Source organism: Herpailurus yagouaroundi, unplaced genomic scaffold (assembly GCF_014898765.1).
Source record: "Herpailurus yagouaroundi ecotype Mexico unplaced genomic scaffold, PumYag 196, whole genome shotgun sequence".
NCBI classification, from domain to species: Eukaryota; Metazoa; Chordata; class Mammalia; order Carnivora; family Felidae; genus Herpailurus; species Herpailurus yagouaroundi.
In genome coordinates this window covers 14,887,882-14,959,062 of record NW_024412427.1, presented here as the reverse complement: position 1 = coordinate 14,959,062, position 71,181 = coordinate 14,887,882, and the positions used below count along the sequence as shown (strand labels likewise).

General features: G+C 43.7%; 3 protein-coding genes and 2 long non-coding RNA genes across 9 annotated transcripts in view; 1 reads left to right on the top strand and 4 right to left on the bottom strand.

Annotated features, from left to right (window-relative positions):
- SNPH (syntaphilin) overlaps window positions 1-7,873 on the bottom strand; it is a 35,809-nt gene extending 27,936 nt beyond the window's left edge. For 4 of the 5 annotated variants that reach the window (XM_040447462.1, XM_040447464.1, XM_040447463.1 and 1 more), the window contains exons 1-2: window positions 7,746-7,873; window positions 7,393-7,500 (exon numbers count right to left, since the gene is read on the bottom strand). The gene's annotated coding sequence lies outside the window, so the exon portion shown is untranslated. Of the gene's footprint in view, window positions 1-6,831; window positions 7,200-7,392; window positions 7,501-7,745 lie in introns of those variants that run through there. The other variant, XM_040447467.1, reaches the window with a different exon arrangement.
- Window positions 7,874-16,755: 8,882 nt separating this feature from the next.
- On the bottom strand, window positions 16,756-42,310 carry RAD21L1 (RAD21 cohesin complex component like 1). The gene is made up of 13 exons (XM_040446776.1): window positions 42,047-42,310; window positions 40,307-40,436; window positions 38,504-38,597; window positions 36,175-36,281; window positions 32,337-32,507; window positions 30,807-30,902; window positions 29,525-29,635; window positions 27,737-27,963; window positions 27,399-27,498; window positions 26,427-26,551; window positions 23,936-24,031; window positions 21,553-21,630; window positions 16,756-17,826 (listed from the first exon to the last, which is right to left on the bottom strand). The coding sequence occupies exons 1-13, from the start codon at window positions 42,188-42,190 to the stop codon at window positions 17,638-17,640; spliced, it is 1,668 nt and encodes a 555-aa protein (XP_040302710.1). The 5' UTR covers window positions 42,191-42,310; the 3' UTR covers window positions 16,756-17,637.
- On the top strand, window positions 23,329-24,228 carry LOC121011998 (uncharacterized). Its single transcript, XR_005781901.1, has 3 exons — window positions 23,329-23,412; window positions 23,973-24,055; window positions 24,188-24,228. It is a non-coding gene; the product is annotated as an uncharacterized LOC121011998 (long non-coding RNA).
- A 12,570-nt stretch (window positions 42,311-54,880) lies between the features above and the next one.
- CUNH20orf202 (chromosome unknown C20orf202 homolog) lies at window positions 54,881-60,764 on the bottom strand. The gene is made up of 3 exons (XM_040446808.1): window positions 60,736-60,764; window positions 60,186-60,348; window positions 54,881-56,536 (listed from the first exon to the last, which is right to left on the bottom strand). The coding sequence occupies exons 1-3, from the start codon at window positions 60,762-60,764 to the stop codon at window positions 56,303-56,305; spliced, it is 426 nt and encodes a 141-aa protein (XP_040302742.1). The 3' UTR covers window positions 54,881-56,302.
- Window positions 60,765-69,490: 8,726 nt separating this feature from the next.
- Window positions 69,491-71,181, bottom strand: part of LOC121012372 (uncharacterized) — a 10,804-nt gene continuing 9,113 nt past the window's right edge. Inside the window, exons 6-7 of the long non-coding RNA XR_005782072.1 lie at window positions 70,194-70,405; window positions 69,491-69,686 (exon numbers count right to left, since the gene is read on the bottom strand). This is a non-coding gene — a long non-coding RNA (uncharacterized LOC121012372). The remainder of the gene's footprint in view (window positions 69,687-70,193; window positions 70,406-71,181) is intronic.

The following is a 71,181-nucleotide window of genomic DNA, read 5'->3' as shown; positions in this document are numbered from 1 at the left end:
AGAATGTGGAACTGGAACTTTCATACACTGATGGTGGGATTGTAAACCCAGAGTGGGGGTATAACCACTCTGGAAACACTTGGGAAGTTTCTTAAAGAGTTAAATATATATTTGCCAAACGATCCAGCCATTCTACTTCACTCCTAGGCATTATCCATACAAAGACTTACATGCAAATGTTCACAGCAGCTTTGTTTGTAATAGCAAAAAACTGGGGAAAAAAAACCCAAACAATTGTCCATCAGCAGATGAAGGGATAAACTAATCGTGTTTTTTCCTTTATCCATATACTTGAATACTACTCAGCAATAAAAAGGAATATATTGATATGCAAAACATCATGAATCCTAAAATTATGCTGAGTGAAGAAGTCAGACCCCTCCCCCCCAAATCACATACTGTATGATCCCATTTATATAAAATTCTAGAAAATGCAAAGTCATCTATAGTGATAGAAAGCATATCAGGGGTTGTTGGGGGATGGGGGAGGTATGAGAGGGAGGAATATTACAAAGGGGCAGGAGGAACCTTTTCAGGATGATGGGTTTATTCATTATGTTAATTGCGATGATGATTTTAGGGGTTACACGATGTCAAAACCTACCAAATTGTAGACTTTAAATACATGCAGTTTGGGGCTCTGTGCTGACAGCTCAGAGCCTGGAGCCTCCTTCAGATTCTGTGTCTCCCCCTCTCTCTGCCCCTCCCCTGCTCATGCTCTGTCTCTCAATAATAAATAAACGTTAAAAAAAATTTTTTTTTAAATATGTGCAGTTCGTTGCATGCTGCCTTCAATAAAGTTGGAAGAAGGAGAGAGGGGAAGGGGCCGGGGAAAGAGGAGGAGCACACGGGAGTCTTTCTTAGGATGCCAGGCACACGCACGGACACACACACGCAGACACTGAGTATGAAACTGCTGCTTGGCCTCTAAGAGTCTCTCAACCCAGGATTCCATCTAAAAGCTACTTATCATTTGCTCAATGTTTTTCCAGAGTCCTCCCCGTGTGCCTGGCTTGAGCTGGGCACCGGGGGTTCAGAGATGAAGCAAATCCAGTACTTGCTCTAGGAAGTTCATTCTTTGCTCGAGGAAGTCCATTCTGGAGCAGATTTCCCAGAATTCAACCCACACACTTAGCCACACGCCTCAAGCACACCAGCCGGGTTCCCTTCACACCTCCCCTGAGGTCTTTCTCTGCTCTAGACTTCCTCCACAAGCAGAGGCCAGCTTTTCCTCTGTGCTGGCCAGGCGGCAGGGCTGTCTGTAGAGACACCGCTCGATGTCTAGACCTCAGCACAGCCCAAGCAGAAAGCGGCGGACCTAGGCTGCAGGGCTGGCGTGACTTCCGCAGAACGGTACCTGCCCCTCCCTCTGAGGGGCTGCCAGAAGCCTCTCCTGACGCCTGTCTCTCTAGGGTGGCTTCTGTGCCAGGCCTCACAGGCCGTCAGCCAAGTCCCCTCCTTCTGAGGCTGCACACCAAGCTTCCAGAGACCCTGTGGCTGGGAGGCCCGGCCAGCGCCAGCTTCAAGGGGGCAGTCTGGAGGCCTCAGGCCCTAGAGACGCGATCCTGACAGAGCTGCTGAAAGGGACACAGTTATGGCCTTTGAAGCTGTGGGCCCAGAAGCAGATCACAAACTGCCAAAGTTAAGGACGCCATATGCCCTGACCCAGGCCTGCTGTTCCAGCCTTGTTTCCCTTCTTTGCCCTCACTCTGGAACTTTACATGAGAGGCGCAGAGGGACAGCCTGCTGCAGACACATTTCAATATGCGCACTTAAAAATGTTGCCTGGTTGGCCACATTTTAAAAACAAGGGAGATCACAAACATCCCATTTCCAGCTTATAAATCAGAAGGCCTGCAAACACCAGACCCACTCTCTTGCCTGGGAAGGGTGGCAGGAGCAGGCCAGCAGCCACCCTCTTCCAAACGAGCACTCTCCAGTTTGCTACAGTCCCTGAATAGCCCAACGGACCTGTTTTGCCTCTGTCGATAACTGCCTTCGAGGCCCCTTGCCTCACACATTTGATTCTGGCATACAGACCTCCTAATGACCTTATGAGGTAGACGGCATCATGTCCCCATTTTACAGAATAGGAAACAGAGCAGCGTGGCTCCAAAGCCAAACACAAGAACACTGGTCGGTGACTAAATGAGTGAACCATGGACCGTACTCTTTTTAACAAAGCAAAATGTATTTACTTTGAAGGCATACCTTTTTTCCCCCCTGATATTATATAGTCTCCTTACTCTGGGGACAGAGGTGTTAAAATGCTCCTTCTTTCACTCTACGGCAGCGATAGTAAACAGAAATCTCTTTAAGTGTCACTTGAACGGCCCTGATCTTTGAAATCTAAGTGTGAGAAGCACTGCTCTGCTATATAGCCTGCTTCTGCCATTTCTCCTGGTTCAAAAAAAAAAAAAAAAAAAAGAAGAAGAAGAAGAAAGAAAAAGCAAAAAACCCACCTCTATCGGCATCTCATCCTATCTTTGAAGAGTTGGCTTTTGAACTGAGCATTCCCCAAACCTTCTCTGTCCAGCAAACCCACAGAGCATTTGTTCATGCCTCTTGTTATATTTATCTCATTCTTCCTCAAGTTACGGTTATCTATATCCTACCCACTCTTGCACCCCCTAAAGCAGTGACAGAACAGAAGAAACTGCTGAATTGTTGGCCAGTCAGCGCTTCAAGAGAACCCCACCTCTGCCTGGCATTTTGTAGGTGGGGAAGAGCAAAGGGCCTGGCCTCAGGCCACCCAGGCAGTTGACAGCAGAGCCGAGGTGAGGACGGGAGTCTCCCGATGCCTCGGTGCTGGCTTTCATTCCACTTCTTTCCACTTCACCAGGCTGCTTCCCAGAAATTCCCTTCTGCTTGGCTCAGCACCTCAATTCAGAGGACAGTGCTGAGCATGTGACAAACACTTCACGAATCTCTGTCCATTAGGAGGTGCAAAGCAGCCAGGAGAACACAGGCCTCCTCCTCTCCAAGGGCTCTCAGCTCTAGCTTCATATATCACCTGCATCAAGCCTTCACTCAGCGTGAGCTGCCCATCAAATGAAGAAATGGCCCTCCGGCCCCTGGTGACCTGGATGTAGAAAGACCCCATATGGCTCAGGAATACAGTCCCAATTAGGCCAGAGTTATGATCCCAGCCCTGCTGAGTAACCTTGGGGAAATGCCTTCACCTCTCCAGGTGTCAGGTGCTCCAGACAGGTGGAAGGCTGAGAATAGATATGAAGAATTCCCCAAGACTACTGGCTTGGTTATTCAGCACTAGACAGGCTTTCCAAGGGGAATTTCAGAGTCCTTTCTCTAGAGTGTCTTAAGGACAGGAAAGGTTCTCGTCCACCTGGGACAAATGGATTATTCCATTAGAGCTGTGCCAGAGTGAGCTTGAATGCCTCCCCCCTGCCCCCAGACTCTGTGGCCACTTTTTGTGTTGCTGGGGTCAAGAGCCAACATATCTTTTTCTTTTTTTATGTTTTATTTATTTTTGAGAGCAAGAGAGACAGAGCATGAGCAGGGAGGGGCAGAGAGAGAGAGAGAGAGAGAGAGAGAGACAGAATCCCAAGCAGGCTCCAGGCTCCGAGCTGTCAGCACAGAGCCTGATGAGGGGCTCGAACTCACAGACTGCGAGATCATGGCCCGAGCTGCAGTCGGATGCTTAACTGACTGAGTCACCCAGGCGCCCCAAAAGCCAACATATCTTTAAAACAGTTTGGAACTGCCCTAAAGCTGGATGGATGAGGATGATGCGGATTCACAAACTCAATTCAGAAAACAAGGACACGACGACAGCATCATCTCTATAAAGCCTTCCTGATCCACTGAACAGGAAAGATCATCTCCCCTCTCCGACACCCCTCTATATACCATTATCAGTCCACAACCCAGCTCCTAGACGGTTTATCACACCTACATGTTTAGATGTTTGTCTCCTACTTAGACATCGGTTTCTTGAAATGAGGGATCACCTCTTCGTCTTTCCTGTACCCCAAGCACTTAGCCCAGGGCCTGGCTAAGAAACCATAAACGAACGCTGAGCCATGTTTAGCTAGACGAGGAAGCCCTCCCACCTCTATTCTGGGACAAGGTGGCATTTAGTTCTTTTAGAGCCTACAGATGCATCCAGTCCATCTGCAGGATGGGAACGCCAATTTTCAGAGGGACACTGGCTTACCCAAAGTTATTCAGTTAACGAGAGGGCTCAGACTCGAAGCAACCCTGTTGACTCTCAGTACGGTGCGCTTCCAGCTCTTTCTCAGCCTCTCCAACACATTAGCTGTGTAACTCTGGGCAAGGCTCTTTGTCTCTCTGCCCTGGCTTTCTCTTTGTGAAATGGGTAAAAACCATAATGGGATTGTCTCAGGGATAAAAACAGAGCACAGCACACAGGGAGCACTCAAAAAGCGTGTCTGTTGTGACTGTCATTCATGACCAGCCCTTCTCCTCATGGAAAGGGCACCCACCACCCATCAGCAGAGCAGAGCTCAAGGTGAAGGGAAGTCTTCCCAGCCCCGACCTATACACAAGTTCAAGCAGCAAGTTCCCTGCAGTCATCAGTTTGGGGAAGGGCCTGATCTCCGCCCAAGAGCACACACAACTCACAGGGATGGCGGCAAGGTATGTATGTGGAGGCAGCGAAACCTTTGGAAGAGTATGCTCTTCCGGGTCAGACAGACCTGGTGTCAGGTAACAGGCTGCCCTTCCTGGCTGTGCCATCTTGGCAGTCACTCTCTCTAAGCCTTGGGCTCCTCGTCCTTCAAATAGGTATAATTTGTTATGAGGATCACCTGAGGTAGGTAATGGCCTGGTACTCCATAGATGATACTAAGAGTAATAATACTTGTCCCATTTTTATTTAACCAAATGCACGCGATAAAATGTCCAAACCAGAAAGGGCCTTAAGGATCCAGGAGCCCAGTCCTGTCATGTTATAGCCGGGGACCCAGAGGTCCTGGTTGGCCAAGGTCACACAATGGGGCGGTGGTGGAGTGAGAGCCAGGGCTGGGGTCTCCGGATTTTCTACCGCATGTCCATTTTGGCCCACTCGATTCTCCTCATCTGTTCCTCCCATCCCTCCCCGCCCCCCACCCCCCAGCAGAGCGAGGGAAGAGTCACGTTCTTTCCAACCCTCTTCCTTTCACACTCATCTGAAACCAGCCAGCGCTATCTGTTTGCCAACGTCACAGTTCTCCCAGGCACACGGGGCCCCTTCCAGCCTTGAGGAGAAGGTAAAACAATTGCTGGCTACTGGCAATAGCAATAATAACAGTATTAGTAATTAACTGTGATAATAACGGCAACCAACAACCTGCACAGTGCCCTGTGCTTAACAGTGTTTTTCCTACAAACGTCAGCACATTCCAGTTTCTCCCTAACCTCGTTGGCTGAGGGGCATAACTGCCTCAAACTTATTCAACACTTCCTGAGCACCTACTTTGTACCTAGCCACAGGCTAGAGGTTAGAGACGGAGAGGACAAAGATGAGGCCTCTGTTGGGAGGAGTTCACGATCTAACGGGGATTTAGGGCAGGTGGGGACATAACTTCACTTGGCCCAAATGATGCAGCCACCAAATGCCCTGCCCCAGCCTATGGGGAGCCTTCTTTATCACGCTGCCAAGGGGCACAGTGTATCTGTGGAATAAATGGGAGCAAGAAAGGGTGAGGCCTAGGCTGAAAAGGACAGCAGGAGGAAAAACAAAGAATAGAAAGTCCAGACACCAAACACTCCACTGCCTGTCTCAGAGAGGTTCTCGTGGGAGACTCCAGGGAGGGCAAGGGAGCAGCAACAGCACCCGTATGGAATCAGGAGGCCTCGGCCCCTGACCCCTACCAGCACACAAGATTCTGATGCTTCTTGTCCCTTAGGGACTTTGCCCTCAGCTGCCAAGATTTTCCAAACCCAGTGCTGGGGTATATATGCCTCCTTGGGACCATCATTCGCTAGAATGATGTCACAGCCCTTGCAGTGGAAATGTTTGTACCTCCTGGTTGCTTCCTAGGCCCTCAGCCCAACACACTCCAGCATTCATTATCCCCTGGCAGGGACGCCATCCGCAGGGATGTGGAAGAGATTGGCAGGGTGGGGGAGGGGGAGAGAAGAGGCTAAAAGCAGCCACCCCTCCCCTCTTCCTCCAGTCTCTCTCTCAAGTCCTGAGTCCCTGAAAACCTACTATGTGCCAGGCACAGGCACTATTTTAGGTGCTTTCATATACATCTCATTTCATCATCCCATCGACCTACTCAGGCATGTATGCCTCTTCCCAGATGTGCAGATGAGGAAACTGAAGCTTGGGGGTGGGAAGTAACTCGAGGAAGGTCACCCCAGTGACAGCGTAGGGATATCAATATAGGACTGTCTGATGCCTCCGGTTCTAGGAGGCTCACAAGGTCATGTTTCACTGGAGAAGTCCACAGTTGAAAGAGACCAATTGAGGAAACCCCAATTATTTCATAAGCCCAAGTTTAAATTCTGGGTTGCTCTGGTAGAGAGATCCCTGACATGTCAGAGCTACCTGAGTGGCACGTGACAACCACACAGACCATCTAATCCAACTCCTGCATTTAACAGATGAACAGACAGACACCCACGCCTAAAGAATTTTAAGATGGCTACTGGTGGCCTACTAGCAAGCTAAGGGACTACAACCCGAATCTCTGGCACTTTCCCTACACCACCCTGCCTGCAGAGATCACCTTTTCCTGATAAGCTCCTGCAGCCCATCCCACACGGCCAGATGGGCAGAGAAGGCAGAGGAAACAGGCAGCTGTGTGACCAGGCCTCTCCTCAGTCTGTCTGCAGGGTTGAGGAAGAGAATCTGGGGCTTACCAGGCTAGTAGGTGTTCTGCTGAGCGGAAGGAGAGAGCATCCTACCCCAAGGAGGGTCCAGAGAGACAGACTCAGATCTCCTGCTTCAGGGGTCATGGGCATGTTTTCCAGACCTACTGCAGGGCCCTGACGCTTCTCAGGGGGGAATGTGGTAAAGAAGCAGTCGTTGGCACTTGACCTTGGGTTGGGTGTGGGGTTCCAGCCGTCTCCCACCCCTAGGTACCCTTGCTCCTCCTCAAAAAAGGAAAGGGGCTTAAATATTTGCCAAATGCTGAAAGAGGAAGACATTTAGGAACGGGGCGGTCCCTAGACGTCTCCTAATCGCCCACCTTGGGCATCTTCCCCGCTGCAACCAGCATCCTGTAATTAGTGATTTTCACGGGTTTGGGGCGGGGTGGTGGTGGGGGGGAATGAAGGGAGGGTAAGAATGAGTCACAGTTAACCCCTCCTCGGCCGATGCCCTCTGAGGGATTCTACCGCAGCGGGCGGTCGCCAGCGGCCCCCGCCCGCCCGCCGGGTGCAGCGAAGGGCCCCCTCCGGGCTCGGCCGCGGCCTCCTCACCTGAGTCCGCTGGCGCTCCGCAGCCCCCGCCGGCTCGCACCGCTCCGGCCCCGCTTGGCGCAGCGCCTCTGCAGTCGCGGCTGCAGCTGTCTGGCCCGGATCAGCAACCTGCGGCGGAGGGGGGAAAACGCACAGACAGGGGCGGGTGAACGCGGGCGGGGACACCCGAGCCCCCCGCAGCTGACAGCTGGGCCGCCGCAGCCAGAAAGCCTGGAGGGCAGGCTGCCTGCCGGGCGCTCGGTCCTGTCTGCTCCCCGGCGCGGCCCGCGCCTCCCCTCCCCCCACCCGCACTCGGCACTCGGTGGGAGCAGCTGGGCGGTGGGCCCCGAGGTCCCCGGGGTCGCTGTCATCACCTGCCGAGGCTTCCATGGCTTCGGCTGCCCTGCCCAGGCCGCCGACCTGCTCTCCGGAGCCCCTGCTGGAGGCGGCTCGCCAGGGCTGGGGCTGCCGGGAGGGAGGAAAGGGGAGGGTGAGGTGGATGGAAGGGACCAGCCAGTGGGCGGCTCGCTGGCAGCTGCGTAAGCGGCCCGTCTTCACTTTCCTTCTTAAAGAGATAGTTTGCATCTTGCCTCAGAGGGTGCGGGAGTGGGGGCGCGAGCACGCACGGGGTGGGGTCCTGTCCCACCTACTGTGTACAGCCAGCCTGTGTTCAGAGTTGGGCATTGCGGCCGAGAGGAAAGCACATTGTCTGTCCGCTGACAGGCTGTGTGATCCTGGGCAAGTCCCTGCACGTCCCTGGTCCTCAGTTTCCTCACCTGCAACATGGATTGATGATACCCATCTCACTTCCAGGCACGCTGCCGGCTTATGCTAAATAGTAATGGCATCTGGATTCCATTCGGAACATTTTTCACTCCCTCATTTTTCACATCTGAGTACCAGGCTGCTTATTTGATGCGAACAGCATTTGGGCTATGAAGAAAAATGATGGCAAGAATCTTAAATATCTGAAAGGTCACGTTTGTCTTTGAAGTATTAAGATGGTGAATCTTTGAAAACATGGAAAGATAATCACAACCTAAACTAAACGTTCATTATACACCTTGTCCCTCTGTGTTCCATCTGCTATTGTAAGGGAGACAAGGGGACCACAGGAGACAAAGGGACCTTGAGCACCCTACATGACATAGTGATTTCCTCCTCTCCTACTCCCTTTGCCCTAGTTTTGCTGTATTTCCAGCTAACATATTGTATACATACCATTTGTCATTGTCACCCCCACTAGAACATACGTGCCATGATGGAAGGAACCCTGCTATATTCCCAGTGCCTAACACATAATCACGTGCTCAGTAAATATGGACTAAATGAGAGAGAGAGCAAGCATACATGGTGCCAGGGCCCCGTCTTCCCTAAGAACACTAGGCCTGATGCCATCCTGGTCTCCTAAAACTCTTATATCCTTAAATCTCTGTCTACTCTTGGTGAGGCTGAACTTGGTACCCTCTACCTAAGCCGATGGAGAAGCATTTGTATAGTGATTTTACCAATTTTATATCATGACTCTGCAGGACTGGCCTGGTGAGAAATAGTTAATATTTATAATGTACATGAAAAAAACAGTTGCTTTAAATTTAGTGTTACTTTTCAAAGTTAAACCTTTTTCTGGAGCTCAAATTTGGGGTAAATCCACCACTCTATAACAATGCCTATAATTTTGAAACATATGCCTATAAATTTTTTTGGCTCTATTTCCCCCTCTATTCCATTAAATTGAATTTTCCTATCAGATGGCCACCATTATATCATGCTTTGTGGAAAAATATGGCAGAGCAATTGTAGCAGGAATAGGAAATTGTAGTTGAAAAAGCCATGTGAAATAAGGTCTGCTGTCTAAACAAAACAAAAACAAAAACAAAAAACAAAAAACTAATGCTGTATTAGCAAGTTAATGCATAAGTTTTATCTGCCCTAAGGCCCACTTAAATTATGTAAGTGACTTCTTTACATTTAAAGCAAAACCAAAGAAAGCCATGCAATTAGTTTGCTTGTCAAGAGATAATTTCTAAGATCCTTATTAAAAAATTATTGTCTGTCCCCATGTTTTTTGTTTGTTTTGTGTGGGGTTTTTGGTGGGGGGAGGTGGTGGCTTGGTACTTAGAAGACTACATTTCCCAGAAACCTCCACAAGGAACTTCCCCAATCAAGAAAGCACCTCCACCCACATTACTTCCACGTGGGATGGTGTTATCTAGTGAAGAATTCTCTCCTTAGCATGTGATGGAGAAGAGAGCCAGTAGTTAGTCATAATGTAAATTACAACAAATGAGGGTTTCAAGCACAAACAAATTATTCTAAAGAAATTAGTAGTTTTGTTTGCTACTATTTGGGAAATATTTAAATTTGCCGTTTCAAAAGCAATTTTGGTTCCAGTTCTGGGTAAACACACTGCTCCTACGGAATGCAGTGATAGAACCTGAATGAGTAGCAGCTACTTGTGGATTCTGACGAGAAGACACTACCAGGCAAATTGGGGAAGAAGGCCAGAATTTTCTGTACCAGTGAACTAGTAAATTTATCATTTTTGTTTCCTCTGGTATCCCCTGGCCTAATCTCGAGACAGCCCAAATCTGGAATTGGGAAATCAACACAGAGAGAGCTCCCAAAGAATCTCTCTAGTCCTGACCTGAGGATCAGGAGAGGAGACCCCTTAAGCTCAACGTGAGTGATGGAAAACAAGTTTTCTTTTGTTTTTTAATCTTTTCTCCATTGTCTCATGATCCATCTCCCAGGCAATCTTGCAGTGGGGACTGGGCCAACAGGGACCCATATGCCTCAAATTCTGAGGGAGGAGACTTCTCCAATCAGAGTAACTATGGTCTTGAGAGAGGGTGAGGCAAGATGTTTCTTGCCTCCTTCAGTCGTCCCATCATTCGGCTCCAGTTGTGGGAGGTGCAATTGTGGGAGGAAGCCAAAAAAACAGAGAAGAGTCCATAAAACTCCAGCTTTCCAGTGAAACCCAAAGAGGAGAAACCAAGGGGCACCTGGGCGTCTCAGTCGGTTAAGCGTCCGGCTTCGGCTCAGGTCATGATCTCGCGGTTTGTGAGTTTGAGCCCCGCGTCAGGCTCTGTGCTGACAGCTCAGAGCCTGGCGCCTGCTTCTGATTCTGTGTCTCCCTCTCTCTCTGCCCCTCCCCTGCTCACTCTCTGTCTCTCAATAACAAATAAACATTAAAAAAATTTCTGCAAAGAGGAGAAACCAAATAATAACAACAATAATAATAATAAAATAATAATTTTCAGTTACTATTGAAAACTTAAGGAAAAAATCTTGAAAGCAATCAGAGAAAAATGATGTATTAATTATACAGAAAGAATGATTTAAATAACTGGATTTTTCAACCAAAACCATAGATGGCAAGAAAAAAAAAATGGAACAAAATGGTTAAATTGTGGAAAGAAAAGATCAGTCAACCAGGATTCTATATCCAGCAAAAGTATCCTTCAGGAATAAAGGTGATATAGATATTCTCAGATAAAGGAAAACTAAAAGAATTCATTGTCAGCAGACCTGCTCTGAAGGAACTGCTGAAGAAAATTCTTCAGACAGAAGGGAAATGATATTAGAAGGAAGTGTGGACTATAAGGAAGGAAAGGACAATAAAAATGGTAAAGATCTGGGTAAATTTAGTAGACTATTTTTCCCTTCTTGAATTATTTGAAATAAGTTTGACAGTTGAAAAAAAATTGTAACATAGTCTGATGGGGGCTTCAATATATGTAGACAAGATAATTACAATATAAAGGAGGGAGTGGAAGGGAACTTCTATGATGGTAAAATACGAATTCTAAGTAGAATGTGGAAAGTTAAGTATATATTTCATAATCCTTGAGATCCTTAAAAATACCTATAACAAAAGATACAGTAAAAAAACAGATAAAATGGAATTCTAAAAATATGTTCAAATATTCCAAAATAAAACAAGAAGGGGGGGGGACAGAGAAATGAAAAATAGGGGGAATAAATAGTAAACAAATAATAAAATGGTAGATCTGTGTCCAAACATATCAATCTTTACATTAAAAATAAATGTTTTAGGGGCACCTCGGTTTCTCAGGTGGTTAAGCAGCTCACTCTTGATCTCAACTCAGATCTTGATCTCAGGGTTGTGAGTTTAAGCCCCGTGTTGGGGTCTGTGCTAGGTGTGAAGCTTACTTAAAAAAAAAAAAAAAAAGAAAGAAAAAAATGGTTTAGGTACATCAATTAAAAGAGATAATCAGAATGGATAAAAAAATGACTTAAATAGATGCTGTCTATAAAAAACTCACTTTAAATATAATGATATAGGTGCGGTGCCTGGGTGGCTCAGTTAGTTAAGCGTCCGACTTCGGCTCAGGTCATGATCTCACAGTCCGTGAGTTTGAGCCCCACGTCGGGCTCTGTGCTGACAGCTCAGAGCCTGGAGCCTGTTTCAGATTCTGTGTCTTCCTCTCTCTCTGACCCTCCCCCGTTTATGCTCTCTCTCTGTCTCAAAAATAAATAAACGTTAAAAAAAATTTAAATAGAATGATATAGGTAGATTAAAAGTAAAAGACAGAAAAATATATACCATGCAATCACTAATCAAGAGAAAGCTGGAATGAATGATTTAAGATGAGAAAAAGTAGAGTTAAGATAAGCAAAGAAAATTACCATAGATAAAGAGAATCATTATACAAAAATAAAAGGGTCACTTACCAGGAAGATATAATAATTGTAAATGTGTATGCACCTAATAAAAGAGCTTTAAAATACATGAAACAAAAACTGTCAGAACTGAAAGGAGAAAAATACAGATTCACAATTACAGCTGCAGAGTTGAATACTCTTTTCTCAGTAATCAGTAGAACGAGTAGGCAGAAAATAAGCAAGGCTAAGGAGAAGTAAACAGCACTATTAATCAATTAGGCCCAATCAACATTTATAGAACACTTCATCTAACAACTGCAGAATATATTCTTTTCAAGTGCCACGGAACATTGACCAAGACAGACCCTATGCTGGGTCATACAACAAACTTTAACAAATTTAAAAGACTCAAATTCATTTAAAGTACGTTCTCTGACCAAAATGATGCATACTAGGAATGAATTACAGAAAGATAACAGGAAAATCTCCCTTGGAAATTAAACAATATCCTTTTAAATAATCTACAAGGTCAAAGAGGAAGTCTCAAAAGAAATTAAAAAATATATCAAAATTTGTGCAATGCAGCTAAAGCAGTACTTGGAGGGAAATACATAGCATTAAGGTTTAAATTAGAAAAGGAAAGACCATTTGCAACTATGTAGATGGAACTAGAGGGTATTATGCTAAGTGAAATTAGTCAGAGAAAGACAAGTATCATACGACTTCACTCATATGAAGACTTTAAGACACAGAACAGATGAACACAAGGGAAGGGCAGCAAAAATAATATAAAAACAAGGAAGGGGACAGAACATAAGAGACTCTTAAACATGGAGAACAAACAGAGGGTTACTGGAAGAGTTGTGGGAGGGGGGATGGGCTAAATGAGTAAAAGGCATTAAGGAATCCATTCCTGAAATCATTGTTGCACTATATGCTAGCTAACTTGGATGTAAATTAAAAAATTAAATTAAATTAAAAAGAAAAAAAAAAAAAAAAGAGGGGCGCCTGGATGACTCAGTCGCTTAAGCATCTGACTTCAGCTCAGGTCATGATCTCACGATTCATGAGTTTGAGCCCTGCATCAGGCTCTGTGCTGACAGCTCAGAGCCTGGAGCCTGCTTTGGATTCTGTGTCTCCCTCTCACTCTGCCCCTCTCCCACTCATGCTCTGTCTCTCTCTGTCTCTCAAAAATAAATAAATGTTAAAAAGACAAAAAAAGAAAAGAAGAAAAGTCTCAAATCGATTAAGCTTCCACCTTAGCAAAATAAACTCAAAGCAAGCCAAAGGAAGGAAATAATAAATATCAGAGCAGAAATTAATGAAATTGAAAAAATAAAAACAAAGGAGAAAATCAATGAAACCAAAAGCTGGTTCTTTGAAAAGACCAATAAAATTAATAAGTCTCTAGTATGACTGAAAAGAAAAAAGAGAAAAGACACAAATTACAGTATCTGGAACAAAAGAGGTGTTATTACCATGGACCCTGCAGACATTAACAGGATAATAAGGGAATACTCCAAACAACTCTCTCTATATAATCACCAATTTAGATGAAATGGAACAAATTCCTTGAAAACTGGAAACTAACAAAAGTCACCCAAAATGAAACAGATAATACCTCACAACTATTTTTAAAATTGAATTCATAAACATTCCTAAATATAAATCTTCAGATCCGTATCACAATTCATTTGGTGAATTCTACTAAACTTTTAAAAAAGAAATAACACTAATTCTACATATTCTTTTCCAGAAAAATAGAAAAGAGGAGGAAACACTTTCCAAGTGATTTTATAAAGCCAGTATTACCCTGATACCCAAACGAGAAAAAGACAGTTTAAAACAATTTTTTGAACATTTATTTATTATTGAGAGACAGAGCATGAACAGGGGAGGGGCAGAGAGAGAGGGAGACAGAATCTGAAGCAGGTTCCAGGCTCCGAGCTGTAAGCACAGAGCCCGACGCGTGGCTCAAACTCACAAACCACAAGATCATGACCTGAGCCGAAGTCGGACGCTCAACCGACTGAGCCACCCAGGTGCCCTGAGAAAAAGACAGTTTAAGAAAAAACAAGTACCCTCATGAACACAAATGCAAAAATCTTAAATAAAACACTAGCAAATCCATATGAAAGCATGCTCAACATCATTAGTTATTAGAGAAATGCAAATAAAAACCATAAGATATCATTTCACATTCACTAAGATAGCTGTAATTAAAACAAAAAAGATAATAACAAGCAAGAACGAGGATTTAAAGAAATTGGAGCTCTCACACATTGCTGATAGAAATGTAAAATGGTGCAACTACTTTGGAAGACAGCTTGACGGTTCCTCAAAAAGTTAAACATAGAGTTATCATATGACCCAGCAATTCCACTCTTAGGTATACATCCAAGAAAGATGAAAACACAGATACACAAAAAACTTATATGCTAATGTTCACAGCAGCACTATTCATAATAGTCAAAAAGTGGGAACCACATATCTACCAACTAATGAATGGATAAACAAAATGTATATCCATATAATGGATTTGGCCATTAAACAGAATTAGGTACAGATACATCCTACAATGTGGATAAACCTTGAAAACTTTATGCTAAATGAACAAAGCCAGATGCAAAAGACCATACACTGTCTGAGAGTTAAAAAGTGCATTAGTGGTTTCCAGGAGTTGTGGGGAAAGAAAGAATGGGGAGTGACTGTAATAAGTATGGGGTTTCTTTTTGAGTTTTGAAAATGTTCTAAAATTAGATAATGGTAATAGCTGCATTCTTGAATATACTAAAAATCATGAAATGAACACCTTAAGAGGGATGAATTCTATGGTATGTAAATTATGTCTCAATAAAGCTGTTAAAATAAATTAGCAAATTGAATCCAGAGATATATCATAGCTAAGGAGAGTTAACCTGGAAATGCAAAACTGTTTAAAAATTCAAAAATCAGTTGGTGTAATTCACCATATTAACGGTCTAAAGAAAAACCTCATCAACCAATCAATCAATTCAGAAAAAGCGTTTAACAAAATTCAGCATCAATTCATACATGCGCGCACACACACACACACACACACACACACACACAAACCCAACTCTCAGCAAACTAAGAATAGAAAAAATAGAAAGAATAGAAAGGAATATCCTCAACCCGATAAAAATTATTCGTCTCTCCCAAAACCAGTTATAGCTAACATCATACAGAATGGTGAAAGTGAATGCCTTCTTCCTCACACTGGAAACAGACTGACAAGGAAGAAATGAAACTGTCCTTATTTGTATACAGCATGATTGTCCATGTAGAAAATCCCAAGGAATCTATAAAAGACCAACTCCTAAAACTAATTTTTTAAGTTTAGCAAAGTCACACGAGTGACAAATTTATGGAGATAGAGAACAGATTAGTAGTTGTCAGAAATGAGGGTGGAAGGTAGGGAAGCAGGTGGCTGTGGCTTCAAAAGGGTACCAACAAGTGATCCTTGTGATGGAATTATTGTTTCTTGACTGTGGTGGTGGTCACATGAAGCTACATATGTATTAAAGTACATAGAACTAGGGGCGCCTGGGTGGCTCAGTCGGTTAGGCGTCCAACTTCAGCTCAGGTCACGATCTCACGGTCCATGAGTTCGAGCCCCGCGTCGGGCTCTGGGCTGATGGCTCAGAGCCTGGAGCCTGCTTCCGATTCTGTGTCTCCCTCTCTCTCTGCCCCTCCCCCGTTCATGCTCTGTCTCTCTCTGTCTCAAAAATAAATAAAACGTTAAAAAAAATAAAAAAAAATAAAAAAGTACATAGAACTAAATACACACAAATAGTGCATGTAAAACTGGTGAAGTATGAATAAGATGAATGGACTGTATCAGTGTCAGTTTCCTATGATAGTGTACTAAAATTATGCAAAAATTGGGGGAACTGGGCAAAGGTTATACAAGTCTTTCTGTATTATTTTTTACAACCACAATTATGTCAAAATAAAAGGTAGCAAAGGGTCAATTGTAAATCTCATACTGCTAGTGTGAGTCCAAAAAGGTACATCCACTCTGGAAAACAACTTGATAATTTCTTATCAAGTTAAACATGCGCTTACCATATGACCCAGCAATCTCACTGCTAGATATTTATCCAGAGAAATACACTTATGTTCACACAAAAACTGTACAAGAGTATATTAAGCAGCTCCATTCATAATTGCCAAAAACTGAAAACAACTTCAATGTCTTCCAGGGGGTAAATGGATAAATAAACTGCTATATCCAGACACCAGAATACTACCCAGCAACAAACAGTACCAAACCACTGATACATGCAACCGCTTGGAGAACTCTCAAAGGCATTATATTGAACGAAAGTTTCAAAAAGGTTACATATTGTAGGATTCCATTTATATAACATTAAAAAAACCCCAAAACTATAGTCATGTAAACGAGTGGTTGCAGGAGTTAGGATGCGGGAAGGCAGTGATTACAAAGGGATAACACAAGGGAATTTTTTGGGTGATGTTACTGTTGGTATCCTGATTGTAGTGGTGGTTACAGGAATCTGGACATGTGTTAAAATTCACAGAACTATGTGCCAAAATGAAAAAGTCAGTTTTTCTATATGTTAATTTAAAAAATAAAAGACTTTTTTTTTTTTTGGATTTTAAATCATGTATCTTTAGAAGAATAAAAGACATTTTTTAAATATTTTAAATTTTTAAAGGTTTAAATTTTGACATTTCAATATTATAATTAATACATTCAAAGAGGCCATTTAGGATTTCATTTGCAGGAAGATAACTCTAGATACAAGGAGATTTAAGAGAGTACTATCAGCTTCACTTCATAGAACACTATGGAGCTCACAGAGCGTTATATGAAAATTCCCTAACTCAAACTTGAACTAAGAAAAAAGAAAAACAATGGTTTTAATGTAAAAAATGCTCAGTAAACACCAAGTAAAAGAACATTTATTTTAACGACCTTTACTTGAATTGTAGCTGCAGACAACGTGCTGAATAAGTGTCTGCTAATTTTTTCAACGTAAGAAGAGATTTAGTTTTGCTGACACACGAATGGTAGTTATAATAATCATTAAATAGTAAATAAAATGTTAAATAACCCATAAATAGACTAAAAGTCATTCAGATAATTTAAGACAAAGATGAATTTTAGAACTTTTAAATTAAGATATTAGATTAAAAAATATGGCATTAGGTCAAATCAAGGGTGATTTGCATTAGAATCAAATAAATTACCGCCTGTGGGGAAACAAAATATTAATTACTCCCATAAAACTTAAGTAAATAATCCAATATAAAATAGCTTTAAAAATATCCTTAAATATTTCTTGAAGGCACATAGTATTTTAAAAATATATTCTAAATGCAATATTCAAGTCAGGGAAATGGTAAATACTATACATTCAAGTTAGCTAAGTTAAAAATGTTACTTAGCTACAATTCAGTATTTCTGTGAGCAAACAGGTCTCCAATTCTGGCTATGGTTATTCTGACTTTACAAACATAAAATAGGCAGTTGGCTAATATATGAAATGGATCAGACCTTCAGCTGCTTCCAGACAGCTTCTGCATTAAAGTGAACCATCTACACAGAAATTCCAAATATGACATAAATCTGCATGTTCTGGATTTCCTTCACATTTTATGGAACATTGGTCCCACTGTAGCTATGATATCTGCATAGGGAGCACTCTGGCTCAGCTCAATAGCCCGCTGTTTTTTTAGGACAAGAAAGCTATAAAATTTGGCAGCAGCTTGTTTTCGGTCACTGTGTCTGCAGAGCTTCATCAGACTAAAGTACTGCATTCCCATCTTGTTGGATTCCTGGAAAAATAATTAGAAAAGGAGAAAGGAAAGAGAAACAACATCATTAAAAGTCCAGCAGGCTGTGGATGCATGATGAATAAAATATTGATATTTTTGATAAGGGAGTGTGAAATCCTTAAATGCAAATGACTCATTAGTAAACTTAAAAAAAATCATAGGTCACTGAATACAAGCTTGGCTCATTGAGAAAATGCATGCAAAAGAACTTTTAAAGTGTTATGCAAATTTCTAACGTGTTATACAAATGTTAGGTCTTTTAAAATTTTGATGTTAACGTAAATAAAGGGCCCTCATGGAAGGTGCAATTAGTTTAGACTTGTAGGCAGAAAACAACCCACAGGACTTTGGGAGGCTTCAAATACAATGAAAATTATCAGCCTCATCAGGCTTCTTTTCCTTAAAGGTACTGGGGGGTGGGGGTGACTATAAACAACTATAGTGATAAATGTAAAATTATATTTATATATCTTAGTGGCAGAGGAATATGGCTTTATAAACACCTCCCAGTTTCTTGACACAGATCAAAAAGATATCAGAGTCACCATAGGGCACCTATGAACCTACCAGAAAAAGTTGAGCTACAATAAAGCATTTAATTATGGATGAAGATAACGCCTTTTAGGAAGACTAGTACTTGGAATCAGATTTCTAGAACAGAAGTACAGATGAGGATGATTATTGAAAAAAAACCCACATTAGTGGGTTGCTTGGAGGTGTGGGAGGAGGACCAGTGGGAGAGATGGGACAAAGAATTATCAAGAGGCACAAGGAAACTTTTTGGGGTTATGGATACATACGTTCACTATCTTGATTGTGGTGATGGTTTCACAGGTATATACATATGTCAAAATTGTTCTACTGTATTTTAAATAGGTATGATTTATTGTATGTTAATAATACCTCAATAAAGCTGTTTAAAAAAGTAAATAAATAAATGAAATATAAGGATGCTACAAAACAAACGATAATTAATAACTAAGAAAAATTCCTGGAAAACAAAAAACGTGAAAGCAGAAATAAAATTCAATAAAGACTAGAAGATAAAGTTGAAGAAATTTTCTAGAGGATAGGAAAAAAAGCAAAACAAAGGGAATTGATATAAGGGATAAAAGATTCTTTAAAATTTAAAGGTGCAATTCAGGGGATCAAACATCTGATCCACAGGCAATTCAGAAAGATAGAACAGATTAACAAGGAGGCAATTCAAGAAATACAATAAAATTTCCTAGAATTCAAGGACATGAACTTTCAGAATAAAGAAACCACTACATGGTCAGCACAATAAATGAAAAAAGACCCATATCAAAACACATCATCCTGAAATTTCAGACCACTAGGAGTAAAGAAAAGATCTCAAAGTTTCCAGAGAGAAAATAAAGGATTGCCAACCAAGCAGCATCTAGCTTTTCAGTAACAGCACAAGAAGCCTACACATGTTACAAAGCCTTCAACATCTGAAAGATACTATTTTCAAACTAGGTTCAGAGACATACAATCAAGTTAAAGGTAAAATAAAGAAATTTTCAGACTTGTATATAGGGTGTATATCTCCTATGCACTCTTTCTCTCAGAAATTATGAGAGGATGTTAACCACCAAAAAGTTCAAAGTAAAGGAAGACCAAAGCATCGAGAACTAGAGAAACTAATATAGGAAAGAGACAAAGGAATTCCCATGTTATGATAAAGGAATGTCCCAAGACAAAAACTATAGAAAAGACCTAGAGAGCAGCTAGTCCAATTAGAATAAAAGGATGATGAGCTCTGGAAAGAGTATCTTCAAGAAAAAAAAAATGGAACTGATGGATCAATGGATACATTTGCCCATACTAAACGGGGTTTCATTATATGTCAGAGAATTTTTAAAAAGAATTAAGGATGAGTATATAGACACTAAGCAAATGGGGGAAATGAGGCAATGATTAACTAAAAAAAAGCACTATAAAATTGACAAGAAAAGAAATGCAATGACAATAATTTTTACATAGTCTTTGGGGTTTTTTTATTAAAAATTTTTTTAACATTTATTCATTTTTGAGAAACAGAGAGAGACACAACGTGAGTGGAGGAGAGGCAGAGAGAGAGGGAGACACAGAACCTGGAGTAGGCTCCAGGCTCTGAGCTGTCAGCACAGAGCCTGACACGGGGCTTGAACCCATAAACCACGAGATCATGACCTGAGCAGAAGTTGGACGCTTAACTGACTGAGCCACTCAGGTGCCCCTCCATAGTAACAGTAACTGCTGATTGTCTCTTACTATCCATTCCTGTCTTCCATAGGAATAGAATTACTAGCTGAGCCCAAAGCTACCAGACAAAGGACTACATTTCCCAGCTAGATGTGGCAAGGTGACTAAGTCCTAGGCAATGAAATGTGGGAAGTGATACACACAATCTCTGTTGTATACTTAAAGAAATTTTTGCTGCTGAACAGAATGTAGACATGATGGGTACTTAGCCATTTTTGATCCTGGGAATAAAGGAAATGAGATAAAGGTAACCTAGGTCTCTGATATTTTGTGAGCAGAGCAGCCATACCAGGTTATACTTTATCTTTTTAAACCACTGGTATTTTGGCTCTTAGTCAAAATCAAATCTGCATCATAACTGTTACAATTATTGTAAACACTGAATATTGTGCTAAAAACAGACTGGGGTTAGGGGAGATATAACTCAGCGAAATATTCCTTTTATGTTGAAAGAAGTTAACAGGTAAAATTTAAAGCTGAAATATCAAGAAAGAACAGTAAGAACATATGATTAGAAATATAGATATAAATGCTAAAAGAAACAGCTGAACATAGTTGCCTCTGGTGAGCAGGACTTAGAGATAAGGAGGAGTAGACAAAAATCTTCTGTGTTTCCTTTTCATTCTTATAGCATAGAACTATGTAACTTTTAAAATTATATACATGTATTATTTTGATAAAAATATAAGTTAAATTTAAAATTATCTGTTTTACTCTTATACCATTTTTTTTTAAGAGAGAGAGAGAACGCACCCTAGTGGGGAAGAGGAGCAGAGGGGGGCAGAGAGAGAGAATCTTAAGCAGGCTCCATGCTCCTCATGGAGACTGACACAGGGCTCGATTCCATGACTGTGGGATCACAACCCTGGGATTATGAGCAAAGCCGAAATCAAGAGTCAGACACTCAATCTACTGACTTATCCAGGTGCCCCACACTTATGTTATTATAAACTTAGTTCCATATAGAGAATTGGTTGATAGCCTCCTAAACCCAAGAACGGGAAATGCACTAGATGTCTAGAGGTCTGAGTATAGGTAAGAAGTTGCTTAGAATATGCAGGCACCAAAAGCAAACTCTCATAGTTAGCCCTGGGTATACTGCTCAAAATCATTTCATTCTAGTGGAATTTGGTCTCAACAAAAAAATAATGAAAATGATTTTTTTTTTAAGTTTATTTATTGAGAGAGAGACAGAGATAGCACATGCAATTCAGGGAGGGGCAGAGAGTGAGAGGTAGAGAAAGAATCCCAAGCAGGCTCCACACTGGCAGCATGCCTGCATGCCCGACGGAGGGGCTTGAATTCACGAACTGTGAGATCATGACTTGAGCCAAAACCCAGAGTCGGACACTTAACTGACTGAGCCACCCAGGCACTTCAAAAATGATTTCATTTTTATTAATGTCTAGAAGATTGAAGTCAACATTTTATTTATTTTGAAAAAAAAAATAGGATTGACAAACCCTATCATCTTACCTGCAAGCTATTTAACATCTTAAGAATTCTTCCATTCCACCTCTCTGCCTCAAAATTTTGTTGATTCCCCAATGACTCCTGTTTGAATGAATAATAAAATACCTCAATGAAACAAATTTTACTGAATGCTACTATTTGCTAAGCACAGTGTTAGCTGCTACAAGAAACCCAACCATAACACTGGGTCCTGCTAAATAAAGGAGCTTATAGTCTGACGACAGAATAGGAAACATACAACTTTAGATCAGTCTTTGTAGGGTTATATCTATGCTCCCTAGGTGATGAGGGGCTCCAGAGTAGGAGATTCTGCAGTCTTTACTGGTAATGCATACCAGGGCACTGTGATCTTACTTCTAAAAGTTAAGTCAGCCATGACTTTTGGTTAGGACTATCCCAGCTCTGGTAAATTTGAACTGAGTTGACAGGGTAAACATAAAGCTATAGAAAAACTGCATTGTTAAAGGCCTTTATCTGAACTTCCCTGGTGATACAGAAGCTCTAATTAATAAATGATGTTTAGCAATTTGTGTACAATTGGGTTAGAACCTTTTGGATTTCAAGGGTAACCTGTCCAAAAGAGATCAACCCACTTCCTGTCATATTATCTGAATAGATTAGTTCTTTTCAGTCTTTAAAGCTTAGCCACCTTCAGAAACACCTCAATATTTAAAAACAGTCAAGTTGAAATCCCTTCACAGGAACTCACTCTAAGCTCTTATCACCTAACACTTTATGAGCTAGGAACAGAATTGGGCATAGGAAAGGTGCTGATGAATCTGACAAAAGAGCAAGCCTACAAAGTGCAGGGGCGGGGGGTGGCAGGGACGAAGGTGGCACAGATCTGAACTACTTTCTAATTTTTCCCAGGCTAGCTCTGACCATGCAACCCAATACCTTCTGTGTCATCCTTATCAGAGGTGCAATGTTTGTCAAGCCTTCATGTGTACCTTTGAAGCCAAGACACTTCCCACAGTGTTTTCAATTTCACAGACTCCAAGATGATTTCAGAAAGTTCCAGAATATTCTGGATAGTATTTTAAATCACTTAAAGCTAAGGGGACTGCCGAGTCCTCATTCCTACTAGCTATGCTGGCTTCCTGGTCCTGATTGTATAGCATCCTTTCTTATGCTCCAAAAGGGGTGATCTGAAAATATGGTCACTTCATTCTGAAGAGTTTTCCGAATCTCTCCAGGTACAATTTATTTTTATTTCTTTATGGTCTGCCCTGGGATAAATGAATTCACCCAATTGCTAACGTTTATTATATTGTTAAATACACAAATGCTGTTTTTCATATATAAAAAGCAGTGGCCCAACTCTTTGGTAAAGATCCATGAGATTGCAGCTTCACCTATATCGCACGACTAAACTAGCCAGGAAAAGGCTCAGAAAAAATAGTCTATGCACTTTGCTGAAGCCTGTCTACTTGATCTATCTGGACACCCTACAGCTGAATCCATTGTGTGGAAAGCCCAGTGGATTATTAAAAACAGCTGAACTTGTGCTGTGTTGTGGTTTGCTTGACCATGTATGAAAATAACCTGTGTCTACAGAAGCAAAGAGAAAGGCGAAAATTAACCAACCCTCTTCTGGCTTAGCTGTTTGGATATTTCAGGCAGAAAATTCAGGTATCTTTCCCGTCTTAGATTATCCAGAGAATGCAGTGTTCTCCACATATGAAAAAACAATCTAATAGTCTCGGAACTCATTATAAAGCTTATTTATTTAAGAACAACTTATTTATGGCATTAATAGCTATTTTGATATTATTTAATAGGAATTCATTACAATCTTAAAAATGCCTTCAGCACTGTGGTACAAGGACTAGAGAAAGAAGACAGTAATACACATGAAGTCAGGTAAGTCCATGTTACTTCTCGCTTTGCTATTTAATTGTGACCCTTTGAGCAGACCATTTTCTCTTTCTGATCTCTAAAAATCTCAGACAGTATAGGCCTTGAGCCATATAATGTTTTGGATAAAAATTGTTTTGTTTTTTGTTTTTTTATTCGTAAATGAAGTAAAATTTCAAATGCCATAGGATGTACCTCTAATATAGCTCTGTTTCTTTAAAGCTGTTACAAGAATAACTCAACAGTGATTCTCAATATTTTTAACCCATGACTACCTTTGATAATATAAAATCTCATAGTTTTATTTAAAATTATTTGAAGTTTCAAAATAAATTAAAGAAAGAAAAAAGGTCAAAGCAATTCTGAGTATGTTTCATCAAACTACTGACACATCTCTTTGTTGAGATCACTAAATAATAATTCTAGAAAGCAACATGATCGCTCTAAAACCAAGTTTTAGGTAAATAAAGTGTTAACTATTTAAGAACAAAGTTTTTAAGAAAATTTTCAAGACTATGAATATATTTACCAATTCAACTGGACTATTTTCAATTTCTTGTGCTAAGACGGCATTCGTTAAGGAAGATTCCTCAGTAGCTGAAGATACCACTTCAACAATATCCTCCTAAAGCAAATTAGGGAAATACAGGTAGGTCATCACAGTAGTAGTAGTTTTCATAGGAACAATTTTATTTTGCTAAATGCTTTCATCACATGAATGCTCATTTCTAAAACTGATTTATTTATTTATTTTAAATTTTATTTATTTATTTTGAGAGAGGTAGAGCACAAGCAGCAGAGGGGCAGAGAGAAGGAGAGACAGAATCCCAAGCAGGCTCTGTGCCATCAGTGCACAGCCAAAAGCGGGGCTCAAACTTACAAAATGTGAGATGATGACCTGAGCGGAGATCAAGAGTTGGACGTTTAACCAGCTGCGCCACCCAGGCACCCCTCTGAAACTAATTTAAAATACCACCTGCATTCGCAAAATATTATTCCTGAAATATCCCAGGTAGGCAGCCCCTGTTCTCCATAAGCCTCCCACAGATGAAGAACTGGCACATTCCTGCCCTCTTTGTTGCCTATCTTTTCTAGTCCTGTTTTCTCCACCACTGCAGACCCCACATCAAACATATTTTTGGCTGAGTGGCTGAGACCACTTTCCTTTGAAGCATTTTGTCCAGCCCCAGCCCCTGCCTCTATCCTCATGCCAGTACCAGGTGGCAGAGGAAGACGCACTGTAAGCAGAGGGGGTGAAAATGGGGGAAGCGATATTAACATCTCTACCTAGGGCCATGACACGATTCTTGCCACCACTGCTGGAGCTGTCGCTGGCAAAAGGGAAGAAAAACTATGTCCTCTGAAAGAGGAGCAAAGGCACAGAGAAGAAGGAAAAAGAGAGAGCCAGAAATTCTCCATTCCTTATCATCTCCTTTTTTCATTGCTATAGAAGCTGTTGGGCCCCGTTTTCATCTTTAACCAGTCTTCAGGTAGGAGCTTCCTTCAACAAAGCTTCCTTGATTTTTCATTGCAGCTTTCAGAATGTTTAGTGAGTATCAGGAGTTGCATTTTATTCTTTAACATGCATGTTTGTGGAGACTTATGTCTTTTCCCTTTTAATCTCTATGAATATTCTACATTTTAGATACTCTCAATTTTGCAGTGACTTTACATAAAAAATGCTTTATAAAGATTTGAAAATGACTAATCAGAATCAATACTTTTCTGTCCTGTCAATGTGTTCCCATTCCTGACTGTATTTCACATCTGTTCACCGTTTTTGGAAGCAGAATAAAAATGGAATTGAAGGCTAAAGCATAAGTTAGGGCAGAGGAGCTAAATGGTTCAAGAGAACTCATACATCAATCTCTTCAAGCAGGAGGGAAAATCTGTTTTGTTAATATGTTAAAAAATCATGAACTAAACAAGCTTGCCTGATCATAATTTTCAGTAGGTGCACTCTAAGAAATGCCTGAGCCCCAATAAGGAAGATATTGGCAACCTAATAATTCAATATCTAGTATACTATCAAATATTTAGTAAAATACATTCTGTGTTAGTGCGTTGTGAAATTGTCTTTCCTTCCAAGAGCATTCAGTTTCAATGTGGACTGACTTTGAATTCCCTGAGTGGTTATCAAAATGCAGTGATGATGGAGCAAACCAGAAGAGCACTGGTTTCTTTTTATCTGGTGTGGCTATATCTGTACAATCACTAAAGTGACAATAGGAAAAATATATTTTAAAAAAATGTTTTAACGTTTATTTATTTTTGACACAGAGAGAGACAGAGCATGAACAGGGGAGGGTCAGAGAGAGGGAAACACAGAATCTGAAACAGGCTCCAGGCTCTGAGCTGTCAGCACAGAGCCCGATGCGGGGCTCAAACTCACGGACCGCGAGATCATGACCTGAGCCAAAGTCGGCCGCTTAACCGACTGAGCCACCCAGGCGCCCCAGGAAAAATATTTTAAAGCACACCGTTTCCAACTATGTTTTTAAATAACGGTTTTTGAATAAAAATTATGTCTTCAAATAAAATTTTTAAAACATTTTTCTTTGGTCATGGATCTTCAGATAGTCTCTTGGATTCAAGACTAAGGTAATTATAGGTCTAAAACATATTCTTAGAGGTGGGAAGAGTGACTTTCTGATCAGAAACAAAACATGGGTGTATTGTCTAGAGTCCTAAAAACATTCCATGATATACTGAATGTGGGGCCTAAGAGGATTTTCAGGATATAACTGGATTCAAGTACAATCACTTATTTGATTACCATGCAAATTATTTCAGCATGAAACTACTACCTTCTTATTTACTCTCTTAAACTTCTAGAAAATACTGTTCTACAGATGAAAATCATGCTTTACATACCACTGCCCCTTACCAAACAAATTATGGACTAACATAAGACTAAATATAAACCATAAATGTAAGAAGACATGTCAGAGTCTCAAGTTTCCTTCACTGTATCTGTGTCAGAAAAATAATGCTTTTATGATTCTCTTTGATTAACTTACCTCAGAATTAATATTTTTATTGGTATCCTCATGAGAGCTACCCTTCGGTCCATTGATCACATCCTTCCAAGTTTTGGGTTGACTTAAGTCTTGCCGGGAATTTGGCTCTTCCATCACGGAGGTCTCTGAATTAGTAAGTAGAGAAGATTTCACCAAACTATCTTTCAAACTTAAATTGGGATATGGTTGTTACAAAAGAAAACTTCTGACAGAAAACTTGGAATCTAAGAATTTAAGCAAAGTGTACACAAACTTCCTTATAGTTTCCCAAGTCTCACATATTTATCTTCCCTTGTCCCTTGTCTGCTTCTTATCACCTCCCTCCCCATGGTCCACCTACTATCTCCTCCACACTCACTCCCAAACAGGCATTCACAAGATAACATGGTTAGTTCAAGCCCATCTTGGTGTATTGTGTGGCAGATTTTAATGCCTTCAGGGCAGGTGATCACGAAGCAGAGATTCACTCGTTACATAAGCTGGTTTTATTATTCCTTTAGAATAGTCACAATAATAATCAGCAATTATCAATACTCCAAGTAGCTTCTGGGTGGATGGAAATTTCTACATCTCAGATTCATTGTACTGTTGAAATGCTATTCTTATCACTAGGTGACTTTTCCTTTTAGTTGTCTTAAAGTGAAACACTATCCTACAAGATAAAATAGTTTTATCTGTTGAAGTTTTGTGAGTACTGCCTGTAGGGATGAGGGAGGTAGGAAGGAGTGAGATTAGGAGGAATCCACATAGTATATATACTTCATCTTTTTAGTGTACTTGTTGAACAAAAATTAATCTGCAAAGAAAAAAGGCAATGCTGATGTAACAATTTCTCTTAAGCTGAAATATTCTTCTAGAGATAGCAGTTATACTTGGGAATATGGAATTGGATCCCATCTTCATTTTGAAATATAAAATGACACTTTTGTTTCTATAACAATCCCCTCAACACCAACAGTTAGGATGTCTCACCTATTATGTTTTCATTTCCCACTTCTTCCCTTACTGATTCCTTCTGTATCAATTTCCTTCCAAGTTTAAAGCCAGAGGACAGAAAGCACTTTGTAAACAACTGTAAAAATATACACTCCTATTACTTGCTTTTGAACAAGCAAAGCAATTCAATAAAATACAAGCACATATGCTAAAAAGTGAAAACTATAATTCAGGCACACACATCAAGCAAATTAATTCAAAAGTAAGGGAGTATTTTTCACCAGTTTATATTCTGTTGTATACATGAACGTAAATATGCATTTATTTATTTATAACCAAGCACTGCAACTATGTAAAAAGATGGAAACTATTACCATTTTCAGTTCCGCATGAGTCATATCCTGGGCAGGACTTGACAGAAGTATGTCCACTCCTCCCTTCTTCTTCCACATCATCAATCTTCGGGTAGGAGGTGCAAGTTCCAAAACCATGAGTGTGTCCGTAAAGGAAGTAAGCTGTTTATGCATAATTTTGCTACTGATCTCCTTGACTGGATCTATGAGCAATTTCCTCTTTTTGCCTTTTCTTTTCTCAGCAAGGTCTAAATATAAGAAATAAACACAAATGGGATTGGTTGTATAGCTTTGTAAAATGATATTCTAGACACTGCATGCCTAAGAAATGTCTACCACAATGCAACCTACAGAGTTGCCATGGGACGAATATCCCTTTCTCTCTACTGAAAATTATGCTTCACGAGACTTTTGCACAGCTAGAGTATCTGAGCAGCCAATAGTTGATGCAGTTTATACCGTGTTCCTTCAAAGTGCTTAGGAGGGACTCTGTTGACCTACCAGGTAGATTAACTCAGGAAATGTGGAGCAGAGAACATAATGGGAGGGAAGTTGCTCAATTTTGAGGTTCCCTAAGATATCTATATAACAGGATATTCTGAAACATTAATTTGTATTTGTCAAGTATATTTTTCCCTCCTCCATTGAAATTCATACACAAATTCCAAGTATGCAAAAGGGGAGGGTTAGATTTCCCAGAATGGATGAAGATCTGAGATCAGATGGAACCAGAAGGAACAGTAACCTGCTTGCTAACGTGCCTTAGTAAAATCCTGGGAACATGACAAGATCCAGAAGGGCTGGTTGTGTGATGACCCCAGAGGCTATATGGGCTGGGACAGTAGATACCACAAACTGTTGTGGTTGATGACCAAAGTTTCCCTTCCACCTGCCACACTCCTCTCCCAAATTTTGATACCACATGGCTTAGGATAGATAGGGGAGCTATACAGATTGAAACTTTTGCCAACCCAGTGGGATAGAGGCTCAGAGTTGAATGTGGTAAATAAAAAAACTTCAATGCTTTATTCCTTGCATGCCTGAGTTTATAACTGAAATTCATATCAATTATACTACTTGAAACCAGGATGTTCTTACAAGGTCAAGTTATATATTATATTCATATTTATTTTTTATTCCTAAAAATATGCTTCAGGTTAAATGTCAGAGGGCACAGACCTCTCTTCTGATCCTTTTACTCTGCCTTATTTTATATGCATGTGCATGTTTATTTATCTTTCCAATCAGACTACAAGCTTCTTAAAAGCAGGTACTATTGTTGGTACCTGGGTGGCTCAGTCATTGAGCATCCGATGCTTTGATTTCAGTTCAGGTCATGATCTCATGGTTTGTGAATTCAAGCCCCTCATTGGGCTCTACGCTGACACTGTGGTGTCTGCTTGGGATTCTCTCTCCCTCTCTCTGTGCCCCTTCCTGGCTTGCACACACGCTCTCTCTCTCTCTCTCAAAATAAATAAATAAACATTAAAAAAAAAAAAACAAAAAAAGCAGGTACTATGTCTTCTTAACTCCTGTGCCCAACAGAGAGTAATGGTTCAATAACTACTGGCATTGAACTGAGTTTTATATTTTCCAATTTCCCAAACTGGGTGTATGGTTTGACCAGGACTGACTATAATGAAAGAATCACCTCAAATTTCCTCCACACTCTTTCCCTACCCTTTCCCTATTGTATTGCAAATGTTATTACTAGGTTGGCTACTTCCTATAATATTTCACAGATTATCTCACAGTAAATAAGATAGTAGCGTAACAAAAATAAAAAACAAAACCATGAATGACGCTGACCTGAAACATCAATTGGGTCAAGGGTAAATCCATGTTCTTCATTTGATAATGTGATTTCATCCATTTTTTCATTTTCAGGTGGACATATACACTCTGAATTATCTGGTTCTACTAATAACATCACCATAAAAAGAATTATTAGAAAAATAATATGAGAATGAAAGCAAAAGATAAACTAATGGAAGATTTATATTGCTAACTGGAGCCAAAACTGATTTTTAGAATCATGTACTTAAGAGAGTTGAAGAGACACAGAGATTATATGGTCTGGGGCCCAGTGTCTAGGTGAGTCATGCATCGTCACCTTCTTCTGCACATGTGACATCTAAGGCTGGACTTAGTAGAAACAGTGGTAGCAACCACAGTAAATGACTGACATAAAGTTGATTGTGTCTGCTAAAAAAAATTTGTATTCTGGGGGTGACTGGGTAGCTCAGTCGGTTAAGCAACCGATTTCGGCTCAGGTCATGATCTTGCAGTCTGTGGGTTCAAGCCCTGCATCAGGCTCTGTGCTGGCAGCTCAGAGCCTGGAGCCTGCTTCATATTCTGTCTCTGTCTCTCTCTCTCTGCCCCTCCCCTGCTCATGCTCTGTCTCTCTCAAAAGTAAATAAATGTTAAAAAAATTTTTTTTTAATTTGTATTCTGTTAATACTTAATTATTAGTTGACCCATAAAGGACCATAAATAAATTTATATCATCTCTCTTTTTCACATTTTAAATTTCTACTATGTGTTAGGAAGCAAATGTAACATAAGAAAGAATGAGGAATCAAAATGGGGCTATTTGTACTTTCAATTCTTAAGAAAAATCATACAAAAATACTTCAAATGATCTGAGGTACCTTCACATGAATTTCAAGTAGAAAATATCCCCACATTTGTAATTTCTCTCAAATTGTATACAGATTGTCCAGTTATATTAATGTCAATATGGTATTAATATTAATAATTAATAATCATAGCAATGTCAAATATTAATGATGTTTCTAACATGTAACACATATTATTTTAATGACTCAAAGGCATAGTATTTTGCCAGAGTATTTAGATGTGCTCTCATATCAAATAAACCCAATCCTGGTTAAATACCACTGTTGTACCTTTCTCGGAACCTAGTTTCCTATTCCATATTGTCTACAGTCAGACTCAAAAGAGTTTGAGGGACAACATTCTTTATTATTTTTCACTACATTATATTGCTACTTAAACCGAGCAAGTTGTAAGGTTTAATTTGAACATCAGTATCTGTTCACTTTCTACACAAAAGATAATTTCATCATACCCACTATAGTATCAGGAGGCTCAGGAGGCAGGGAAATTTCTCTGTTCAAATGCATGTCTTCTAACAGGATATTTTGGTCATCTTGCAATAGATTGTCTTGAAAAACACAATAAATACTTCTGTCACAGAATTGAATCTGTCATTTTTTCACTAAACGTTTAATTGACATTTTTGTATATAAGGATTATAAACAGATACAAAAATGAATCAACCTTACTTAAGTAGATTTGATTGGCTACATAGACTATCATATTTCATGCAGGATAATATAGAACTTTATATATTTTATTTCCTTTCCCTTATTAAATAGATGTTTAATTTCAGGAGATATTTACTAAACTAATACTGTGATAGTAATCTTGTTACAAAGCCATGTTTAAACTCCAAATCAAGAAGTGAAAGCTTTCAAACTTCTTTGGTAGATACCTAAGGTAGAACCACTATTTTTTCATAATTTTGAAATTTCAAAAAGTTTGCCACAACCAGTCCTTTAAAGTAAACTAGAGAATCTAAAAAAGACTTGTTATATAACCATCACTATCTTTAAAATACAGGTATGTGTATTCAGATTTCCCAGTTTTTGTCTACTCCATTTCTATGATTCTTTTATAGTAACATCATGATATAAATATAAAATTACAATATAAAATGTTGGACAGATCCTTAGAATAGCTGTTTCACAATTTCTCTTAAGGGAAACAATGATTCCAATATACGATCTAATATATCTTGTGAGGAAATACACTAACTTCATTCCTTCCCCTCTAAAAATTAAGAATTTGTAAAAATAAAAACAAGTAGTATTTTATAACCTTTAGGGAAAATGTGTGTAAATAGATGCCTATTTACTTAGATCTAGCCTAAATGTTTAAATACACCACAGACTTTGAAAATGTATGTAAAAAATGTATTGACTAAAAAAAAAAAAAGTATTTATTTAGGGGCCCTTGGGTGGCTCAGTTGGTTGATTTCAGCTTGGGTCATGATCTCACGGTTCACGGAATAGAGCCCCACATCAGGCTCTGTGCTGGCAATGTGGAGCCTATTTGGGATTCTCTCTCTCTCTTTCTCTCTGCCCTTGACCCTCTTGCACGTGCACGCGTGTGCTCTCTCTCTCTCTCTCTCAAAATAAATAAACTTTATTTTTTTAAATGTTTATTTATTTTTGAGAGACAGAGACAGAGAGAGACAGAGTATGAGGAGGAGAAGGGCAGAGTGAGAGAGAAAGGGAGACACAGAATCCGAAGCAGGATCCAGGCTCTGAGCTGTCAGCACAGAGCCTGATGCGGAGCTTGAACCCACAAACCGCGAGATCATGACCTGAGCCGAAGTCTGATGCTTATCCAACTGAGCCACCCAAGTGCCCCTAAATAAATAAACTTTAAAAAAATGCATTGATTTATATGACACGGGGCATACCTGACATTTTAGTTTAATATAATAAGCCTATTAATACATTCTTAGCATGACTGAAATAAATATCCAATTTCTTTTTTTAATATGCAATTTCTATATAACCAGACAACATACCAATCATTTCTCCTGCAGCCCCTTCATCTCCAAATCCATCTCCACTGTCATAGAACAGAGATTTTTCTCCAATGAGGCTTTCGGAACTATGTTCAACTAAAGGACCACTGGAATCCAGCAATATGTTGTCATCAAAAAAGCTATGTCTTCTGAGAACTTCAGATTCCTCCCCTAAATAAATACATATCATTAATACTGAGTTAGCCATAGAAACATAGAGTTTTAGGGTTAGATGGAAATTCAGATATCTTCTTGTACAGACCATCCCATTTTACAGATAAGAAAAATGAGAGCTAAACTTATTTGCATAGTCAACTGAAGTCATTCAGTTAATCAGTAGAGGCTGGATTTCTAGTCTAACGCTTTTCCCAAAACAATAGGGAAAAAACATTAGGATAGAGTCTTTAGTTGTGGTTCAGTTTAATAATTTCCCAGAATGATTTCTTCTACTTTAGATAGTCATGTCCTGCTTGATCAAGTATTATTTCATGTTATTTCAAGTACAATTGCTTGCATTGTTTATCCACAGTGGGGATTTGGAAAATAAGGAGCACATCTGCCTTCTTGGGAATGGAAAGGTAGATAAAATATTAAATAATGGGTTTACAACATTCATTCAATAAGTATTTAATGAAAGGGTATTAGGCAATCTGCTAGGTATTAGAGATACAGTGATAAAAAAGACAAAACCCAATCAGCTAACATTAACCGAGTACTTATTATGTGCATTATATTACATAATAGAAGATACTATTATAATCCTAAATTTAGACAAGGGAACATGTCCATAGAAAGGTTTTATAATTTGCACACAGTCATACCCTAATAAATGACAAAGCCAGGATCTGAACCCAGCGGAGACAGTGATAGTTAAAACTTACACTGGTAAAATATTTTGCAAAATGGAGACTTATGAGAGCAAACTCTTAAGACACTGACAGTAGCAGGTAGAATGAACTCCTGGCTTCAAACTGACTTGTTTCCAGATTGGTTGCCAGCACATGTATATTCTTAATATTCTTTCCCTTCCATGGGTTTGAATCTCTAGGTCCAGGAGTCTGAAACCCCAGAGATCAGACAGAGGTTGTCGTTCTCCTCCCTTTCTCACAACCCATGTTAGTGCTAACCCATGTTAGCATGTTTGTTAGTGCTCACAAAATCATGCAGTATCACTTATATTAAAATTCTTCTATAGGCTTTTATCTTGTAGGAAGGAAGAGTTGAAAAAGGCAAGCTTCATTGTACTGGATTAAAGATTTGCTCAACAGAAAAGGCTAAAAAATAAAAAATAAAAGGAAACTAAAACTATGTTCATATCTTCCAGGAGCAGCTTGAAAGCTCTCAAAAGAAAAACTAGCCTTGGTCAGTAAGATAATAACATTTTTGAACAGACACTATATTCGGAGCACTGAGCATCACAAGAACCTGAGATTATTCAAATAAATTAAAGAAATGATCATTGCTTTCAATCTTACATTGTAATTCAGAATAGGATGGATTAATATTAAACATTTCTTAGAAGACATTAGGTTTGAGCTAGTTTTTGAAAGAGAGAAAAATCACCTATTGGTGAAAAGAACTGAAGGAGGGAATGAGGGAAATAACTCTGTGATGCGGCTAGTCGTATCTCAATTTTACAAATAGGGTAGTAAGTCTCAGAGAAGCTAGGTGATTTGCCCAGTATCACACAGCAAGGCGATAGAAAAAGCTGATGCAAACTCAGATCTGTTCGTACACTGAGAAAATGCTCTTCCCCCTTTTTGAATTGTAGGAGACACAGACTGAGAACCACTAAATTATTGGCTGGTAATATGTTTTCTTAACTAGAGCAAAAAGTCTGTATCAAGAGTAAAACAAATAAAGTTGATAAAATACAGAAGGTGATAAATTGATAGAGGCCCTTGAGGATAGGCAGGGTGTCTAAAATAAGTCATAAGGACCCAAGGTATTTAAGTAGAGGAATGTGATACGAAAAAAAAAAAAAATGGAATTTAAGGACAATTGCTCTTGCAGAGCTACATAAAATGTGGGAAGAGACTGTGAGATGTGTAGGAGGGTATTACTCCAGGCCTTTAGTACTGGTGAACTATACTGGTGGCTAGAGAAATAGAAGACCTAAGAGACATGTCCAATTTTGTTGTTGTTGTTGTCGTTAATCAGCACTGGTATAAAGCTTACAGAAAGTGTAGTTAAAAGTGATCCTAGGGGCGCCTAGGTGGCTCAGTCGGTTAAGTGTCCGACTTTGGCTCAGGTCATGATCTCACAGTTTGTGAGTTCGAGCCCTGTGTCGGGCTCTGTGCTGACAGTTTGGAGCCTGGAGCCTGCTTCAGATTCTGTGTCTCTCTCTCTCTCTGCCCTTCCCCCGCTCATGCTCTGTCTCTTTCTCTCAAAAAAAAAAAAAAAAAGTGATCCTAAAGTTTTAGGCCTAAAGAACAGCAGTAGTGTTTATAGGGAAATGTGTAAAGAGTGTCTTGGCAGTAGGAAATATGATTAACTCTTTGCCAATGTATTACATTTTAAGGCCTGGGATTACAGAGAGTGAGAGATCCAGGCTACTCAAAATATGGTCTGTGGGTTGGTGCTTGTCCATGATAGAGTAAATACACAGACTCGAGGTAAATGTTTAAAAAATTTGATAGCAATTTCACAGAGTAATTTTATATATGTTGAATTTAATAAGAAAAATTGAAGCGTATATTTTGATTTTTAAACTTTCAATTTTTCTGGATTTTACAAAAGCATCATTCCATGACAGACTGGAAATTAACAAAAATTCTAAAATTTGTCCCACACCACAGATCATTTAAGAACACAGCTGTAGATCGAAAGAGTTACAGGAGAAGAGTAAGGATGAAAAATGGAGGTTGGAGATGTAGTTCAAGCATTACTGGCTTGACCACCCTCCCCCACGGAACACAGAGTTAAGCCACCCTTCTTCTACACTCACTGCTTCGGGCACTATAAGAGAACCAAACGTGAATACGACACAGATTTTATCCTCATGGAGTTTTCAGATCAATACAGGACGTACATAATATAATGGTTCAAGACAGAGGTAAATGCCATAAAAAGAACAGCTTAATTATAAAATATACTCAACAGTTTGTTTTATAATCAATGAGTATATATTTAACATGTGTTATTTCCTCCTCAGTCCCAAGCCATGATAAACTTTTTCATTTTACAATTGATATCATCATATATTGGAGAAATTTTCATACTTTGAAGGCATGATATACAGCACACACGTAAAACACTATACACACACACACACACACACACACACATATATATATATATAGTGTTAGGGTTATATGTAATATATGTGTATTATGTAATATATATGTATTTATACACATATATTACTATATATGTGTGTGTGTATATATATATATATATATATATATATATATATATATGTTTATTTGCATATCTCTCTCCCAGCCTGAAGCTCCTTGTGGGCAGGAAGTGCTTCTGCAAACTTTGTACTGCCTATGCCTATGATAGAACATGACATATAGTAAGTCTTCAATAAAGGACTGCAGACTAAGAAGGGAAGTTTATAGCCTAAGACTGAGTCTTGGTATTAACACCTATTTAGAACAAGGTAAAGATAAACTTACTGAGAGTTGCATTTAGACATCAAGACATCCATTCTAAAGATAGCTATTTCTATTGACATGGTTTCAATACAAAAATGCATATATATTTTATAAGTTATTTTGCAATTATGCTTCTATTTTATAAATAATTTTGCAATTATTTTATAATTGCAAAAATGCAATTATATTTTATAATTGATTATAGCTTGTGATTTTAATTTCTCAAAGAGTCTCACCAAAGCTCCCAGCTTGGAACAGTAGATCATTATTGTAATATTCTCTAAGTGTGATTTCTTCTGGTCTGCTTTGGTTCTGAGTAACGTGTTCTGAAACATCAATAGCACTATGGAGAAACATAAGATTGAGACAATTGAGAAAAATATGCCAACAGAACACAAGCATTTTGCAGTATACTGAAAAAAAGCCCAAAACTCTAAAACAAAAAACAGCTTTTATTATAAAAAATAAACTTTTATTTCCTCAATAGTATTATTTATACACACTAGTTGATTACACATGTATATATAACAAATGGTCTCTGGGTTGCTGAGCCCAGGGGTCAATTCTCAGTCCTTGTCTTACTTATTCTAACCAACTGCATCTGAAACAGATGTTCACTCCCTCATGGAAGGTATTCTTCTCTTCACCTCCAGGATACTACTTTCTCTTGAGTTTTTCCTTACCTCATTGGCTGCTCCTTTTCTTTCATTAGTCCTTCCTCATCTCCCAGACTACCAGCTATTAGGAATGACCCAACACTCTGTTCTCAGATCTCTCTCTTTTAAAATAATTACACTCACTCTCTGGGGGTTGAAATTCCATCTATATACTCACAACTCCTAAATTTATCTATCCCATCCAGACCTCCTTCCTGAATTTCAGACCCAGATATTCAACTACTTGCCTACTCCCCTTGGATGTGTAACAATCATCTCAAAACTTATGTCTAAAGCCTAATTTATCTGTGACTATAGGATGACTGTAGTCATCCTTCTTTTCTCTTTTCCTTAAAGCCATATCCAATTCTTCAGCAAATTCTGTTGGCTCTGTCTTCAAAATATATTCATAATTTGTTACCACCTTGATAACATGAAGACTGAGAAGTGATTACAGACACTGTCATTTCACACCTGGACTTCTTTTTTTTTTTTTTGGCAGGGATAGCACCATTTATTTAAAGACCACAGGAGGGTCCCTTCAAGGACACAGAGGCCTGGCATCCTGATCCCACGTCTGTGGGCTGCTGGTGGGAAAGGCGCGTGCCCCTAGTTGGGCCCTCAGGCTCCCACAGATAGGGCAGGGCGGTCATGTCCCCTTCCTGTCCCTCCCAGCCATGAATCCTGGCATCCCCCACTCAAGGCATTAACTGTTTTCACTGCCCTTCTCCCCCCATGTACCCTGGGCCTTCGCTTCCAGATCAACGGGGCGGGGTGATAGGCCTGGTGTGAGGGGGGAGACCCTTTCAGTGCTGGGCTCTGCCTGCAGCAGCTCCTGGTAAGAGGTGGGGTGGAGTTTCCCTTGCAGCCCTGAGTAGGTGTTGGGTGGGAGGGTCATCTGGACTTCTTACTGAAATAATTTTCTCAGAGGCTCTCTGCTTCCTCCCTTTCCCCTTTATACTAAGTAAAGGGGAAGAAGCATGTTGAAATCAAGTCAGATCTGTCACTCTCCTATTCAAAACCCTCCTGTGCTCCCTATCTGAATAAAATTAAGGTCCTTCCTGTGGCCTGCAACACTCAACATCATTTGCACCCTCAACTACCTCTCATTTCCTACCACTCAGACCGTCGTTTACAGCACAGTCTCACTTGCCTCCTTGCTGTTCCCAGAAAAGGTCCAATGTGTTCTGCCTTAGGGCCTTCTCACTTGCTCTACATGGAACATTCTTCCCCACATTACTGAATGATTTGTTCCTATACCTCCCTCAGGTTTCAGTTCTGACCTTATTAGAAAACCCTTTCTTGAGAATCCTATCATTTTTTTCTTTATTTTCTGTTTCTTTTCATATTGCTGATCATTTACTGGCAAAGTGTATATTTCTTTGTTTATTGTCTGTCTAAAATGTAAGATTCTTGCAGGCAGAAGCTGTTGCTCAATGTCCTCAGTGTCTAGAGCAGTGCCTGGCATACGGAAGGAACCCAATACATATTTACCGAAGGAATGGACGAACATACTGTTAATATCGCAAATTACATTCAGCAAATATGATGATACATTTTTGGTGTTATATTTCAAAGTTTCACGCTAAACTTAAGTCTTCTCAACTGCATGTGTATTTCAGTTCTTAACTAGAGTCCACTTGTATTCATGAAATCTGAAGATGAAAGCAAGAAAATCAAATTGAGGGTCGCCAGCATGGCTCAAGTCGGTTATGCTTCCAACTCTTGATTTTAGCTCAGGTCATGATCTCAGTTAGTGGGCTTGAGCCCCTGCTTGGCATTCTTCTCTCCCTCTCTCTCTGCCCCTGCCTCACTCGCATTCCCTCTCTCCCTCTCGCTCTCAAAATCAATAAATAAACTTTTTTTTTAAAAGAAAATTAAATTGAAGGAAAATGAAAAAATAATTTACTTCACATTGTGGGTGTCAAAATCATGAAACTCTTCTGGCAATGTGATAGCATTGTAAGCAGCTTCAAAATTCTCTTTTGGAAGGTCAACCAGCCCTGAAAAGAATAAAAAAACCACATCCAATGAGCAATAATGCTATATAAGAAACTCCCAATTCTTGCCCCTCTTCGGTCCCATTCTCTATAAACAGCCAGAGTGGTATTTAAAAATATTTAAAGAGCAATCAGCTCAGCTCATTCCCATGCTTAAAGTGATTCAGTGACTTCCCCAGTGTATTAAATAAAATTCAAATTTCTAATCAGAACCTCTGCAGCTGTACAAACCTGTCAGCATCATCGAAGGATCTTTCCCTCACTCACTAGACTCTAGCTACACTGGCCTTTTTGTTACCTGAACAAATTAAGCACTTTTCCCCCTCAAGACCTTTGCTCTGACAGTTCCCCTCTGCCCGGAATGCTATTCCCTCAGGGACTTTTTACATGGCTGGGTACTTCTCATTCTTCAAGTTTGAGCTTAAATTCTACCCTTTCTAGAAAGGCTTTTTCTAATTAGCCTAATGCAAGTAAAGTTTTCGGCTATTTTTTGTTGTAATACTCTGTTTAGACTCCTGCATAGCACGATCATTATCTACAATTATTATAATAATTTTAAAAAACTTTTTTATTATCTGATATCCTCTCCAAACTGAAAGGGACCTTATTTGCCTTATTTGTCCTTGTATCCCAGAGCCTTAAAATAGTGTTTGGCACAAAGTATGGCATCAATAAATATTTGTGGATCACATAAATGAAAGAATGGACAAATGAACCATATTTGATATGAGTATAAGTCTACGTAGAGAATTTACAAATATTTTAAATAAAGAAAAACAACCTGTCAACCCTGATTCAGTAAATATTAATTGAGGGAACAGTATGTTCAAGACACTGAGACAAGTACTATAAGAGATTTAGAAAATATCACAACAAAGATAGTGCCTTCAAGGAACTTACAAACTAGTGTGAGAGACAAGGCCTGTACCTAAATAACCATAACACAAGGTGGAAATGATGAATGTCTTAACATTAAGTTAAAATTTGAAGCCATCATATTTATGACACATGTAAATCTCTAGCACTCTGGAAGGTCTAGAGATTTTCTACAATATTTTGGGGCGCCTGGGTGTCTCCGTAGGTTAAACGTCTGACTTCACCTCAGGTCATGATCTCAAGGCTGGAAAGTCTGAGCCCCAGGTCAGGCTCTGTGCTGACAGCTCAGAGCCTAGAGCCTGCTTCAGATTCTGTGTCTCTCTCTCTCTCTCTTTCTGACCCTCCTCCACTCACATTCTGTCTCTCTGTCAAAAATAAATAAACGTTAAAAATTTTTTATGTTTCATAAATAGTAAGAACAACCTAAGCTACTTACAGTCTTGAGAATTCTGAAAACAATGACAATTATGATATCTAGGCTTTGTCAATTACACTATTTCTAATTTATCTCATACAGGCAAAAATAAATGTGGTAAATTAAGCAATCCATTAAAACTGAATATCAGAATTTCTTACATAAGTAGATTTCTTATGTAAATACGCGGGAACTTTACAAGTGTTTGAAAGCACAAGCTTTTCTTGCAAACACAGGTAAAGAGCAAGGGAAAGAATATAATTTGTCCTTAACCACGGAAACTTAGAATCAGTGAAAAGGAAGTTTATATTCACATATACACGCTGGAATCACGGAGCGCCACCAATTAAAAGAGCCCACCCAAAATAAAAATGCAAAAGAGAAACAAGGTGAGTGAGACAAATCAATGTTGCAAGTATACCTGGGCAAAATGTCATCTTCATTTTGAGCAATGCTTCGTTGCAATCTGCCAAAAGATATTTTGCCTTCCTATTATAGACTCGCACAACTCCCAAAAGAAGGTGTCCTGAAGTTCGAAGTGCAATTTTCACCTTTCAAGAATTTTTAAAGCGTTAGAATATTGAGAATTAGATTCATAAACCCTGTTTGAAAATTATAAAATCATAGAATTCCTTCTCTTTAAAAAGAAGACATTTTGTATTCTTTTATTTATTTATTTTTTTTAATGTTTATTTATTTCTGAGACAGAGAGAGACAGAGCATGAGCAGGTAAGGGGCAGAGAGAGAGGGAGACACAGAATCCGAAGCAGGCTCCAGGCTCTGAGCTGTCAGCACAGACCGTGAGCTGAAGCCGGTTGCTCAACCGACTGAGACACTCAGGGGCTCCTTGTATTCTTATTTAGAGTGAATTATTTGAAATGCCTGTGTGGCTCAGTTGGTTAAGCGTCCCACTTCAGCTCAGGTCATGCTCTCACGGTCCGTGAGTTGGAGCCGCACGTCAGGCTCTGTGCTGACAGCTCAGAGCCTGGAGCCTGCTTCAGATTCTGTGTCTCCTTCTCTTTCTGCCCCTCCTCCCCCACCTGCACTCTCTCTCTCTCTCTCTCAAAAATAAACATCAAAAAAAAAAAAAAAAAAGTGAATCACTTAACTTCTACCTCATCTTGTAAAATGATTAACCTTTGTTCTTACTCAATGAAGATAATCTAATGTGCCATCTAAGTGAAATATGTGATTATTAGTTTCACGGAAGAATATAAACTCTACAGTCAGGCAGACTTGGGTTCAAGTTTTGGCCTAGTTGCTGAGACTTGAAGTTCAATCTTCTTGAACTTCAATTTATTAATAATGGTTACACTTATTATATACTTATTTTGTGCCAGGAATTGTCCTAAGAGCTCTTCATGTATTACTTAATTTTGATATGAACCTCTGTTTACAGAAGAAAAAAGCCTGAGATTCAGATATGGTAAGTAGCATGCCCAAAGTAAGAAAACTACCAAGAAATGGAGCAGGAATTAAGTTTGACTAACTCAAAAGTTCATGCTCTTAACTATCACACTTCACTGAGGCTCAAAGAAGCCCATCTCACAGGGTTGATGTGAAGATTAAATGATCTAATGAATGTAAAGTCTAGCCCAGTGCCTGACACATGGAAAGTTTTCAATTATTATTCATCCTTCTTGCAAGCAGAAAAAATACTTAACTTCTAAAAATATTAAAATAATATTTTAATGCAAATTCTAATATCTTACAGTATTTTATTATGAACATAGTACTGTATGAAGTGTTTTCATATATATTTTGATTTATACTCATTCTTTTTTTCTATTCTCCATATTCATTCACTCACTATTTTTTTTAAGAAATACTTATTTGGTACCTACTGTGTCTACAGTATTTTGCGAAGGGAATAAGAAAGGATTACAAAACATGTACAAAATATGACCTTCCTCCTCCAGGGTCTAATCTATTTATGATAAACATATGAAAACAGTTAATTACCCACCGAAATTGACATATGTTTGTGCTCAGGTAATAAATGTTATAGGAATTAAAGAAGACCATTTCAAAAGTAAAACTTCCAAAAAAAAAAAAAAGTAAAACTTCCTTGGAGATGCATTTTCTGATAAAACATATTTTAGTTCCTTTCCTCTCCATAAATCATGCCAAATACATATTATAATTTGAATCAATAACATACCTTAGGTGAAATAATTCTTTCAATGGTTATCTCTAGATTGCATTCAAATACATGAGCCTTTGTGAGTTTCTTCTCCCAGTGAGCTGCAAGCCAGATTTTGGCCAACGGCCCTCGCTTACTCATAAGCACATGTGTGTAGAACATGTTTCCTGTATTCCTTAGGGGTATTTAACAAACTAGAGAGAACATTAAAAAATATTTAAATTTTGATTACAAAAACATTTCCGTGCTATTTCTTAGCAAAAGCACTTTTTATCATTTCTGTAACAGATTATCTTCCAATTGAAGCTATTATTCAATTCAGTTTCTTGTAAAGAAGCCATTATGTAAAATACAAAATTATAAACTAATGAGAACTCTATTAGATTGTGAACCACACCCGATTTACATGTGTTCTGATCACTGACGGTTTCCTACATTCTACTTACTTTTTCCTACAAAGAATTTAAGTTCTCTTATTAATAAGGTCAAATAAATAGAGGCGGAGGCCTGGGAAAAATAGGATGGAAATAGGGAAAAAAAACAACAGAACAGGAAAAGGCACACAAAAACTAAGAAAAGCGAACACATGTCACGTCTTTTCTAAAACTTAGGAATTTGAGAAATGTTGGACTATTGATTTATAACCAGGTGTTGAATTTCTTTGTTTTCTTCAAGATACTCTGGTTTAGTCAGCAATTTATTAACTTCTGAAGTTAAAATAATGGAATTCCAAAGGACTATAAAGTGGAAAAATGAAGGAAACAGAAACTAAAGGAAAAGAATCGAAAGGCAAGAAAGAAAACAAGAATCGAATTTAAACGTTTTCAAACAAGAATGGTGAAAACAAAACTTCACCCAGAACTAAAACAGTTTATGCACATTTCTACGAATTGTGGTATCTTTGAGAATATCATAAGGCTCCTCTAAGCAAAGGCATATTATAATACTTTGACTTCTAGTGAAGAATCAGATTATTGCTCATATAAGAAATCTTAAGCTTCCACTATAAAAGCCTTTTTGCTTCTTTTCTACTTGAATTGCTGACTAAAAGAGAAAATTGAGACAAAATGAACACAAAAACAAAATCAGCCACAGAATTCAAGATTTAGGTGAATTTTGATCAATGCACAATTTCCACCCCAAAAATCAAATCACTGGCCCCAAAATGAAAAGTTAGGCAATCTGCAAAACCACATTCCCCAATGGTAGAGCTGGAGATTTTAATGTTTATGGCCTGTGCCTGCCTTGGTTTCACTTTATTCTTTTTACTGTTTGGTATCTTGGAATACATTCCAGTTTATCTTATAAAATTGCTCCCAGGTATATGGTTATTGACGTATTTTAAGGAAAAACAACTCTGCTTTTCAATCTGAGATATTGATTTTTCCCGAGTACATATTCTACCCTCCCCAACGACACCCCCCCCCCAACCTTCCTGCCACCCCTACTCTCGAAGGTTTATTTCTGGATTGGACTAGCTTGGAGCAAGGCAGAGCTGGCGAGAACCAGAGAACCGGGAACTGGGAGCCAGGGACAGGCCGCTGCTGAGAGAGGGCCCTGAGCACTGAGGGGGATGGGGGTGGGGAGGAGGAGGGTGGGAAGAGGGGGAGGAGGGTGGGAAGAGGAGGAGGGTGGGAAGAGACGGAGGAAGGGGGAGGGGGACAGAGGGGAGGGGGAGGAGGGGGAAAGGGGTGGAGGGGACGAGGGGGGAGGGGGAAGGAGGGGAGGAAGGGGGCAAGGAGGAGGAGGGGGGCGGAGGGAAGGAGGGGGAAGTGGAGGGGAGAAGGGGGGAAGGAGGGGAGGAGGAGGAAGGAGGGGAGGAGGGAGAAGGAGGGGAGGAGGGAGGAGGAGGGGGAAGGAGCAGAGGGGAAGGGGGAGGGCGGCCGCCCGCAGGAGGGGGTGAGGGGCGCAAGCGGAGGGGACGCTCCGGGACGTGGGGAGGGCCAGAGGGCGAGCTCCTTCATGGGGACAAAACGGGGTGCGTGGCAAGGAAGGGGAAGGCGCTGGAGGCAAGGTGAGGGCGCCCACGGCTGTGAGGGAAGGACGGCGAGCGCCAGGGCGAGGGACGCCAAAGGCTTCCTCCACAAACGTCTCCTCAGACTTCAAGGCCGGCTAGTCAGAGAGAGCAACTGAGGCCAGAGAGGTGACCCCAGGTGCCCGGTCCTCCCCGCGAGGGGAAGAAGCGCCAGGTCACGCCTCCAGGTCACGCCTCCAGCCCCAAAGGGCTGCAGGCGACGGTGTTTCTCTCTCAGGCGCGGTCCGCGGGGCTCGCGCGGCTGAGGAGCCGGCGGGGCGCGCGTGTCGGGGTGCGGGTGGCCGTGGCCCCCGTCACTCAGCCCGCCTTCAGCCCGCGGCTCCCTCCCGGCCCCTCAGACTGCGCCCTACTTTCGGCGCCGGTTCTGAGGAGAGGTGCGCCCACGCTGGGGCTAGAGGACTAGTCGCCGGGGTCCGCGCGTCGAGTCTGGAGACGCCACGCTGCGGGAGCTGGCGGGCTTCAGGGAGGGCGCGGCGGAGCGATGGGCGGGGTTGGCAAAGGACGGGGCGGGGTGATGGGCGGGGATATGGGAGGGGCGGTAAGGGGCGGGGCGGTAAGGGGCGATAGGCGGGGCAGTTGGCAGAGATGGGGTGGGGCGAGGGGATGGGGCGGGGAGAGGGGCGGAGACGGGCCGGACGACACAGGCCTGACTGGCAGTCTCTGGCTTGGTACCTCCAGTCAAGAGTTCTAACCTAGGACAGCACCAGTGCGGGGGTGGGGGGGGGGGGGGGTGACAGGGGCGGGGCCGGGCCTTACAGAACAATTCTGAAAGGTGATCTGATCTGACCCCTCTGCCAGGTTTCCCAAGGATGGACTCCCCTCTCTTTCACTTACTACCTAAGGGGTCCCTGGAGAAGTTATTTAATCACTTGAACCTCAGGTTTTCTTATCTGTAAAATGGAAATGATGATAATAAAAGTACCTGTGCCATAGATATTGTAAGAGATAAATGAGACAAAGCATGTAAAGAACCTGATAATAATAAATGCTCACGAAATATTAGCTATTATTACTGTTGTTATTAAAAAGATCAATCACATTGACCCGCCCTTTGGGGACAGCAATTATTTTCTTGCCTGGGGACATCACTGCTTTCAATAGCCAAAGCCAATTGCTAGAACCTAATAAAAATCATGCCACAGAATAAGGATCCAAGGCTGGTTTCCTCCCTTGAGATTCATAGTAAATACTAATAAATCTTGGAACAACAATGGCATTCAACATATAGGTTATTTATAAGATCCCAGGCTTCTCCTGATAGGTGGTCTCATTTACTCTTGTTAAATAACACAAATTCAACCAAGTACATTTTAAAGATCTAACTGGCTTTATTAAATGATTCGTGAGTCAGGCTGCACTCCATCTAGCAAGTAGAAGGAAAAATACCAAACAGGTTTTGGAAGAGCAGTGTGGCAAGAAAGTTAGCAAAAGAAAAGGATTGTTTCAGGCAAGCTCGCTTTCCTTTGGGGGCAAGAGGGAGCGGTATTAATGTGCCCTCATCTTTTTGGGGGGAGGGGGTGGAGAGGGCCCCTGTGGCACACTCAGTGGCACCCCCGTCAGAAAATTCCTGACTGACCAGTTAAGACTACATTTCTGGGGGAGGTTGCAACTGCAAATAGCTTACGCCTGAAGCCCTGGTTTGGGGACTTGGCCTCAGCGACGTCATTTTAGGCCTATGGAAAGGGTCTCTTCGAGCAACCTCACAAGGTAGATGTTAGTTTTCCTCCTTTTGCAAGGAGGAAATGGCCCAGAGAGAAGTGACCTGTCCTGGGTAACGTAGCTGGCAATGGTAGAGACAGGATTCCAACAGGTCGAACAGACAGGTCCATCCAACTCCCATTTTCCTACCTCAGGGGGTGGGGTCACAGCAACCATTCAAGAAGATACCTAGGAGACACTTTTTTTTTTTTTTTTTTTAGTTTTTGTTTATTGATTTTGAGAGACAGAGAGAGCAAGAGGGGGAGGAGCAGAGAGAGAGGAAGAGTCTCAAGAAGGATCTGTGTTATCTGCACAGAGCTGGATGCTGGCTTTGAACTCATGGGCCATGAGATCACGACCTGAGCTGAAACCAAGAGTCAGATGCTTAACCGACTGAGCCACCCACACGCCCCTGGGAGACCCTCTTGATGCCCACCTCACCTCTACTGAATTTGAGTCAGCCCCCAAAATAACCTTCAAACCACTACCTCTACCCATCCCACCCTAGTCTAAGCCATCTCTCTCCTGGGGAAGGCCCACCAGCTGCCTTAGCAATGTCCTCAGCAATGTCACCTGCCTCCCTGAAGCCCAGCATCCACGCCGAAACCGGAGCAGTCTTTGAGAAATATAAATCAAATCATGTAACCCCCATCCTCGTCCATTAAAGCCCTTTAAGTTTTCCTGTTGCTCTTAGAATCGAGTCCTAACTCCCTCCTAACAACTGCAGGGGCCTGCCTAGTGTCCCCCTTACTTATTTTCTAGCTTCATTTCATAGGGTAGATTTATCTCGACAATAGTGAAGCCTCAGGTTCGGGACCCTTGCTTGCAGGGGCCCTGGAGGAGACATAGCACCTGGGTGTATGTTCTTGTAAATGTTGTAGAAGTAAGATATTTAACTGTAATCCTTTAAGATTGATGTCTCTTTCCACTCCGGCTCTCCATCCAGTGGCAGTGGAGTACCTGAAGGATGTAGCTGTTAACCTTAAAAATAAAAACTGCCAGTTATTCCACCAGCAAAAGACTGGTTTATTTGGGAATAAAAGAGAATCGCAACCTGGGACAAATAAGTTGTAGCAGAACTGTAGGCATGCCTGGGGAACAAGTGAGAGGCATGCGGTTTTTTGTTGGTTGGTTGGTTGGTTGGTTTTGTTTTTTGAGAGAGAGAGACAGCAGGGGAGAGGGGCAGAGAGAGAGAGAGAGAGAGACTCCCTTGCAGGTTCCATGTTCAGTGCGGAGCCCTGACAACACCGAGATCATGACCTGAGCCAAAATCAAGAGTCAGACGCTTATCCGACTGAGCCACTCGGGCGCCCCACGGCACACTTTTTTAAGGAGAAAGGGGGTAAGAAAGGGGAAGGCGGTTATGAACTAAAAGTCCATTGGAGTAAACTGGGAGTTTGAAGTATGGTGGCTTTTTATGGGCTGAGCTGTTGCTGGGGGATAAGGAAAGGGTCTCTTCATCCAGCTGGAATAGTAGAGTAGTATCCACGTCCAAGGTCAAGTCCATGGCTCTTCCTGCGGGGTCTGCAATTGACTACAAGTAGTAGGGCGTGAGAGCTCCCCTTGCCCAAACCTCTCAACTCCATTTTAGCGAGGTTTCCCGTTATTAATTTTCACACAGCTAAGGCAGAGTTGTGTCAGGCATGCATTCAATTTTGGTTTAGAGATATTTTGGACTGAATGTTTGTGTCTCCCCCATCCCAAATTCATATGTTGAAATCCTCACCCCCAATGTGACGGTATGAAGAGGTGGGGCTCTGGGAGGTGATTAGGCCATGACGATGGAACTCTCATGAATGAGATTAGTGCCCTTACAAAAGAGATCCTGCAGAGCTCCCTCACCCCTGCGGCCACGTGAGGACACAGCGAGAAGAGGTGTCTGTGAACCAGGAAGCAGGGTCTTGCCAGACGCAGAATGTATTAGCACCTTAATCTTGGACTTCCCAGCCTCCAGAACTGTAAGAAACAAATGTTTGCTTTTTAAGCCACCCGGCCTGTGGTTAGTTTGTTACAGCAGCCCAAAAAAGACAAGAGGGATCTGTTTATGTGGTTCGCAGTTGCCTTCATCTACAGCAAGGTCAGGAAAACTCCTCCTGGCCACTGTGGACTCATCCTACACTGTGACATGAGGTGCAAGCCTTCCGACATCTGAGGGCCCAGCATCAAGAATATGTACATAGTGGGTGGGACGCGAGATTTGAAACATAACAGAGCCAGAAGCTAGGCTACAAAAAACTCTCCCAATCATCAGACATACTAAACTATAAGCAAAGGTTCTGGTTCTCAGCTGAGTGTCGTTAAAACAGAAGTTCTTTATACTGTCAGAAATATATTGGGCAGTGAAGCCTATGCGATTAAACATGCACGGAGTGGTTTCCCTTCCCTTCTAGTAAGAATGGCAGAAACTAGAAATAGCAGAGTCCTGGGTTTATAGGTCGTGTGTCAAACACGTAGCAGTATTATAAATAGCTAGCACATCCTTGTGGGAAATTGGATGTTTCATGACCTCGCTGTATTGGGTCCTGTCGTCCTTAGCATTTCTGCCCTAGCGATGTCTGGAGCTTATCGATGAAATGGCCTGCAGATCATAATAAAAGTAGTAATTCGTTGAGAGGAATAGGTACAACCATACACCAAATGTTACCTCACTTGAATTTAAATAAATACATTAAAAAAAGAATTAGGTACATTTTATTTTATTTTATTTTTAATTTTTTTTTTATGTTTATTTATTTTTGAGAGAGAGTAAGAGACAGCGTGTGAGGGAGGGAGGGGCAGAGAGAGAGGGAGACACAGAATCCGAAGCAGGCTCCAGGCTCCGAGCTGTCAGCACAGAGCCCGACGCGGGGCTCGAACTCACAGACCGTGAGATCACGACCTGAGCCAAAGTCGGTTGCTCAACCAACTGAGCCACCCAGGCGCCCCAGAATTAGGTACATTTTAAATCAAAGTACTGAATAGACTTGGATTGTTTAATAATCTAGTTAATTGAAAGGAGTGAATTACAAAATTCACTGGAAAAACATTAAAACGTCTCACTTATTTGACATGAAATACTGACAAGGATAAAGGTTTCTTTTTGTGGCGGGGCGTGGGGAGGGTGATATTGACAAACTGGTTAGGGTGCTTTCAGCTCAGAGTATTTAAAATTAGGCACTAACTGGGGCCCCTGCATGGCTCTGACTCTTGATTTCCGCTCAGGTCATGATCTCAGTTTGTGAGATTGCACATCGGGCTCTGCACTGACAATGTGGAACCAGCTTGGGAATCTTTGTCTTCCTCTCTCTCTCTCTGCCCCTACCCTGCTCGTGCATGCAGTCAAGGGCATGCTCGATCTCTCTCTCTCTCAAAAATACACAAATGAACATTTAAAAAAATTAGCCACGACTGTACCTAAGAAGACTCCCAGCTCATACATAAGAGAAATTTATGTATGACAAATATGACAATAATCTGAAATTTTTACCTGGCATTAAGCTCTACAACTTAAAGAAAATTGTTGAAATTGTCCCCCCAAAAGTTAATGAATCCTGTAAAGACCGAATTATCTTCCTTGTCTTTACAGAAAGACAAAAAAAAAAAAAAATCGCTGCTTTATGACTGGGTGATCAAAGAATACACAGCAAAAAATGTAGAGAAAAATTATTATAGAACTATATCATGCAGCTAATTAATAAAAATATTATTCAATGTCTCTAGAATGTATGATGCTATTGGTCAGCTTTATAAACTCTGTAATTTGTTATTTGTTCTGTCATTCTTTTAAAAATTCCCTCTCTAACCTAGTTCTGTATTTATGACTTGTATTCTGTTTCTTTAAGAAAAAAGTATCCGAGATCTTTTATAAAAGCTTCAGGCCCCACAAAACCTGGCCCTATCCCTGATCAACCCTGTTCCCCTTGCTTCCTATATTCTAGCCACATTGGATTCCCTCTGTGCGCACTGCTTAAGAAAGTGCTTGGCACATAGTAATACCAGAAAAATATTTGTAGATGGATGAATGACTCAGAAACTGGAATGCTAGAATGTTAAGTCCATGAAAATATACATTTTGTCTGTTTGAGTCATTGCTACATTCCCACATCCAGAATACTGCCTGGCTTAGAGCAGGTGCCCAATTCATATTTTTAAAAACGAATCCAGGCCTATTCGACTGCAGATAATGCCTCTTTCCATTGCCTCCAATTATTCCCAGCTTAGAAAGCACTTTCTCAAGATCCTCTCCATAGCTCAGAGAGGTGTAATTTGTCATTTCAGAGTTAAGGTTAAAGGGAGGATCAGAGGAGGAGAAGGGACTTGCCCCAGGTCACTCAATCAGTGGCAGAACTGAAATTCAAACCCAGACTTCAAGGACCAGAGGGCCTCATCCTCTGAGGCCCTCCCAATAAGATGTCCCACAACAGGAAAACGGACGATGAAGGAGCCTGTCCTATAACCCAGAGCGGGCAGGTTCCGGAGGAATTACTCGTCATGGACACCAGGTGGCGCCCATGTATAGAGTGGTTACCCCAGGCTGCCGGCCCTCGGGAAGGAACGCAAAACGTTTGTCAAAAGTCAAACTTTGAACAGCCCGTTTAATTTGTTCTCAACTGTCCTGCTTTTGCTTCCTTGGCCATTGCTCTTTGGACTTGACTAGAAAAAGTCTTTTCCTCCTGGGTAGGGAAGCACCCAGGTCTCCACACCTCCTGTGTGTTTCTCCTTTATTTAGGTATAGAACACTTCTGGAACTTCCGGTTACCAAATGTGTGGTTTCCCTCCCCCCCCCCACCCCCCCACTCCAAGCAATTCTCCATGACACCAGCTGGGTGGCCTACAGGTTCACTAAGTTTGACCCTATGTGCCGGGAGATCCCACAGGTGAAGGGCTCGATTGTGCCCACCCCACTTCGCACGATCATGTTGACTCATTTCATTCGCTCAATAGCCCTACGAGATCATTTCTGTTACGATCCCCACTTGATAGAGGAGCAAACAAAGCAAGAAGAGTTATTTGCCTAAAGTCACAGAGTTAGTCAGTAGCAGGCCTGGGATTCAAAGCCCTCACTCCTAATCACTATATAACCCCTATGTATCGATGGGGATGATGAATAAAGAGACGTGGTAGGAGGAGGCAGAGGAGGAGGAGGAGAAAAGAAAGCTCCCTGGCGCTAACAACCTCCAACGTGTCCAGGGGTCAAAATCTGAGCGGACCCATCAGATTCCCTCTGTGCAGACTCTGCCGTAGAGAGATAGCGGAGGGCGAAACCTTTTGCCGTTGGGAGTGGAGACCGAAAAGATGCAAAGACCAGAAAGTAAAGCCCAGGCATAGTTACGGGAAGCTGAAGCCACGAGGTAGGTCAGAACAATCCCGAGGCCCCCACCCAGAAGCTCTGATTCAGCAGGCTGGGTGGGACCCAGGTGTCAGCATTTCTAATGGGTGCCTGGGGACCTTCCCACGAGGGACTGACGGGACCCACTCTGGCAAGGCGAGTAGCAGGTCTGTGGAAGGAGAATGAACTGGTGTTTGATGGGGTGGTACTCCCTCCCCTATGCTTCCCACATTTCCCAGCCTTTTGCTGGGGGCAGACCGCATGACTAATTCTGGCCAATGGGCTGTGGGCAGAAGGGACATACATCAATCACGTCTTGGCTAAAGTATCAAAGAGCCAGTGTGCGGCTCTCCAAATGTATCTTCCCTGCCGTGGCATCGGGTGACCTTCCAGTCGCTAGGTCCCCTGACCACCCTACACATGAGACGGGTGGGGTGAGCAAGAAGCGAACCTCGGTTGGGTTGAGGCCCCGAGATCTCAAGGTTTGCCTGTCACAGCCGCAGAGCTGAGCCCACCCGTCGGCACCACACTGTGACACCGCCGTGCTGGAGCCACAGAGTGAACTCTTGCACATCCAGACCTGTCCTTCACCTCCGAGCGTTCCTGCCCTTGGGCGGTGATGACATCCGACCTCTCCTATCATGCCACCTGTCTTTACTATAAGCCCCACCTGAGTTAGTGCCTCTGCCTGGCAGCCAGTGTGCCCAACCAGAAGACCCCCAGCCTTCCTGGTGTGGTGGCTTTAAGACATGTCTCCGGACTCGTCGACACCCTCCCACCAAGAGGTGGAGTGTAATTCTCTTTCTCTTGAGTAGGAGCTGGTCTTAGCGTCTGGGTCCTACCGCACAGAATGCAGTGCATGTGACACCGTGTGACTTCCAGAGCTACAGCAGAAAGGCTAGAGGGCTTCCCTCTGGGCTCCGTTTGGATGCTTGTTCTTGAAACCAGCTACCATGCTGGGAGGCCGTAGGGAGAGGTACCACGTAGGTATCTCAGCTGATAGCCCCCGCGAAGGTCCCAGGCAACAGCCAGCATCTGCTGCCAGACCCATGCCTTTGAGGTGAATGGGGCCACAGCCACCATGCGACAGCAACCACTTGAGGCACCGACAGCAAGAGTCGCCAGCTGAGCCCAGGCGATCCCCAGGAACATGGGAAACGCGATCTACTGTGACCATGACGGCTTGTTGCGATAAGAAAATGATTGCTGTTGTTTTACATTAGGGGGCAGATTAGTACACAACAGTATGCAGCCACCACACCCGGGCTCTGCAAGGTGTCACCCCTGGCCCAGGACTGGAAGCTCTGGCGTCACCGTAAAGGCGAGCCTCTTGCCATTTCTCATTTGTCGCAGTGTAAGTCCCGGGCCGCCTGCCCTAAGCCACTCTGGCTGTCACACCTTCAAAGGCTCTTCCCCCCGCTCCTCATTTTTTGGCTTCCAACCTCATCATCCTTTTTCACATTACCTCCTCTCCTCCCCCTTGGACGCGAGGCTTGGGTGTATACTCCTGTGTTGGCTGCGTTAGCCGAGAAAACCCTGGATTTTCCTTTCTGAGACCAGGATCCACATGCCTCCTCTGGTGCCTACCGTCTGTTTTGGAATACGTGATTTCCAGCCCAGCCCTCTAGGAGCCCACGCCGAAGACGCCACTTCCAGTCCAAGCCCTGATGCCCCAGCCACTGGACTCAGTCAGACTTTGCTCTGACCGGGGATCAGGAACTGAACGTCGGTTCCAGATGCGGGGTCTTGGAGAGCAACCAATACCCCAGCAGAGGGGGAGGCTCAGGGGCTCCAGGTCTGTCTTCCTCGACTGGTGGAGGGGCGGTTGCCAGGGGGTTTTGGTCTGGGGGCCCAGCTGTGGGAAGCCAGGAGAGGCAGAGGGCGCTGGTGGTTGGCCCTGGGCATGGCAGACCAGAGTCTTTCTACTTTAGAAAGACACACAGCCAGGCAGGTATCTTGCTCGATGATGCTTGCTAACAGGCTTGTCTCTCTGTGATAGTCAGAGTTTCACAAATCAGGACACAATCACACAACAGTAATGACAAGCTGCCGTTTACTAGCAGTGAGAACACCGCTGGGTACAGCGATTTCTGTGCATTATCTCATTTAGTCTGACAACCATCCTATGAGGTAGATACTATTATCGTCCCTTCTTTCTTTCAGATGAGGTAACTGAGGCTCAGAGAGGTTGAGTAACTAACTGAAAAAAGCAAGCCAATGGTGGAGCTGGAATGAGAACCCGGGTTAACACCCACATATGGAACCAGGAGCATGCAAGTTAAGATCCCAATGCCATACCATTTTGCACCCATTCTACTGACAGTGATGAAGAAGGTTGACAATACCAAGTGTTGGTGACAATGTGGAGCAACAGGGACTCTCAGACAGTGCTGTAGGAGTGTGAGTGGCCCCCACGGTGGAAAACACGTGTCTCATACCGAACCTCCAATTCAACCCTCCATTACACGCCCTGGAGAAACTCTCGTTCCCGTGGACCGAGGGACGTGAACACCAGTGATCCCAGCAGCACTGATGGGAATAGCCGGAACTGTGACAGCCAGAGCCAGGCAGGAGACAGAAGCCACCCCAGTTATTTTAAGGGAGAGATTTTAATACAGAGAATTGCTAACTAGGTATAAAGTTGTTAACTGGGTGACTAAAGGGTTATAAAAAGAACTCTAAGATATAATGAAGGTAGCGCTTGCAGGAAGCGTTTGCCGCCCCCAGGGCTGAGGGTAAAAAGAGAAGAGACTGAAGTTATTAAAATATAGAAACAGAGGAGGAGCCCTGGGGAGTAAACTTCAGATATTTGAGAAGGGAGCTCAGAAGGTTCAGATGAGGCAGGAACTCAGCTTTAGGGAAGGAGGCTCCGGGCCATCTGGAGCTGGTGTCTCTGGCTCTGGGGACAGGCCCCCCCCCCCCCAGGGTCAGGCTCTAGAGCCTTGAGAAGGGAATCTGTGTAGTGAGATAAATAAGCACTTCTGGCTGGGTAGTGCTCCCTGGAGCTGGGGCCCACAGGCAGCTACAGAGACCAGAGATGAAAAAGTAAGCTTTTTCTCTGTGCTCTAGCCCTGCAGTGTCTCTCCAGGCTCACCCTGCTTGCCGGCAAAGTCTAACAAAGTCCAACCCGGAGCGGCTGGTAACGCAGAGATGTGGTTTTCGGGGGCCCCACCCCCAGCATCACAGAACAGGGTTTTTTTTTTTTTAAGTATTTCTTTTTAGGGGCGCCTGGGTGATTTAAGCATCTGACTCTTGATTTCGGCTCAGCTCATGATCTTACGGGTCGTGGGTTTGAGCCCCACATGGAGCATGGAGCCTGCTTGGGATTCTCTCTCTCTCTCTCTCTCTCTCTCTCTCTCTCTCTCCCTTCTCTCTCTCTGCCCCTACCCTGCTCACACTCTATCTCTCTCAAAGTAAATAAATACACTTAAAAAATTTTTTTTAAGTATTTATTTTCAGTTGTGGTAAAATATAACATAAAAGTTGCCATTTTAACCATTTTTCAGGGTGCTGCTCGGTGACATCAAGTATATTCACAGTGTTATGGCCCCGCCACCACCACCATCCAACCATAGAACTTTTCTCATCTTGCAAAACTGAAACTGTGGACCCTTTAAACAATAACTCCCCGCTGTCCCTTCCCTAAGCTCCTGGCAGCCAATCTTCTACTCCCTGCCTCTATGGATTGACTATGCAAGGTGCCTCATACAAATGGGATCATACAGTGTCCTTCTGTGACTGGCTCATTTCACTTAGCATCATGTCTTCAAGGTTCACCCATGTTGTAGGACGTGCCAGAATCTCCTTCCTTTTCAAGGCTGATGGATATTCGATTTTAAGTACATACCACATTTTGTTTATCCTCTCAGCTGTGGGATAGAGAAGTATTTTTTTTTTTATATTATCAAACACTGTATTGTATTAAAATCCCAGGTTAGTCTGACTGTAAGCATTGTACATACAACACATCCCCCTTTGCCTCTGTATACAATGGCTTTACTTTTCCAAAGCCAGAAAAACAATATTCTAACAACATGCAAGTCGATTCTCAAAAATAAAAAGTCTTACCAATCATTGGACCATCGTAACACAAGGCCTTTTACATTTTCGCCCGTCTCATTTTTAAAGTCTTTCTTATAGGCAGATAGAACTTGTCAAAGTTATGACTCCAGCACCGCATACGACAGAGCGTTCTGTCACAGCCCAAACCTCGTTGTCTGAGGTTCCAGGACTGTTGCTGCCAACGCCGAGTGCGCAAAATGCCCTTTTCTTTAGCGTTTCTCTTTGCTTCTTTGAACATCTGGGTTGTATTCTTCAGGATCGTTTGGGTTGCACGTGAGGGCAGCCCTACTCAAGTCAGCTTAAGCAGAAACAAATCGGGTGTGCGTGGTGGAGGATGTGGTGGTGGAATTTCCTGGTTGTGTCACTGGAAAGAATGGAAGAGTAACTCACACAATCAGGGACTAAAAAGAGCCAGCGCCCTTCCTCTCTGTCCATCTGTCCTGTGGCCCTTCCTCTACCCCCCCCCCTTTTTTTTTTTCCTACTGAGGTCAAGTTTTCTTCACCTGGTAGGGAGAGCACATGGCCATTTGCAGCACTCCCCCGCCTTGCAACCGCAGTGGAAAGAACATCCAGATAGCGATCCCAGAGAAGGACTGTGATTGGCTCTGTTGAGTCACATGCCCTCCCGTTGGGCCAATCATGTTATTAGGGTGGTTATGAATTATTAGTGGCCAGGCCTGGCCATAGGCCCATCCCTGTGGCTGGAGTGGTGACTGGGCCTGTTGCTTTCAGAGGGAGGAATCTGAAGGCCCTCTGGGAAAACAGAAAACAACTATGGAGTCACTGTGGGGTGGGGGAGAGGGCACTAATTTTCGCCAGGGCAACAGCAAACATCCTCTGCGTGGAGATCTTCCTTTGTCTTGACAATCGCCTTATGAGAAATGCCCAAGGGTAGGATTACTGCTTGCCAGAGGCCACGAATCCACTGGTGTTCACACCCGATATCTTATTTGTGCCTCACCAAAAACCCTGATGAGCCACTGAAAAGGAACCAATGACACGGAGAAGTTGAGCGATGGGTTCAAGGACGCATAGCGGATGAGGGCAGAGAGGAACCCAGAGCCCTGGCTCCCCGACTCCCATTCCAGTGCTCTCTTCCAGCAACATCACAGTCAAAAGCTTGGACAAGCAGGGGGAGAGTTCAAGCCCGGCCTCAGGCCTGGCCAGTTAGTCAAGGGAGGGAGCTTCGCCGGCTGTCTGCCCCTTGGAGGAGCTGGGCCAACGCCTTGGAGGAGATGGAGGGGCAGCCCCGGCTTTCAGAGCCCGCTCGAGCTCTGATGGGGGACGTCCCTCTGCTGGACGTGGCATCGTCCCAGTGAGTACTCTTAGCATGCAGTTCCTCCAGGACCCTGTGAAGATGCCTCAGTGTGAGCAGCAGTCTCTGGTCCTGAACCTGCATCTCAGCCTAGGAGAGAGAATGAGGGTGAGGGGGCTGGGCAGTCCCCAGAAAGCCTGTTCCTGTCGCTGGCTCCCTGGACACAAACCCACAACCTCACAGGAGCCCTGTCCACCAAAGCCTCAGTTTCTTCACCTGCAAAGTGGAAGGCATTCGCTTCCCTTTCAAGGCTCTCAGGAGGACTGAATGCGTTTGCCTGTGCTCTAAAATGAAACGTGCTCAACTAACTACCAAGCTCTGTGAGAACCTTCATCATCATCATGGTTAAAAAAAAAATTTTTTTTTTAATGTTTATTTATTTTTGAGAGAGAGAGCATGAGTGGGGGAGGAGCAGAGAGAGAGAGAGGGAGGCACAGAATCGGAAGCAGGCTCCAGGCTCTGAGCTGTCAGCACAGAGCCTGACACGGGGCTCGAACTCACCAGCTGTGAGATCATGACCTGAGCTGAAGTCGGATGCTCAACTGACTGAGCCACCCAGGCGCCCCAAATTTTATTCTTATTCACAGCCCCACTCTATGCCTTAATCCTCACTACAACAAACAAAGCACTTTATAGGCATTAAAGTGAAAGCGACTTCGTGTTAAAACAAAGTAGAGTATACCTTGCAAGCAGGCGGGAGGAGCCCTTTGAAACAGCAATTCTCAACATAAGGTCCAGGGAAAGCTTGGGTCCCCAAAAACCCTTTCAGGGGTCAGGGAGGTCAAAACTACTTTCACTACAATCCTAACACATGATTTGCCCTTTCCCCTTCATCTTCTTATGAACATAGAGTGGAGTTTTCCAGAAGGTACATGACACACCATATGGCATTTGATGGCCTGCATAAGCGGTAAGAGAATCCAGCAAATTTCTATTGTAATGAGCATACTGTTGTTTGGGTTTTTAAAGTTTTATTTAGTTTGAGAGAGAGAGAGAGAGAGAGCATGAGTGGGAGAGAGGCAGAGAGACAGAGGATCCCAAGCGGGCTCCGCACTCCCAGCGTGGAGCCCGAGGCGGGGGTTCGAACTCACGAACCCTGAGATCCTGACCTGAGCTGAAGTCGGTCGCCCAACCAACCGATCCACCCAGGTGCCCCTACGATCGTTTGTGTGTGTGTGTGTGTGTGTGTGTGTGTGTGTGTGTGTGTGTTTAAAGCGTTAAGTAAACACTTGGCATTTCTCAGTTTGGGCTTCGCATTCTGTCAACACTGCTCAGCGTAACTCACATGATAAGATGTTAAAACTTCACTTTTCTGACTGCGTAATTCTTACACACGATACAAAATTGCAAAGCCACAAAGGGGCATGTGGTGTAAAGTTTCCCCCACGTCCTCCCACCCCATGCTGCACTTCAGTCTGCTCCCCCAAAAGGCACCCGGGGAATGGCGTCCCTACTGTCTGTCTGTCCGTCTGTCTGTCCCTCCAAGAGGTAATTATTAACATTACTTCTCCATTAGGGGAGTATTTTCTTGTCATGACAAATTACGTCACCAATGTGAATGGAAAGCCACCACAGGCGAGCAGCAGTGGTCCCAACAGAGTAGAGAGAAAACCACCTTCTGAGAACACGGGGGCTCCCCAGGGCCACCTCCTCCTTGATGTTGGGGAAAACCTGAAGTCTGTGTGTTTTTGTTTTTGTTTTTGTTTTTTTAAATTGTAGGGTTTTCCTGATACACGTTGTCATCCAATCTTTGGCACCAGCTTCAAGCACGGGCTCCTGAGAACGCAGTCAGGCACGCGGCGTGGCAGCAGTGTTAGGGGAGGTGGGAGACTCAGTGCCTTTGGACTTGGCCGGAAACCCTGAGCAAACTGGCTTCAACAGGAGGCGGCGGTCCCACTCACCGGGTGAGAGGTCCTGGGGGCTGGAGCTCTGCACTGAAAGCTCTTTCCTGCCTCTGAAATGAATGCCCCTTAGTCATCCGACTGGTTTGCTTTGGCACAGTTCTCTCTCTCCCCTCTTTCAGGTCCCACCAGGTGTTTGGGGCTTCCGTGATCCCCATCACGTAAGGGCCAGGGGAGGCAGGAGAGCCCTGGACTTTTCGTCTATGGTAGCGAGTGTTACCACTCTGCTCCCTCTGATGCGCCAAGTCACTGTCCAGGGCTGATCCCTCCCTGCTGGTCAAGTGAAGCCTCTTGGCTGGGCTCCAGGGGTGTTGTTATGGAGTTATGCGACTCCCTGTGATAGAAGACAAAATCGGCTTGACGGGGCAATTTACAAGACCGGGATCGGCAGGTGGAGACTCAAGGCTCCCATCTCTTGGCATCATGTGGAGTGAGGTGCTTGGGCCTGGGAGGCTTCCGCCAGCCCTGCCTTGTTTTTCCTCTTTATGTGGTGAGAGAGAGGTACCTTAGCAGGTGGAAATCGGACTTTGGGTTCAGGCACCAAGCCGACTCAGCGTGGGTGCCCAGGGTTCAGGGGAGCGTAGGGAAGGCCCCGGCCCAGCCTCTGGATCCCTGGGGACTGTGAGAAGCTGCAGCTCCCACTGATGGAGTCCCCCCGCCCCCACCATGAGAAGCCCTACTGGGTCAGCCCCTCCCACTGGGGTGAGGACAGGGTTGGGTCCCAGCTGGCCTGTTACCTGGCAACCGAGAAGGTCATTTTTGGACAATCCCACCTGTCCCTCCCCTGACTAAAAAGCTGGGCTATTGGGATCCAAACCTTGGGTGCCTTCTGAGATTCCCTGAACCACTTCTTTCTCTCTCTTGACCAGTGTCCTCATGAGCTCTGGGGCATCCGTTTTTGGACTTGGAGAAGACAGCACGAAGAGAGGCATACGGCCTGGCTTCCGGAGCAGCCAGCAAGGAACCAAGTAACGTAATCCATGAATTCAGGAGGGGTAATGCCCAGGGGGTGGGCCTTTTACCCACAGGAAACAGGAGACAGGAGTGAGCTGGGCAAGTACAGTTTCTCCTCTGTCCCCCTCCCCCAGGGTGCAGATTCCCCTTTAACCCCTGCATCCTGCAGAGAACATTGCAGCCAGGAAAACCGGCTGCGGCTGCGGAGAGAGCACTGGGCCTCTTGAGGTTCCTTCCGAAGTGGTGGCCTGCTTGGTGACACGGTGCATCGCCTCACATGGCATCGCCCTTTGCCACCACCCCTGCTTTCCCTCGTTCTCACCTCTCTAGGCTGCGCCTCCAAATATATCATTCGTATCCCAATCCTTGTGCAGGTTTCTTCTCTCTAGAGGGCCCGGGCTGAGACAGTGGGTGTGCCCGACCTCCCCCTACCCCCCACCCCCGGGGCGAGGCTTGTGATAGCCAAGCAGACACTAAGGGAATTACACTTGCCTCCTTACCAAACTATGACAGTAACCCCAGCAATGTCAGTTCCATTGCCATCCCATTTTTATGGTAAGGAAATTGAGGTTTACAGGGGTCAAGTCACTTGCTGGAGGCCACACAGCCGCAGAGCTGGGCGCGCTCCCAGGACTCGGTGTAATTCTAAGGCCAGTCTGGCCAGCACTGCACCCAGATCCTCCTCCTATGTAGGCCACGACCTACTTATCCCAGCACCTGAGACGGCGATTGTGTGCTTCATGGCTGGTATCAGAGGGGAACCTGCGGGGCCTATCCCCTGGTTCCAGGCTCTGCCCCCCGACAAGGGGCCCTAGTAGGGGGGCCCAGGGAACCTCGGAAGATATGGGTGGAGTCGTCAGGTAAAAAGAAACGCGAGGTCTTACCAGCTCCTTTCTCAGCCACTCCAGGGTCTGCCCAAGACTTGGGGTTGGCTCTTCTGTCTCCATCCCAGTGTCCTTGGAGGAGACCTTGATACTGACCCGGTGATGGGCCCGAGGGGCCTTTGATTTGTACAGTCTCCTACCTGCTTCAAGCAGGGAGCAGGGTCTGCCTCAGTCACTGAGGATGGAGTTAACGAGAGCAGGAAGTGGCTTACGTTGGAAAATGTGGCTGGTTTTTTTTTTTTTTTTTTTTTTTTTTAAAGGGCTTCAGTGCTCTGAACGGTATAAGGAGGGAAGGAAGGAGACCACTGGGGTATGGGCACCTCAGTGCCCAGTGGTTCCGGAATCCAAGGTCTGACGCCAAGAGGATCAGAGTGACTGTAAAGCTTTAAATAATGACAATTATTACTATACGATTAATGATTAATTAATAATTATGAGACTAGGTGGCTCTTTCTGAAGGCTGGGTTTGCTCTGAGTGCTTTATTTATATCTGATCCCATTTGGGGCGGATAGTGCATCCATGTCCCTAATCCCCTCCCTCCGTCCTCACCTCTCCACAGAGTCTCGATAAAGGGACATCTTCACTTTCCAGGTCCCCTTGCTCCTGGGGTGTCCTTGCCCCCATTTCTAGAAAAGGAGATCAAAGCGGAAATTTGCGGTTAGACTTCTAAGAAAACTTATCTTCCCGATAAAAGGAAAAATGTCAATGAAGCTCCCCCTTTACTCCTACTGTCTTCTCCTTCCTTCAGCCTGGAACGTGGATGTGATGCCTGGAGCTACGGGAATCGTCTTGATACCTAAGACAGAGACCAAAAAAATCGTGGAGACATTAGAAACCACTGAGCCACAGAATCACCAACAGCATCTGCCTATTATGTGAGATGATAAAACCTCCTTTTTAATTGGGCAAACACAGGCCAACAGATACACCATTTATTCTTCACAACATACTGTGAAGTGGGTATACTTTAGTTGTTTCTTTCAACAAACACGTATTGACATTACTACGTGCCAAGTTCTGCTCTCGGCTTTGGGGATATGTCCCCGAATCAAATGTCCTGGAGGACATCATAGTGGATAGAGAAAACAGTGATCACATTGATATTATGATGAAAATACACAGGATCTATGCCTACATAGAGTTTAAAATAACTTATTCTGTCCACATGAATGAGGTACCCCAAACTAAGAATTAACATGGCAGTCCCAGATAAAGAGCAGAGGGGACCAGCGAAACTCATTTCAGGGGGACTTGTCCTCAAGCCAGGCTGCACAATCTGTCCACAAAGCTTCCCTCCAGAGGACTTCAGAATTCAGAATTACGAGACGCACAAGGAAACCGTCAACCATAAGTGAGAGTCAGCAGACGCCATCGACAGCAGGGTTAGGCCCCTCTTTTCCGAGCAACTTCAAAGGAAGACAACGACAAAGTATTTTGCAAGGAATTAAATTCGTACAAGAAAGAATAAAAACATAAGGGAAAAGCACCGTTAAAAAGGCAGACTCGGGGCACCTGGGTGGCTCAGTTGGTTAAGTGTCCGACTCTTGATTTTGGCTCAGGTCATGAGCCAAATGAATAAACATTAACAATAAATAAACATTTTTTTAAAAAAGGCAGATTCAAAAAAGAACTAAATAGAATTTATAGAAGCAAAAATGAAAGCAAACGTGTATAAATGAAAGAAAAAAAGAGTGTACCTTTGGAGTAGTCCCAGAAGACAGAGCGAGGGTAGTGAGTACAGGACCTAGGGAGGCAGCCTGGGACTCCGTGGGAGGAAACTTCTGCACAGAATACTGCCAAGCTGGCATTCAGTGGAGTGCCCAGGGCAGCCTGGATGCTGAGGGAAGGGGAGGAGCTCCACTGGCTTGGAGGTGGGACCTGGGGCTCCTTCCAAGCATGAGATGGACCAGACAAGAAAGGGTGGCCATTCAGGAAGCCAGGACACCTGGGTTGTAACCCCAGCTCTACCAAACTTTGTGTGTGAACTTGGACCTCATCCTTTCCATCTTAGGTATAATGAGATTCAAAGTAGTTACTAAATTGAGTTGTAAGAAATGTCACATTTCTTGTGCCCTGGGGTTTACAGCCTGAGATGCATTCTGCCACACGCAGAACAGACTTTGGGTGCAATTTCTCCTGGTTCCGTGGTCACTCTTTAGCACCAGAGAGGGTCCAAGAAACTCTTGTCTGCCACGTTGGCCAGAAACAATTTCTTCCAGGCTGTGTGTCACATGACCCTGTAGTGCCCCCAGCCGGAGGCAGCCATCTGCAGATGGGACAGGACGGGGTGGTTTGTGGGTCACGGTGTGAAAGGAGCTGAGTCCAGGGTGGTGACCAAATGACCCAATCAGATCTTCTCTCTGAGAAGGTGAATTTGCAAAGATGGAGAATCCAAAACTGAATTGTGTAACAAAGCTCTCCAAAACTCCATCCCTTCAAACAGCAGTCATTTATTTTCGCTCTTGAGTTTGTGGGTCGACTGGGATGGTCTGCGGACCTGCAGCCCCGAGCCCGCTTTGTGGAATCACTGGGTTACTGGGCCATGTTTTCCTCTTGGCAATGGCAAAGGGTAAGAGGGCAGGTGGAACCATACAAAGCCTCGTAAAGCCTAGACTCGAGACTGCCACCGTTTTCTTTGCCACGTGCCACTGGACAAAGGGAATCACCTGGCCAAGCTCAAGGTTAAGAGGCAGGGATGTGCACTCCACCTACAAAGAGATCCTGGCAAGCATGTGGAGTTAGGGAGGAGTGGAGAAGAGGGAGCGCCAATTCTAGACCAGGAAGGAAGTTAGTTCAGGCGGGGGGCCCTGGACCTTGGTGGGGGGGCCCAGAGGGAAGGTGGCAAGCAGAAACCAGGAAGTGGCAGGAACTGGAGGCAGAAAGAATTGCTGTGGCAGTGGCAGGAGACACGGAAAGAACCAGAGAGACGGTGATTTCGGAATGACGGTTGAAGGATAATCTAGGACCACCAACATTTATTGACCTTCTGCTCTAGACCAGGCATCACGCTAAGCCCTTGACATACAGAACTCCGTTTCATCCTCAAAATCTTATGGCCGCAGTTCCCAAACCATGTGCCAAGGCACCCCAAGGGACTGCAGAATACTCACGGAGGCACTGCGAAATATTTTTAAATTTTGAGGGAGATACAAAAACCTCTAGTGGCTACTGGACAAGCTACTATTAAGGTGTTTGAACCTAAATGTTTAACAAACAGCCCTTAGGTATTTCTTTGAGGCTGGCACACTGTGAAGAAAATACTGAGCATTGGGGCGCCTGGGTGGCTCAGTCGGTTAAGCGTCTGACTTCGGCTCTGGTCACGATCTCGCGGTTCGTGAGTTCGAACCCCGCATCGGGCTCTGGGACGCCAGCTCGGGGCCTGGAGCCTGCTTCGGATTCTGTGTCTCCCTCTGTCTGCCCCTCCCCTGCTCATGTTCTCTCTCTCTCTCTCTCTCTCAAGAATAAACAAACATTAAAAAAATTTTTAAAAATTACTGAGATGCTAAGGGTGCTGTGAACTTCGGCCTATAAGGTCGGTACCATTGTTCTCTGCACTTCATAGTTGGTCATAGATAGATCCTATCATCAACCTCTTTTACCGATGAGGAAACTGAGGCTCCAAGTGGCATGGATTTTTCTAGGATCAACCAAGCAGGTGAACAACAGGGCTGGAACGAGAACCTGTCCTCCCTGACCTGCATGGGAGGATCTTGCTTGATGTTACAAAGTAGTGGGGGGGGGGTCGTGCAGGGGCTCAAGCCAGGCCACGTTCTGTCCCCCTGGGCAAGCCCGGTGGCTTCTCCGCCCGACACAGTAGTGGTGTTGCTAGGAGCTCTTGGCACTTAGAATCTCACGCTCCGTCCTTGGCCTTTAGCACTGATGCCTCATCACCCTGGAAAGCCATTTCTCGTGGTTAACTCGTTTTGATGCATTTTCATTGATTTTTAATCCCACTCTCAAGATGCTGGCTCATAGCACATTTTACTTCACAGACGCAGCAAGGCTTGGCACACAGGGATAAGTCTGGTGGAGCCGGGAGGCCCGGAAAGGGAGAAGCTTAAATCCCGGAGGGGGGTGGGGTGGGGTGGGGAAAGGTCCTCACCAAATAAAAAAGCCAGAATGGCCATCCATTCATCATCCATGGGCAGCTAATAACATGGCTTCCATGTGCCAAACCCTCCACTGGGTGCCGTGGGTATATAGTGGTGAGCAAGAAAGACCACGCACGTGACCTCTGGGGCTTATAAGGTCCATTAGCAATCAGATGGTCCGAAAATTGTTCTTTATACTACAAGAATGGCATAGATATAGATGTAGATATAGATATAAATTAGGTACATAGATACAGAGGATATAGACATAGATAGATATAGATATAGATGATATATAGATGATATAGATATAGATATAGATATAGATATAGATATAGATATAGATAGACATTGAATGAATGAATGAGTTTGCAGATGAAGAACTGCTCCACTGGAAATGTGAATTGCCCATGCAAGTCAGCAACTATGGCAAAGCAGGGTGTCCCTCAATATCCCTTCTTCCGTTCACACATGGCAAAACACTACATTCCCAGACTCCCTTGCAAGTGTAAATGCGGCCACGTGACTCAATCCTGGCGGATCGGACAGGAATGGAACCGATGGGTACAATCTCTGGGCTGTGCCCTTAAGAAGAAGGCGGAGATGTTTCCGATTCTGTGTCTCCCTCTCTCTCTGCCCCTCCCCCGTTCATGCTCTGTCTCTCTCTGTCCCAAAAATAAATAAACATTGAAAAAAATTTAAAAAAAAAAAAAAGAAGAAGGCGGAGGAAGCTTCCTGCCCCCTCCCCTTGTCCTCCTTCTGCGGATTGGACGAAGTGAGTAGTCGGAAGGGCTGGAGGTGGAGCAGCCATCTTGGACCACAAGGTAGGAGATGGCAGAGCGACAAGATAGAAGGAAGCTGGGTCTCTTGTGATTGGTGAAGCCACCAGCCAGCCTTGACTGCCAAGTGCACTTTATTTTTTTTTTATTTTTTTTTTCAACGTTTATTTATTTTTGGGGGGACAGAGAGAGACAGAGCATGAACGCGGGAGGGGCAGAGAGAGAGGGAGACACAGAATCGGAAACAGGCTCCAGGCTCCGAGCCATCAGCCCAGAGCCTGACGCGGGGCTCGAACTCACGGACCGCGAGATCGTGACCTGAGCTGAAGTCGGACGCTTAACCGACTGCGCCACCCAGGCGCCCCACTGCCAAGTGCACTTTAACATGAGAGAGAAATCAGGTCATGATTGTTTCGGGTCTCTTTATTACAGGAGTTAAGCCAGTGTCCTATAAATACAGCAGCAGAAGCCGGGCCCTTGATTTCCCCTCCGTCACGTCCTTTCCACAATCTCCTCCCACCTATGTGTTTTAGTTTCTCACACACGTTTTCTTGGCCATGACCTGATCTGCTCCTCTGTGATGTTCGCAAGCACGTGCGAGCATGCCAACCACAGGGAGCACAAGAATGGAGTACAGCTGGCTTGGGGGGCCCGACACCCCCTCTCCTTCTGTGGCCGCGTGTCCCCTTCCAGCAGGCCCCCACTTGGGCCCAGACAAACAAGACCGGTAATCCATCACTTGTCTGCTGCCTGCGCCCTGTATCTCTGCATTCGTAGGTCCCGGAGCCCGGGCCCGGCACCCCGCGTCCTGTAGCGAATGCTCCCCGAGCCGTGTCCATATCCTCTCAACACCCACCTTCTCCGTATGTGTCCAGGCCTCCTACCGCAAAGCACGCCTGACCCTCTTGCTTCGGAAACGTGCTTGACCTGTGCGGAGGACCTGTACGGACCGGAGCACGGGAACAGCCCTCCGCAACGACAAGCCACGGTCAGTGGGTAGAGACCTCCCTTCCCTCGGCGCTCGGGAATCCAGCTGGACTGAGAGCCTCAGCTGCCCACAGCGCTCACAGGCTCGTCGATGCACCTGCAGCGTGTTAGAAGCCTTCCCTTCTCTCTCGCTTTCCCATTCCATCTGCTGCGCCCCCTGGGACCACCTCCCGAATAAGCCCCTTGCCCTCAAAGTCCTGTCTCAGGTCTGCTTCTCAGGGAACTGAGGCCACAATACGTCCTATCCTCGGGTGCCCTGTACACCTGGGTCCCGTGCATCTCTTTCTGAGCACACCTGTGCTGCCCTTGAGTGTCCTATGCATGGTATACTAGCCCCTGGTACACAAGTGCCCCGTATACGTGTGCCTTACACACACCTGTCCCATGTCCAGGCATCACAGTCCTACATCCCTACCTCCTAGGTCAGGGGAGTGTGGCCCCTGCCCCCAACGAGGTGGTGGGGACTCGAGTGAAGCAGAATGAGACAGGGGGAAGAAGGCCCCCTTGACCCCAGCGGGCCTTGGGGGCGACTCGGATGCAAGTTGCCTGGTTCTTCCGAGCCCCGGTTCCCTCTCCTGGTGAATAAGCTCCAGCTCTAAGCTGTCCTGGGACCAGGGAAGATGACCCAGCATGGGGACTGGTGGCACGCAGGAGGTACTCCATCAAGGCCCCCCCTCCTTTCTTCCTGGGCCCACCTTCTCCCGAGGGGTGCTTTAAATGCCGTTAACCCAGTGCCTCCAGCGCCCGGAGCCTGTGCTGCCCTGGGGAGAAGGACCCGTGGATGAGAGAAGACGAGGTCCCTGTCCTCACGGAGCTGCCAGGTGGAGGGGCTCGCTTTTGCAGAGCCTGGGGATAGGACTCTCCATTCCTCTTCTTTTTTTCTCTCCAGAGCAGGGAGAAATCACAGCACCTAGGTTTTTCACTCCCCAAGGCCGGGAGCTCCAGACTGACCAGGTGGAGAGGAAGGAAAAGAGGGCCGAGGTGGCTGAAGAGGTAGGGGTGTGTGTGTGTGTGTGTGTGCGCGCGCGCGCGCTCTCTCTCCAGGGCCTGATGCATACACGGCCACCACCTCATTTCCTCCGGTCCCTGAACCGTGTCCCATTACCGTGATATCAGAGCCACTCCCTAAAAGCATCAGAGCTCCAGGAAAACCAGGTGAGCCAGGATGGTACCAGAGGGTAAATATAAAACGAGTGAGCCAACCCAAACACCAGAACTCAGCAAGATGCCCAGAGACGGACGAAAGTGAGTGCGGTAGGGCACAGTAGGATGTGGCTGGAACTTGAGGTCTATCTGAGGTCCCCAAATCAATCTGGAAGTCAGTGGTTCTGGTTGTACTTCTGCTAACCCTCAGTGTGGCCATAGGACAACCTTTTTTCTCTTTGGCCACTCATGTATTTTCTTTCTTTTTTTTTTTTAATTTTTTTTAATGTTTGTTCATTTTTGAGAGACAGAGTGTTAGCGGGGGGGGGGGGGGTGGCGGGGGGAGGGGAGCAGAGAGACAGGGAGACACAGAATCCAAAGCAGGCTCCAGGCTCCCAGTGGTCAGCACAGAGCCCAATGCAGGGCTTGAACCCACGAACCGCGAGATCATGACCTGAGCCGAAGTCGGACGCCCAACCGACTGAGCCACCCAGGCGCCCCCACTCATGTACTTTCTTCTGAATTTTTGCCTACTACCTCTACATTGATTTACTTATACTGTGTATGTCTTTAAACTGACCATATTAGAGAGGAATGGTTCCTCTGACAGAAAATCCCAACTAATAGTGTTTACATAAGATAGGGGTTTATTTCTCTCACAAATAAAAGTTTGGGAAACTATTCCATGATCATCTGGGATCCAGATTCCTTCAATTTTGTTGCTTCTCCATCCTAATGTGCTTCCACCTCATGGTGCAAGGTGGCTGCACAAGCTCCAGCTATCAGGTCTGCATCCCGGCAGCAGGAACAACAAAAGAAGAGAAGGAGGGCATATCCACTTCCTTTGAGAACACTTAATACATGGAGTGCCTGTGTGGCTCAGTCAGTTAAGGGTCTGACTTTTGATTTTGGCTCAGGTTGTGAGATCAAGGCTGGCATCAGGCTCTGCTCTGGGTGTGGAGCCTGCTTAATATTCTCTCCCTTTCTCTCCCTCTCTCTCTCTCTCCCTCTCTCTCTCTCTCCCTCTCTCTCTCTCTGCCTCTCTCCCTCGGCCCCTCCCCCACTTGCACATGGGCACGCTCTCTCTCTCTCTCTCAACCCCTGCCCACCCCCCACAATACATTTTGCCCACACACTACCTCCTCTGATAGTCTAATGGCTTAGTGTCCATTTGGTCACATCTAACTGCAAGGGAGGCTGGGAAATGGAATCCTTATTCAAAGGGCACTGTGCCAGGTAGTAATCAAGGGTTCTATCCCAGTGGGAGAAAGGGAGAGTAAATATTAGAGGAAACCAGGAGACTACGTTGCCCCGACTTTTATAGAGACTCATATTTTCTTCTGTTTCACTCTAAGCTACATTATCCACAATATCGCTGGTTTCATGAACTAGTTATATATTTTCTAAAACACATTAAAATAAATACCTCGCCATACACACACACACACACGCACGCGCGCGCACACACACACAGATATATGTGTATAGATATAGATACACTCTAGAGGTGCGAGACTGTTACCATCCCGGTGATCTGTGCCTGTTGGTATTCATACCCTTATGTACACCCCTCCCCTCGACTCTGGACTAGACTGTCACCTGCACTAAAGCAACAGAATACAGCAGAAGTGACAGTGTGCCTGTTTCAACCCTCAGCTTTAAGAAGCTCCAACAGCTTCTTCTTTCGTACCCGGGGGAGAGTCGAGGGCCATTATCAAATCTCTGACCACCTTGAGACCGCCATTGTGTGAGGAAGCCCAAGCTAATTATCTGGCGACCACGTGGAAGAGAACAGAACAATCCAGCTGACAGCTGACAGTGAGAACCAAGCCCCACGTACGTGGTGATGTCTGAGTGTTTCCGGCTACCTCCCAGCTGTCTGGACCACTCCAGCTGACGCAGAATTGAGCTGTCCCTGCTGAGCCCAGCCCAAAACTGAGCAAATAAATAGTGGTTTTCTTTTAAGCTGTTAAGTTTTGGGATGGTTTGTTATGCAGCAATATATAACTAAAACACATTTATCTATAGAACACCTAAAATCATGTTATGCATCATTGCTCTTTTGGAAAATTCTGGATTAAGTGATGCTCTAATGTTCTAGAAGAGCGCACACTCTCTCTCAGACTCAGATATCACCAGATAGATGCACAAACAGGAAATTGATCGGAGATTGTGGCATGCCAACACGACCACAATAATCTCCCAAAGGGTCTCTGTTTCTCTCTTGTCCCACCTGGGAGTAGCTGAAGAGAGAACGTTTTTAAAATGCAGATCTGATCACAGCACTCTCCTGCTTACCACTCACGGCAGTGTGCAGAAGGGGTCTCCTCAGGTCTGACTACACACTCAGATTCCACAGATGACCACAAGCCACACCTGACGTTGACCTACTCTGAAGGATACAGGACAGGAACCTTAGCTTGCTAGCGAGGCACTCGAAGAATGCTAGCACCAGGCACTTCTGTCAGTGGGGGCCTCATGGGAGCCAACACCTTTGCACCTGCCGGATGATACGAGTCACCGTCCTCAGGAAGCCCAAAGTACAATTTGCCACCAAGTAGTTATCATTCCTTTCAGTCCAGATGTAGTTTACCAATCTCTCTTCCTGTTTTAATTTAAATTATTGTTTAAACAATTTTTTTAACGTTTAGTTTATTTTTCAGACAGAGAGAGACAGAGCATGAGCGGGGGAGGGGCAGAGAGAGAGGGGGACACAGAATCCGAAGCAGGCTCCAGGCTCCGAGCTGTCAGCACACAGCCCGACACGGGGCTCGAACTCACAGAGGGTGAGCCAAAGTCAGATGCTCGACTGACTGAGCCACCCAGGAGCCCCTTAAATTATTTTTTTAGAACAATTGTAGATTTATAGAAAAACTGGGAAGGTAGTATAGAGAGTTCCCATATATCTGGCGCCCAGTTTCCCTATTATTAACGTCTCACATTAGTACAGGACACTGGTTACAATGAATGAACCAATACATTATTAGTAGCTAATGTCCATACTTACTCAGAGTTCCTTAGTGTTCACCAGTGTCCTTTTTCTGGCCAGGATACCACACGACATGTCTCTTTAGGCTCCTCTTGGCTGTGACAGTTCCTCAGGCTTTCCTTGTTTTGGATGACCTTGACAGTCCTGAGAAGTGGTCAGGCATTCTGCAGAATGTGCCTCAACTGGGATTTGTCTGATGTTTATCTCATAAGTAGACTGGGGTTGTGGGTCTGGGGAGGAAGAACACTGAGGTAAAGTGCCATTCCCATGACATCGTATCAAGGGTACATGCTATCAACACAACGGGCTGATGTTGACCTTGATCATGCGGCTGAGGTAGTCAGTTGGTCATGCTTCTCCCCTGTAAAGTTACCCCCTCTTCCCACCGTGCTCCCTGAAAAGTCACTATGCTCAGCTTACACTTCACTGGGGAGTTATGTTCCCCCTCCTTGGGGATGAAGTATCTATACATTTGGAATTCTGTGTGGGAGATGGATCTCTTCTCCCCTCCCCCTTTTTGTTTTCGTCGGTCATACTTCAGGTTTATAATCGAGTACTGCCTTATTTTATTTGTTCAAAATTGTCCAGCTTTTGAAAGCTCTTTCAGCTGCTCCCTGTATCCTTTGACACACCCCATCGACGTGTGTGTGTGTGTGTGTGTGTGTGTGTGTGTGTGTGTGTGTTTATGTATTGCGTGCTTTTTGTATTGAAGGACTTCCTTACTTCCTGGCACTCTAACGCACCCCATGCTCATCTTGCGTATGTCCTGTTCCAGTCCCAGAATCAGCTGTCTCTCCCTGGTTCCTTATGTTGGTGAACGGTATTGGAGACCAAATCTGGGGACCACATGTGCTCACTGCTGTGCGCTATCACTGTCCAGGCACCTGTTTACCTACCTGGGTGCATACACATATTTATAAGCATTTCTACATGGAATCTTCTGCATCTAAGTTAAGCTAAACAGGAATTCCTCCTGATAGCTCCAATTCTAATCAATTACCATATG

Coding starts and splice junctions, on each gene's coding strand:
- RAD21L1 (XM_040446776.1), bottom strand. CDS start 42,190: ATGTTCTACACACATGTGCTTATGAGTAAGCGAGGGCCGTTGGCCAAA. Junction 30,903..32,336: donor GGCTGCAGGAGAAATGATTG/GTATGTTGTCTG, acceptor GTGTTTTTCAAG/ACAATCTATTGCAAGATGAC. Junction 21,631..23,935: donor AAAATAGTCCAGTTGAATTG/GTAAATATATTC, acceptor TCATTCAAACAG/GAGTCATTGGGGAATCAACA.
- CUNH20orf202 (XM_040446808.1), bottom strand. CDS start 60,764: ATGTCCCTTTATCGAGACTCTGTGGAGAG. Junction 60,349..60,735: donor TATCGAGACTCTGTGGAGAG/GTGAGGACGGAG, acceptor TGACTGAGGCAG/ACCCTGCTCCCTGCTTGAAG. Junction 56,537..60,185: donor AGTGGCTGAGAAAGGAGCTG/GTAAGACCTCGC, acceptor TCTCTCTCCTAG/GCTGAGATGCAGGTTCAGGA.